Below are 63,304 nucleotides of genomic sequence, written 5' to 3'. Positions count from 1 at the left end.
TGATTTTCTTGATAGAGGGTTGTTGCTCACAAGGAAAGTATTAAACATGTTAAACCAATAGTTCCAAAAATGGTGAAGTTGAAATCATCCTTTTGTAAATTTTACGGACGCCATCACGAGTTGGTTGACCGTTATGGAATAACTGTTTCTAAAATGGTATCGGATATGTTCCTTACGTCGTAACTACAATCCCCTTCCCTTTCATGAATGTGACCTACCGAATTAGACTATATACCTGATTTATCACATAAGCACCACTACGGTTGCCACATGTGGAGCAGGATCTGCTTACCCTTCCGGAGCACCTGAGATCACCCCTTGTTTTTGTGAAGTTCGTGTTGCTTATTTTTTAGTTTTCTATGTAGTGTCATGTGTACTATTATTTGTATGTTTTTTTTTCATTTTAAGCCATGGCGTTGTCAGTTTATTTTCGATTTATGAGTTTGACTGTTTCTCTGATATCTTTCGTCTCTCTTTTGTCCAGATGCTTTTTGCTATCCATGTAGGTATTAAGCGGATTTCCAATATAAAGTGTCATGTAATGATCAAATCCAACATTAGCGAAGAATATATTCGAGTACGTCCGGAAAATCTGGACAAAAACACCTGAATTTAAAGAAAGATAAGAGATAAGAACACTAAGTGTAAAGACAAATTAGAGATAAAGACACTAAGTGCAAAGACAAATTAGAGATAAAGACACTTTTGAAGCGCATAATTTATTTAACTTATCTGTGAACATTTGTTATGTAGAATTTTTGTTTCTGCCGTTATGGTATGGGAAAATAATTATATATTTAAGAGTTATTCATCAATTGGAAGAAACTGCATTAAAATAGAATTATTTGATAGTCAAAAAGACGCTGAGCTTTTAGACCGAACTCACCCATAGGGCTAGTGTGATCTATTACCATCAACTTTGCCTCCGTTGTCTATCGTCCTTTGTATCCATCTGTTGTCAATTAACTTTATTAAACATCTACTTTGAAACTACTGGGCCAATTGTCCCCAAGCTCGACCAAAATCATCAGGAAGGTATCTAGTTCATAATCTTTCCCATGATCCTGCCTAATAACCAATATGACGGACATGACTAAACAAGGAACATAGGGCTCAACATATGCAAGTTCTGTCAATTACATTGAATAGAAAATCGTTAAATAAAGGCAACAGTAGTTTACCGCTGTTTAAAAGTAAAAAATCGAGAGAAAACAAATGCGGGTTACAAACTAAAACCGAGCGAAACACATCAACTATAAAAGGAAAAGAACGAAACAACAGAAACACTGAAGTGCAAAAAAAACCAAACGCCAACATACATAGAAATGGACTATTTGATAACAACTGCCATATTCTTGCCTTGGTACAGGACATTTTAAGAAAAAATGGTGATTTAACCTCTCGCTTGTATAACAGGTTCATAAAATTCCATTACTTTGACAATAGTGAGTGAATAAAATAAATATAATATTTAAAAGGTAAAAATATCAAAACATTTTGGGAACATCAGTCAATATTGTGTTATAATTATAACTTCTATTAAACAAAAAACTAAAGAAAACAAAATGGCATATATAGACAGAACACATAAGCAAAAATTAAAGACAAGAATATAAAAATTACCGATTTATATTTTAATCTATTTGTGTGAAAGATGCTCCGTATTATCGAACAGGTCCCTTATCTAAACCAAAAATAAAATGTTTAATAAAATAGACCAAACTGCAGATTTAGTGCATTTTTCGTCATGTAAAAATTAGGATATGTTGGAACGGGGCAGACATTTAACTTTCAAATTGGCTACCTGTTTGTTGACCCATTTTGGTTGTAAAAAGTAAAATAACAAATAAATCGAACTCCGAGGAAAATTCAAAACGGAAAGTCCCCAATGAAATGGCAAAATCAAAAGCCCAAACACTTCGAACGAATGCAGATTTCTGACTTGGTACAGTCATCATCTTATAGAAATGGTGAATTGAATCTCATTTTATGGCAAGCCAAACCTCATGTGTAAATTGCAAGGTTAAAAAAAAATATTGCTATAATGATAACGCTACGTGACAGGAATAGAGTACAAACAAACGCAAGAAAACTCAGCATAGGGAAACGCAATAATAATTAATATAATAGTACATAAGTAACATGTAAACCGCAGAATAACAACGAACATCTATCCTTAACGACAGCACAAGACTCCACAAACAGTGTCGTTAAATGGAGATCACCTGAAAGGGACAGACATGTCAAGATTAAGCATTTTACAAACATGGCTAGACAATTCTTTTACAATAGACGTTATTGTCTGAAATAACCTTTTTTATGATTCCTTTTTTGGGGGCATTTTCCTTATCATCTTGGAATTTATAGTAGCTAGATAAAACTTTATATCGCAAAAGTAATCAGCCGGATAAGATCTATCAAAACCTGAATTGTATGTCGATTCCTTACGTAAGAAACTGCTCTTAAATGATTTGTTTTTCCAAATGTGTATTTTTCACCAAAACTATAGCAGATTAAGAAAAACTGTTCACTGAAAAATGATTGAGGCAAGATTTAGATCTAAAAATTTCGTTTTCACGAGCCAAATTGTCAGTCGACCCATTATAGGAGTTATTGTCTTTTAATGGTGACTTTACCATTTTGTATTTTAGCCAAAGTTTTAGCTGCAAAAAAAAAACGTTTACAGAAACAATTATCAGCAAGGTAAGATCTTAAAATATGTACACATGGCTGAAATTGTCAGATGGCCTGTGATATGTGTTATTGTCTGTATTGATTTTTTACCTTTTTTTTCATACTGGCCAAAATTATGGTAGATAGAGAAAAGCTGTCGACATAAAAAAAAAGATCAGCATCGCCCTTACATGATGATTTATGCCCACGATTTAAGCTTTCATGAACAATACTATAGCATATCGGGAAACACTGTAGAAAGGACCAATAATCAGTAAGACAAAGTCCAATTGTGTCAACGTAGCTGCAAATTGTGAGAAGACTTCTAGAGCTATTGCCCTTAAAACATGATATTACCCATTGTTTTTCCTTTTTCCTTGAAAACGTAAAATAAAGCACAAATATTTATGAAATGTTGATACATTTTCTCTAAATGTAAAAGAAGAGTGTGAAAACAAGTAAAACTAAGAACACACATTTATAAAATGTTGATATATTTTCTCTAAATTAAAAATAGAATCTGTCACATATGAATGTCCACTTTACAGTTTCACCTGTATGTCATGGTTTGTGCATGTGTGCAATTGTAAATAGTTTAGCTGATCACGTCTTTGAAACAAAATGAACATCAACTTCACAGGCAGAATTGCTCTCGTTACCGGTGCTGGGAAAGGTATGTGGAAAATATTCTTTAACATTATAACATATGTTTTGTTATTTGATTTTGCCATGTGATTATGGACTTTCCGAATTGATTTTCCTCAAGTTCAGTATTTTTGTTATTTTATTTTTTACCTATGTATTTCATGTATTTGTATTGATAAGTTTAAGGAGATATAATACTACTAATAACTTAGTACTCTTCAACCCCAAAAAAATAAAACATTTATGTCTTTACCCTTGAAGGTTTGTGATCGTAATATTACCTGTATATCATTGTATGTTTAATCATGATCAAGTATTATAAAGATAGAACGAAATGATACAGATTATGTAAAAAAAAAATATATAAGCCAATATTACAATTCATCTTTATCTTATAAACATATCATTATCAATGTTTACATTCACTGAACTAGACACTTTACACAAGCCTTGAACTTTAAATGAACATGTATGGGTATGTGTATCTATCATGTGTATCTGTATTTATATTTACTACTGGGGGCTTTACGTGCCAGTATATAATTAAATATTTTAGAAACATTTTTGTCAGCACTACCTTCATTTAAATATACATCGCTAAAGTTCTAAACTACATTTCTCATTCGATAATCATAAAGTTTCTAAACTACATTTCTCATTCGATAATCATAAAGTTATTATCATAATAATAAAGACTAGTGAAGTCAAAATTATTCATTCGTTAAGAGTAATAAGTTAAATACACTTTTTAAAAAGAAGTATTATTAAGACACGGAACGGGGTATACATGGTTTGTGATTTTAAAAAACCGGTATACTACTATTGCCTTTGTTTACCAATACAAAAATATTTTGCGTGAACTTTATTTATTAGTATAACACAAAACAATCTTTAAAAACTAATGATATGAAATAATGATGAAAACAAAATATTCATATAAGAACCTTGAACCAAATTCGTTTTCGTTTTAATACAATTCAACATACCGACTTCACATGTAGAAAATTAATAACAATACTAAATGTAAATGATATAATCAAATTATAGAAAAGGCAGACATTCTCATAACCAAAATAACACAATAATTGTTTTAATTTAGGAATTTCGGTCCTCAATCCTCTTCAACTTTGTACTTTATTTGGCCTTTGTAACTTTTTAAAATTCGAGCGTCACTGATGAGTCTTGTGTAGACGAAACGCGCGTCTGGCGTATTTACAAAATTTAGTCCTGGTATCTATGATGAGTTTATTAAATGGTTTACTTAGTATATCTGGCAACTGAGTCAAATACTAAAATTTAAATCTGAGACAAATATTTATCAATTTGGATGATATGGATCTAAAAAAAATATAAAATTTTACGACCATGTTGAACTTTAATATGGAGACATTCAATGGCTGATTATATCAATTTCTTCAGTTAAAAGATTATAAGATCCCTATGTATAACAAAGCGATGAATGCACTTTGCAACGTTTTGCAATTATTGACGACACATGGCTTGCATACAATAGAAATGATACATTTTGAATTAGGAATAAAAATAAAATAAAATAAAAGTTCAAAGCAACTACTTAAATTACCTTTTTAAGTGTAATGGCCGGGATACATATTAGGAGGTTAACATTGTACAACAATATTAATTCAATTGTTTACAATACACCGTGTTCTTTCAATTACCTCAATAAAGAAATTGCAAGAATTATCTAATGCGCGTGAACAGTGCTATCTGAAATCTGAGCATTTTTACTAGTATTTTTTTTCTGAGGATGTCGATGTCATCATATGTCTTTATACATGGCAAACGATATGATCTTCAAATAATTGAAATAAGAGCATTTTCACAAGTCATACATTTGTTGCAATATTATTAATCTATGTATGTTTTTTTTTATGTTTTACTCCATATGATAGGTATAGGACGCTGTATAGCTCTAAAATTATCAGAACTTGGAGCTAAAGTCTTAGCTGTTAGCAGAACAGAAGCAGATCTTGACAGCTTAAAAGAAGAGGTAAGAAAGAATGCTAAAAAGCAAATAGCTTAAGTATTGATTGTATACACTACACGAAAAGGCAGATTTACAACAATTTGGACAGTCATGTAAATGTTTGACAAATGTAACTACTTTTCTGCAAGATAAATTTGCAGACCTGCTAATGTGTATGTAAATGAATTATTCCTTTGACATTATTTAGAAGGTCGTCAAAGATATGCTAAAGATAATTATTTTATTTCCATAGCTTTAGTCATTCTTCAAAGATATGTAAAGAAATGCCATAGATTTGCATGCACTTTCCAAGATAGGAGATATATGCAAAGTTTAAAATTTGCATAACTGATTTACAGAGGTGTGGGCAGTTTTGAGAGACCGCGGTTTATAAAACATTTACGATCAATGTAAATGCTGACAAATGTTTGTGTTATATTTGCAAACGTTTGTCGATATCGTTCATGTATGTAAAGAAATGTATTTTATTTACTAATACTTTCCAGTATTATAGTTATTTTGATAAATATTGATATTTGCAACATATCTTTACAGACGTATGCAAAGTTTTGAGAGACCGCGGTTTATAAAACATTTACAACCAATGTAAATGCTGTCAAATGTTTGTGTAATATTTGCAAACGTTTGTTGATATCGTTCATATATGTAAAGAAATGTATTTTATCAACTCCCAAAAAATTAGAAAGTGTCTTATATATTATAAGAAATTTTACGTATTGATGGTTTCAGAGACCGTGAAAATATTTGAATTGATTAAGTAGATATTGTTCTTCCCGAATCCAAACCAGAACTTTTTGAAGTTATGATATTAAAAATGGCAGGGTGCTTTTTAAATGTCGGACCGATGATATTTTTTTCTATTTGGATGGTTAAGAAAATCTTCAAAGCTTTTATCCAGAACCAAGGAAACTATTTAAAACTTGAGTGAGGATTTTTTAAGATCTTGCTGGTATAAAAACACAAATGCTTTAAAATGTATTTATCTTTCCTTACATCAGGGTTTACAATTCGATATGCTTGTTGTATCAGAACGGAAACTTTAACTCATACGACGAATTATAATAGTAAATTGATACTTTTTTTTTATAGCTTAAAGACACATAATGAATGGGTTGATGGATTGATTTGTGTAAACGTCCAGCTGCAAATGCTACACGAATCTCAGGTGTAGGGAGAAATGCACTAATATAATAACACTGTACTAAATTATAAGCAGCATTACTTTATTACTTTTTGTACTTCAAATATGAAAAAAAGACGACGTAATTCAATGACATTATAATTATTAGAATAAACTCTAAACCAGAATAAATAATGATCAAATCGATAAAAGCGGTACGTTTTCTCAACCCAAGGTAAAGTACCAATATTGGTGTGGAAAAAGTTAGTTTAGTTTCTGCTTATTTGTGATCTTTTCTCATTTTAATCAAGAGAATAATTGAATATTTTTTTTCTTCAATATAACTTAAGCCAAGGCGTGTGTTTTCAATGTTTTGCATGATCGTATAATTTGAAAATACACGAGTATGCACATACATGTACATGTTTTTTATCAGAATGATTATGATAACAATTGAAAATGCCTAATAATACAATAAAAAAAGAAAGAGCATTAATCAAGTATCCCTCAATAGGTGGTAAATATGTCACTTGTATGTAAATGAATGGATTTTCCCGACTGTGAAATGGTTCATCTTTTAGCACTACAGGGTTCCTTAAAAGGAAAACCGTATGTGTTAATTACCAAAATTGATCTAATAACGCTAATTGGGTATAATAAAATCCAGACATTCTAAAGAGATTAATAATATAAACATGTACAAATCATGCCAATTATACGCAAGCCAAGAATATGGCAGATAAAGACATCGGGATTATTTTTATAATTAAACATGCAGTTTGTATTCATGAAAATGTGTTAATACTTTGAAAAAGGCAAATAATTAAAAAGTTTACATGCTAAAAAATTAAAGAAGAAATTAGAACAGTAGCATTGTATCTGAATGCTGTTGAGGATAAACACCATTTCATATTTAAAAGTAGAATGTACACGTTTACAAGCTTATTATATAGAAATATGTTGAAATTATATACAGTAAAAGTATTTTAAAACAATTATCTTTTGTATATGTTCCGGACCATATGAGTATTTGGACCATACGCGTATGGTCATGACCATATAGGTATATACTCATATGGTCGGGGTAGTTAACACTCTGTTACAGCTTACTTTTAATACTTCTAAACTCTTCATATGGTATGACCGTTCATTAAAAAGACGCTATCATATAAGTAATTTTATTATTGTATTATAATAAAAAGATAAGCTAAATAAAAATAAGAAGATTCACATAGTTAATTTTACTTAATTGTCAAATTTATAGTAAACACATTTTATACCAATGGTCATTACCGATGGTCATTACCGATTTGTTATTACGAGTGAATGGCAATATGTCGACTAAAAAAATAAATTTCAAAAATTTCTTTATGAACTGTTACACAAGAAGTCAGTGGAAAGTAACAGTTTATTTAAGTTGTCTTGTGAATGTGGTGTATTGCAGCCATTTTACGAATGTCACCTAAGCCTACATGCAAGAATGTCACTAGCGATGAAAACTAACTATGGCATCAATATTTAATTTTTACGTAGCTTTTGGATTATAAAATTAATAAATTGTCATGTAATCATCACTTGTTTTGTTGAAACGTTTATAATGCAATTTGAAGAAAATACCTACAATGTATATGGTCCAAATACTCATATGGTCCGGCCCGTTAATAACCAAACGAGTATTATACTCATATGGTCCGACCATACGCGTACGGTCGGACCATACGCGTATGGTCGGACCATATGAGTATACGCATATGGTCATGACCATACGCGTATGGTCCAAATACTCATATGGTCCGGAACATATATAAAAACAAGCATTCTAGTTTCCTCGCTTCTCATATATAGCAGATTTAATAAATTCGATGCAAAGCAAATAATTTAACCTTTGAATTGAATATAATCTCTGTATTTCGTGTTTCAACAAGAATAAACATGACCAACATTAATGGAAAAAAAAATACATCAATTTCCATAAACTTCCTTCTATTATATTAATCTGATTATACAGTTATATATGAAAATATTTATTCAATTCAGAATAGATATAGAAAATCTTTGTCCTTTTTGTTTTCCAATCTTGATTTTATCCTATTTAAAGATATAATGATCTCAAGAAATGTTCCCATGCAGTACATGTATTTGTTCCAATCGAAGGCTCCAAATTTTTAAAACATTTTCTTATCAAGATTAACATTTAATTATTTCAAACTTATATAATGTTGTTGCTGAATGATGTAAATGTTAATCGCCAATATCGAAATCTACCTCCATTTTGTCATAAGTAACAACATATTAAAATTTGAAAACCTTTGGATGAAAGGTTCGTAGATTATCGAACGGAAACGATTGGAGCAGCCCGCCCGCTCGTCCCAGTACATCAATAAATCAATAACGGGACTGGAAATCCCGAAAAAAAAATAGCAAGTCATAAATAAAGGTAAAATACATCCGGTTTACTGTCATCCTCATGTATATGTAGTATACTTGTTTTAAAACTGGTGTTTGTCTTTGAGTCTCTTTTTGTTTTTACTCAATGTCATCAGAAGTGTGTCGGCACTGATCAGTGTCGGATCCAAAGAGGGGGGGGGGGGGGGGGGGGGGTGTTCCGGGGGTTGGAACCCAACTTTTTTTGCCGATCAATGCATTTGAATGGGAGCAATATAGTTGGGACCCCCCCCCCTGTTTTAAATGGCTGGATCCGCGCCTGCTGATATAACAAGACTGGACGGAAGGACGGACACCCTGTATTTCTATGTTCCCATCGACGCGTCGCGTGGGTGACAAAAATCCAACGACATCTTAAAATCATTTTGAATTTAGATTCATATTAATTTGTACTTTGGTCATCGGGGATGTGTGTGTTTTTGGTGTTTTGAGTTAGACATAATGAACAGGCCTGGCACAGCTGGTTAAAAACGCACCTTTTCACAAAGTGGGGAGGCAAAACGAGTCACAGACGATTAGCAAAGTTGCCTTTTTGTGGGGGGCATTTTGGTCACATAGGCGTCAAAAAAAGCAAGAGAGTATTCACAATCTCTTATAAGGAGTTTTCTTACAAGTATACAAGTGTTTATGTAAATCAAAAGGGTTGCTATTTCTTTATTTACATAAATAGAAATGTGGGATATACACAGCAACCGGCCAATTAACGACAATCAAAACCAAAGACATATAGATAACACGTGACTAATGCAGGATGGACAACAACATAGAGTATATTTTACTGCTAATCTGTTACAGTATATTTTTAGTAAAGATTCGTTGGTCTCTTGAATATGAAAGATAATAAGTATATTTAGTATTGCAAGTATGAAATCTATCAAATTATAAAATCACATGTTCACAACAATAGTCAGATTTAAGCTATAACATTAACAAAGTTCAATCTCCTTAGACTCCTAGAACGTATTTGTTTGTCTTGATTAAAATCAAACCATTATAACATAAGGAGATGTCATATGATTGCCAATTAAACAATTTTCCATCAAAGACTAAATGACGTACATATATATTTGAGGTCTCCCAATTACCATCCCACTAATACTATGAACTGCTTATACAAAAAGATATTTTGTCATCAAATGATTTATTATAATTTATAAAATAGAACATCATTATATATGCTAAATAAATTGTGTACCCTTGGCTAAATACTGGGATAATATTGTTTTACCAGTGTCCTTTCGACAGTTCGTCCCGCACTTGGTACACTAGCATAGGTTAATATACGGATGATTTCGTCGGATTATGTACAGTTTTTAAGCTTTAACTTTTAAACAATGTATCTGGTGTTAGTACATACACTAAAAATTCGCATCTTGTCATTTTTTTTCTCTTTTCGACATATTGATAAATTTGACATTTTGAAATATATTGCGCCGGTTTATTTTTATGCCCCACCTACGATAGTAGAGGGGCATTATGTGTTCTGGTCTGTGCGTTCGTTCGTCTGTCCGTCCGTCCGTTCGTTCATTCGTCCGTCTGTCCCGCTCCAGATTAAAGTTTTTGATCAAGGTAGTTTTTGGTGAAGCTGAAGTCCAATCAACTTGAAACTTAGTACACATGTTCCTTATGAAATGATCTTTTTAATTTTAAAGCCAAATTAAACTTTTGTCATCAATTTCACGGTCCACTGAACATACAAAATGAAAGTGCTAGTTTAAGGTAAAAGTTTTTGGTCAAGGTAGTTTTTGATGAAGTTGAAGTCCAATCAACTTGAAACTTAGTACACATGTTCCCTATGGTATGATATTTTTTATTTTAATGACAAATTAGATTTTTTACCCAATTTCACGGTCCATTGAACATGGAAAATGATAGTGCGAGTGGGGCATCCGTGTACTTTGGACACATTCTTGTTAAACCTATATTGAGGGTTCACATACATATAATATGTATATTCTCAGGACCATTTTTTCTTTAATGACTTTTCACGGACGACAGAATGTTGAACTTGGTGTATTTGAATAAAATTTTGCATACAGTTTGCAAGGTTTGTCCGACTAACTACGCACACAACCCACACGTTTACATCATACAGAGTATCCTGTATTTTGTATTAGGATGTTGATTTTCTTTTTAATTTTCACAACTAACAGAATGTTTTATCTTTCTTGACTGCTGCACAAAATTTTTTGTCAGACACAACAATTCAAATTGCACTGTATCGTCCTGTAAATGCATGAAATATTTGCCACCGGACTTTGAGCAACCATCTATCAATCAATTCAAATTGTACCTCAATATCAATGTTTACCAAATTATGTTATTCCGTAACGTCACACGTTTTCTGCCAAATTCTAAGCGTATCGGTCAACTTTGAAGCAATGTATATAAAAAAAAACCAAGGACGATGACACATGTGTTTCTATATATATATATAAAAATAAGGGGATGTGGTTTGATCGCCAACTCTCCACAAGAGACCAAATGACAATGAACTTTACATCAATAGGTCACTGAACTGCCGTCATCAATGAGCAAAGCTCGTATCGCATAAAGTCAGCTATAAAAGGCCCCGAAATGTCATAATATTTATGTAAAACAATTCAAACGAGAAAACTTACGAACTAATTTATGTCCAAAATAATGAACGAAAAACAAATATGTTACATAACAACAAACTGAATTACAAGCTACTTGACTCGGGACCGGAACATACACAATGTGGCGAGGTTAAAACTCGTTTAAAGGACCCAATCCTACCCTAACCTTGGGCATAAACTGGATCCCTGTTGTGTTCACTTATCTCATCAGATGAATACAAATTGAATACATCTAAGAAAAACAGAGTGGACATGGAAGGGTACTTATACATCCAAACAACCAAAAGACTTTAAGTACAGATCTTGGACTACTCGTAGTTACTGACAATTAGTTGAAAGTAATAACAACTAATACAAAAAGCATGCCTCTTAGATGCATGGATTCAGTATACAATCCTGGATATTACGTTAGTTTTTAGTCTTTCTCCGTATAAAAGAACAAAACCATCTATTGAAAAATATAAAAAAAAACTCCTGGTATGGATCAATTAATATTTGAAGGGAAAAAAATGTCAGGCATAGAAAAGCATATTCCTGAAAAATATTCAACATTTAAACTACACTGTGGTCAGATTGTTAAGGAATACTTTACTGCATTGTGGAAAAAACAGCTAGATATACATAAACATGGTAAACTACGAACTTATGTAACATTCAAGTGCAACGTCGGTTTAGAAAATTATTTGTCAATAATGCGACATTTTGAGCAAAGGAAATGTATTACTAGATTAAGAATATCTGCTCACAAATTGCAAATTGAATCTGGTAGATACCAGGGTACTCTTCGACAAAACTGAATTTGTCTCAGGTGCACCTCAGGTGAGGTTGAGGATGAAGTTCATTTTTTATTTAAATGTGACACGCATTTATTAAAAAGAGAGGAATTGATGCAAAATATATTAAAATCATGTCCAAACTTTCAAAATTTAAATATTAATAACAAATTAATTTGTATAATGAATAATGAGGATCCCAATGTACTATTTGCATTTTATAAATATATAGAAGATATATACTAATAATTGAAGGAAAACATAATCTACAATAACTAATTTCAATATAACTCTTTAATATGAATTTGGATACCCTGTTAAGCCTGCACAGATCATAAGAAGAATTTCAAATTCTCTGGCACCGTTCCTTGATGATCCTTGCTGGGTGGACCCAGAATCTATAATCCTAAATATATGTTTTTAAAATATTTTTAAAATAATTTAGGAGTTTGACTCATCTGCATTACGTACAAGTAGGGACTTCCCTTTAAGCACCGACTCTTGGTGCTTTCTGCAGATAAGTCATACTAAATATTCTTTATTAAATAATACTTGTTATTTGCAGTATACCTCATGGTCGAATGTGCGAGTGCTTAAATTGTTTTTTTTTAATTTTTTTAATTTTCTCCCCACAAACTACTAATGCCTCTTGTTGGTCTTTTCAAAGTGAAAATACACTTACCGGGTGCACTTGAGTCACTGAATTCAACATAGTATTCATTGAATAATAATACATTGCTACTTTTACTTTATTATTTTGTTAACACTTGTTATATATATTGTATTGTCTGTGTATTTCATATGTTATTGTTTATAATAATATTGTCCGTATGCTATATGCCCTCCTGGGGCCCTTATTTGGTTAATAAAAATATTCTATTCTATTCTATCCTATTCTATTCTATATTATAAGTATATAATTGACCAATGTGGACCTTATTTTCGCAATTCCATAGATTGCTTTGACGTTACGCGGGATGTTCGTACCGTTTACGTTTTTTGTATGTTTTGTGGGTAAAACTGCGCTGCAGGTGCAGAAAAAAACGTATTTCAATTAAAACAAAGATATCATTGTGCTGGATATAAATTTCCTTGTTCATTTATCTTCCATAAAACAATATAAAACGCATTTGTTCGAGTTGTTATGCATTTGATTATGGATTTTAGAAAAATAATGGGCTGTCCCGGGTAACATTCCACAACGAAAACTGAAGTATAAGCCTTCTTATCGACTTTTATTTTGCCGATTTTCATAATTTTTTTTTTGGCCGCGAATGGCCATGAAATAACAACCCATTATGATATATTTGTTTGACGGCTAATGGCGTCTTATTCTGTTACGCCAGGTAAATCTGCAAAGTTTCATTGTGTCCCATTTCCATTTTCGAAACTACTTTAAAGAAAAAAAGTTAAAAAATACAGATAAATGATATCATCAGGTGAGAAAATGATATAGCTATTATAATGTTGTTTTAATTAATTTATTAATTTCAAACGCAAAATCGGTCAAACACAAAAACAAAAAAGATCCTATTTTTTTTAAAATTTGGTGAATAAAATGTCACACGTTCAATTTTGGCAAAAACGTTGTGAACCGTCGTTATCAAAGTAAACTATGTTTAGTTTTGCACTAGATTGTCGACAATGAAATTCTTATATAGACATGTTATTTTTCTAATCTTTTCAAAATATCTATATTGATCTCCATAGCATTCGTACTTTCCGAGAAAAAAATGTTTGAAAATTGGTGAAAAAGATGTCGCACGCATCAAATTTCTTACGGCGGCAACCTGACGTTGTTTCGAATAGCCAAAACAACCAGAAACGCAGTGCCATAAAAACACACAGAACAAGCGCACAACTAGTCGATTGTCGGTGCATGTATTGTTCAACTACATATATATATAGAGAGACTTTTTAAACTACGATTTGATTTATATATATGTTACTGATTACTGTGAAAACTACAAAAAAAAAAACTTGTAAAGAAAAGTTTGAACTTCAACAAACTTATTTTCAGCGCAACGAGGTATTTTTGTGTCCGTTATTTTTCGACATAGAGGTAGACGGAGTAGAAAGTTTGCCGAATATTTCATGTATTATCACTTTATATTATCGGTTCAGTATAAGTCACGAAATTGTTTTTGAATGTTAGTAAACCGACATTTGTTTCAAACGCGGATATGAAATTTTCGTGAATGGAACCTTAGGACGCAGCCGGGGGCTTTTTAAAGAATCAAGTAGACATAGATTTTTTTTTGGGGGGGGAACGAAATAATACAATCTGCGGCAGATCTTTTTAAATATTGCGGGAAACATTTGAACGACACTACGTTACTGTATTGTAAGCGCCAAATATTTAGATATGATGAGAGTATAGATCGTGACACAATATCTTTAAAATCGTTCCTAATATTAAAAGTCTCTAGTATCAAGTTATTTTCATCTTTGGACGATGCTTAATTGACAATTAGGTACCTGTCATGTTATTCTTGTGAAAACTATTTGGTTGGTTCTTACAAAGACTGCATAAATAATTCCATTTGAAGTCTAAGGCAACCATACCCACAGTTGTCGGGAAAAACTGAAGCCGCAATTGGGGTCCCGCAGAAGATGTGGTATGATTGCCGATGAGACAATTAACTCTCCACAAGAGACCAACATAACACAGAAATTAATAACTATATAGGTCACCGTACGGCCTTCAACAATGAGTAAAGCCCATACCGCATAGTCAGCTATAAAAGGCCCCGCAAAGACAATGTAAAACAAACGGGAAAACTAAGAGCCGTATTTATTTTAAAATGAATGAAAAACAAATATGTAACACATCAACAAAAGACAACCACTGAATTACGGGCTCCTAACTTGGGACAGGCACATACATAAATAATGTGGCGGGGTTAAAATGTTAGCGGGATCCCAACTATAAATATATACATGTAGTCTACAGCACTAGACAAAATATCTGTTTCATTCCGATGTAACTCGATTCAAAGTAAAAGTGTGTTAAAAAATAATTAGAAATCGGGAGATATGCCATTCAGTATCGTGTTATCTTGATATTAGTACACAGCTGTGGAATACAAAGAAAAATTGACCACTTGCAGGGGAACACGAAACTGCATTGAAAATGAAAAAAATAAAGAATAGAAAAGAAAAAGATAGGCTAACAATTTAAGAATAAAGAATAGTGGGCTTCTAGAATATAAAGAATAGAGAATAACGTGCAAAATTTGTATAGAATAAAGAAAACATGGCGTAAATAATATTAAGAATTAAAGAACACCCACCTCCCTCCTTTTCTAGACCCTCTTTTATCCTATGACTCTTTAAAGAAAGAAGCGCCGTAATTCATAGGAACAAATAGATTTGGAATATATTATTTTCTCTAGCATTTTTCAAAGTTTAGCATTTTTCAAAGTTTAGCAACTGCATTTTTTTTTTCGAGCGCACAACTGTTGTCCTAACAAACTAGACCATAAGTTCACCAAACTTAACAAGCTGATGCATCACAGGAAAGCAGTATTTTACAGCCCGCCCCCCCCCCCCCCCCCCCTCAAAGAAAAACAAAAAAACACACACACAAAATTACAATAAAAAAACACTATTGCTAGTACAAATGTATCTGGACAATGACATGCGACCCCCAATGCTAGTTAACACGGGTGCAGTACTAGTCCATAACTTATGTGCATTGATTATAAGTAGATACAATCGTGAAATGAGTGTGCGTCTTTTGCCAAAAGCAATTCCCTTTAACATTTCTTTTTACAATTGAACACACTATATTTTGGTAGCATTCTTTACAGTGACTTTTAATTTATGAACACTTTGAATAGTTATTTGAATATATATAGGCATTGGCATCGATAGATTCTGCCAGATTTGCAACTTGCATAATTAACTAATTAAAAATTATAGTAATTAAATTCTAAAGGTCACGCTTGGTACCCAAAGAACTACAGCTTCAATAGATAAACCTCTAAATTGAAGTTTAACCTGCATACTAGGTATTACAACATCGTGAACGGGAGAGTTGTACGTAAAAAAAAAGATGTTGTATGATAGCCAATGGGACGAATACTTATATCCGCCAGGTACCAAAGCATGATGCAAGTTAAAGATTGAAAATCAGAAATGTGCCTTGATATATCCATAGACACAGAGGCTTGTCACTTTTTTTGTTTTATCTTTTTATTGGAAAATATTCTTTAATATATCAACTTATTTAAAGTTTTAAACATTTATCAATGCGATTTAACTATAACGATAGTTTATGTATTTTGCCCCTCTTTCCTTTTTTCCCGCCTGTATGGAAAGCAAGTACAATGATATATGTTTCCACTGTTAAAGGACAAATAAGACATGTAGTTATTTTAAGACTTTGCGTAAAATATGTCTAAGAAAGAAGTGCAAGATATTGCTTTGTTCAAACACGAATCATATACATTTCCGCTAAAACTATAAGTCTAGACTTCGTCTTGTTGTACAGGGTACAATTGCCTTATATCTTTTAAAGATACTAGAACACACCCGTGATATCACGGATCCGTGACTGAATTAAAGTATATAACTATGCGCAAGCCTTATTTTAGTATTAGTATTGTCATCTGATAAAGTCATGCCGATTATAAGATACACAGTTTTTCTCTGCTTTCAAGTCTTTCTGTTCGAACCCGTCGAACTGAAACAGTAATATTAATTATTTGGAAAACAAAAGGTCCTGGAATGGAGTATTTTTTAATCAACAGCATTGTCCTATATAAGTTATAAATAAAGTTGAATTCTTTGCTTCGCTGTTTTACGTCATGCCCACTAACAAATTGAAAACTGTACCTATACGCCTTATTTTTAGTCCAGATTTTTAGTATTCGTATTGTTATCTTAGAAAGTCTTATTGATTAAAATACTACAATAGGTAACAATTTGACAATTTAGTAGTGTCAACCCTGTGGTTATGACCCGTGTATATAGCATATTAGTTATCTTAGAAAGTCTTGCTGATTGCTGAATAAAGCTACAATAGGGAACAATTTGACAATGATTGAATTTAGTAGTGTCAGCCCTTTGATTATGACCCGTGTATATAGCAAAATCCTGAATACAACGTTTGGTGGTGCGCCTGTCAGATGCGGAACGTACAGATACGGTAATAGGTAACAGGTGAATATACTATTGGTATCGGTAGCGGACTCGACCCGGAACTTCTTAATTATTGGCAATATTAATTACGTGGAAAACAAAAGGGCCTGGAGTGGTGTGATTTTTAATCTACACCTTTGTACTATATTAGTTATATATAAAGTTGAATTCTGTGATTCGTCGTTTTTACGTGATGACGGCTGACAAATTGGACCTCGTAATTTTAGTATTATAGATGTTTTCCATGTTTTTTTTTGTAAGATAGGTTTTTGTACCTTCTGTTTGAGTAAGTTACATGTATTTGTATTATGACCGTCATTTGTTTTTTGTGTTGTGTGTACAGTTTATGTTCTGTAGACCTGTAAGTTTTTGAGATGCTGATCCAAGCCTAAAAGATGTTTTATATACTTTTCTTTTGTTTGAAATTTGCCAGAGAGAGATTCAAAAGATTGAAGAGTAATTGTAATATGTATTTGTCGTTTACAAATCTTCTTGAATTATGTTAAAACAAAATAACTTTGTCACATCGATTCTTGTTTCAATGTTATTTCAATTGAAAAGTATGCAAAGTATGTTAAATGTAATTATTGCAGAAAAAATAAAAAATAAAAAAAATAAAAACTTATTTGATCATGACAGAAAAAATACGATTCCTGTCAAAGTACATATGGGAGCTGTAAAATTTTAGGATGGAATAGGCGATAAATGAGATATCGAATGACTGATAGTTCGATAACTTATTTTAGTTTTGCGTATTTAAAAACAACACAATCAAATGACAACGGGAGCATTGTTTTAAGACAATGTATGATGTTATTAATCATAAAGAAATGATAATTGTTTGTGCCTTATATTGATGGATATTGATACTAGCGGTGGTCTTCTATTGATCTTTTCGGACCAGATCTTTCTGTAAAAGGTGATAATTGTCACATTTAACTGCTGATAAACCCCGTTGATCGGAGGAAGGGCGACATCTCGTCGATGGAATGATATTATCTATCGATTTTGTTTGATTTCATTGGTAAATTGTGTGTCAATTATGACACGTGACTCACTGGTTCTTTGTTTGTAGTGTTTAACTTTCATTCTCACACACAAGAAAGTTTTTGCAGAGAGAGCTTCATGAAGCACACGGAGTTCAACATCTCGTGACTGGACTTAACGGATAAGGAAAACTAATATTACAAAACTGAAATATTCGTCAATAGATTTAACGTTTAAGTATGTGTGCAAACTAGCCGATTCTTAAAAAACATTCTCTCAAGATGTGTTTTGTGTCAAATATTATGTGACAACTAATCTACCGATGAAGGAATATTTCTATTTCAGAAACTTGGACTTTTTATAAAAACTTGATAAATCGATCGATAACCTTCCGAATGGTACCGATTTAAATTTAAAATGAGGCCGCATATCTAAAATTGTTCAGGCTTAATTTGTATATATGTATTATAACTACCAGTAACCAGAGACATATATATATATATACATATAGTACAACTCGTCTTAAACATCAACCCAACAATGTTAGATCTGTAAATTTGCTTTCGCAATTTCAGACGTACTTATATATATATATATAGTATATATGTCTCTGCAGTAACATATATAATACATATTGTAGCAGGGATGGGGTAATTAAAAATGTAATGGTAATTAAGTGTAATGCATTACAATTTTCCAGGTAATTGAATGTAACGTGTAATTGAGCATTTTTTTAATTACATGTAATGGTAATTTAATTAATTACATTGAAAAAAGCATGTAATGCTCAATTACTTTTGAATTACATTTCAATTACATGCACTTTTATGGTGTTACAGTTAAGGATTTGTGTTTAATAATATAAATTGTAAAATTATATATATTTTTCAAATATTAATATCAATGCTTTTTTAATATATTGGACCTACAGATTTTTTTTTGAATAGTCTTATAATTTAAAAAATGTGATAATGATATATACATCATATAAGGGTTGTTCAGTTTTTAAGAAAGATCTTTAACTAAATAGATTGATAAGTAATTAACACCTTGTTAAACAAAAACAATAAAATGTGTCACTGTGAAACATCTTTCTGAGACAGTTCATTTAGAATTTAAAATCACTGCATACAATCATTTTGTCAAATTAGTATATGTAAGTAAGTAAATAGTTTATTAAAGTGTCACATATTGATTGACATAAATATAAGCAACATTATATAAATATATACACATAAAACAATCAATATCCAGCCATAAAAACGACTTATGAGACACTAAAAAGCTTAAAATTCTATAAAAATTCAAATATATTCCGTAAAAAACATACAAGTCACAAAATATTCACCATTAAAATAAAAAATAAAAATAAAAAAATCACTATATTCAATAAATATATATATACACAAAAGGATTATAGAAATAAAAGTTAACAGCTGTAAAAACAAACAGCAATTAATCAGATTAAAATGTCCAGGGGCAATGCCACTATTACAGTTATTTTATCTAATTAGCAAAATATTTAGACATTATATACATTGTTTGTACTAAAAATTATTTTCAATATTGTGACAAGCACACTTTTCAATATTTTTAAAGTAAAATAAAAAAAAATATTTTAAATTCATTTATAATTTCTTTATTCATATTATGTTAAATTCAAATGAGTTCATTTCTTAGATGTCAAAATACCCCTTGATGTATTGGCAAGTTAATAGGAACAAATTCCCTCTCCTATCAATATAATGATCTTCTAATCATAAAACTTCCATGTCCTGATCAAGCAATATCTTGCACAACATTAGCTCCTGTCGAAAGACTATTGACAATTACTGTTTTCAGACCAGAAGATTCAGACTAATTGGCAAAACATTAAAATAAATAAATTAAATGATTATCAAATGCAACGCTTAAACTATGCTTTCATGAATATTTTACACATGCATCATATAGACATGTAAAATATTGTTAAAAAATATCATGATGAAATGTAATGTGTAATTTAATTAATTACTTTAGTAAAGTAATTGTAATTTAATTAATTACATTTCAAAAACTGTGTAATGTGTAATTAGTGTAATTGACCATTTTTGCAATGTAATGTGTAATTTAATTAATTACATTCCAATGTAATTGACCCCAAGTCTGTATTGTAGTATATGTCTCTTTAAAAAAAATTATATGTTTTATAAACAGAGTGAATTATGACTCGTGCAATTCCAGAAGTTTCAAAGCGATACTCGAAGGAAACGATCGTTTTATGCGAATGAACCATAACTTACCGAGAAACAAGATTTTGATGGATAAAGAAATTTACGCACTTCACCAAACAGAGCTCGAGAAGAGATCAATAACCGATTATGTAGAACCGACTTTTTAATTTTTTTTTTTTATTAAAACGAAATTATTAAAATACATGTATAATAAATGATATTACCAATATGCCAAAACCAATCCCAAAGCAGCTATATTTGTCATATCATAGCTTGACCACTAAAGCTATGGAAATATTTGTCAATATATTCTGCACCTTTCAAATATAGTAGCAAATTAAAAGCAAATATATCTATTTACCATACATTTCTAGCTGTCTGAAATATCTTTCTTTATCATTTCTTTGCATATGTATTCAAAGTTACATATGCCCAATATATTTACACATACATTTCTAGCTGTCTGAAATATCTTTCTTTATCATTTCTTTGCATATGTATTTAAAGTTACATATGCCCAATATATTTACACATACATTTCTAGCTGTCTGAAATATCTTTCTTTATCGTTTCTTTGCATATGTATTTAAAGTTACATATGCCCAATATATTTACACATGTCATTGATATTATCATTTGACCACATTTCTCAGTTAAACAAATTGTCTGCAAATCCATGTATTTACCATACATTTCGAAATATGTTCAAAGGCTTTTGATATGTTCTGATTTGACATACATTTCAGCCGACAATAAAGACTAACAAAATTATTCCTTTACAATACATTTGACAGGTCTCTGTAGATTAAAGGAAATGATGCTTTACACCCCCTATAAAGTTCTCGTTTTGAATTGGTTTACATACCAGGAAAATGTAGATGCACCTTACACTTTATAACCCATATAAAATCATTTGAATGATGATGCTTTGCTACCTAGACAAAGAAACACATTTGCGGATAAATTTACATCATAGAAAAATACATGACAAAGGTTTCCATTTGCAGAGGTATACAAATACATAAGTTTGCAAAAGTTTTGCGACGGTCATAAATATATATAAATTCTTAACTGCAAAATGGTTTGATTAGGTGTTAATATATTTTATAAACCGCGGTCTCTCATAACCGCCCATAGGAGGGTATAGCACAAAAAATATTAATATTTACAACATGTAAAGACAAGATAAACTAAATGCAGCGGTTTATAAATATATGTAAATGTCGGTCTCTGAATACATTTACATAACATTTGCATACCTCTTCAAATCCGGGATTTCGTGTAGTGATATATCCTGCAAATCTTATGGGCTCGATAGACGAGTGGTGTTAGAAGTCTCACTGGTATCACTAGCCTGTCAACATCGATGTTGTGAGTTTAAACTCTAATTTTTGCAATATATTCACATTACCTGACCGGTGTGAGAAAAATATTTCTCCTCACTATTGAAAAATCTGTTCTCAGCAAATGATTGGTTGAAATTTACTTATGACGTTAACTTTTCTTGTTTTCTTCTGAATTTTCATATTGTGACGTCATGAAAAAGGCGACTATGTCTGATGACGTCACATCAAAAGTACACAACTTTCCTCAACTCTTTGAAAAGGAAGGACAAAAATCATAAGAGAAACAGATTCCACCACTGTAACTCGTGTATTACGATATTTCTCCACTCTCAAAAGTTAAATATTAATAATTTAAAAACCTCGGCAAGCCTCGCGCTTTAAATTTGAATATTTAATTGTCTCGAGTGGAGAAATATCGTAATACACTTGCTGCAGTTGTGGAATCTATGTATATTACACGTTGCACGGGCGCTCGATCGAATCTTAATTGCCTAGGATCAGTTTTCTTTCAAAACGTTGGTAGGGCTCTCTGGGAACTCCAGTGACAGCAAATAAAGATAATAGTACTGAAAATTGCGCAACATACCAATAAATCAATCACTTCATGTACACTTATACTTCTAGTGTGTAATGATTAATTGTTTGAAAGTAGGATGTTGCTATTGATCGTCAATGTCTGTACGAAAAAGCACAATGATACCGCTTTTGCATTTCAAGTTAATAATTGACAGACAATTGGCATATTGAAGGGCCAATTGTGCTTTTCTCATCACCTGGCGTCCGTCGTCGTCGGCGTAAACTTTTTTTTTTACATTTTGAACTTCTACTAGAGAACCACTGAATGGAATGAAACCAAACATAGTATGAATGTTCCTTATGAGCAGCTGATCAAGTGTTGTTACTTTGTGTCTGATCCTTCATCCAAGATGGCCGCCAGCGAGGGATTTAGTTTAACATAGGACCCAATGGGAAATGCATACAGATGACTTCTTTTGAAGAACCACTGAATGAAATAAAACCAAACAAAGTCTGAATGTTCCTTATGAGGTGTTGACCAAGTGTTGTTACTTTGTCGTATATCCATCATGCAAGATGGTCGCCATCGGGGGACTTATTTTAACATAGGACCCTATAGGAAATGCATCCAAATGACTTCTTTTAGAAAACCACTGAATGGAATGAAACCAAACATAGTATGAATGTTCCTTATGAGCAGCTGATCAAGTGTTGTTACTTTCTATCTGATCCTTCATCCAAGATGGACGCCAGCGAGGGACTTAGTTTAACATAGGACCCAATGGGACATGCATACAAATGACTTCTTTTGGGAATCCACTGAATGGAATAAAACCAAACAAAGTATGAATGTTACTTATTAGGTGCTGATCAATTGCTTTTACTTTGTATCTGATGCATCATCCAAGATGGCCGCCAGCGAGGGACTTAGTTTAACATAGGACCCAATGAAAAATGCATACAAATTACTTCTTTAAGAGAACCACTGAATGGAATCAAACTAAACATAGCATAAATGTCCCTTATGAAGTGCTGACTAAGTGTTATTACATTGTAGCCAATCCATCATCCAAGATGGCTGCAAGCGGGGCACTTAGTTTAACATAGGACCCAATGGGAAATACATATAAATGTCTTCTTTTAGAAAACCACTGTATGGAATGAATCAAACATAGGATGAATGTTCCTCATAAGATGCTCACCAAGTATAGTTACTTTGTCGGCGATTCAACATCCAAGATGGCCGCCAGTGGGGTGAATAGTTTACCATAGGACCCTACGGGAAATGCATAAATGACTTCTTTTAGAGAACCACTAAAGGAAATGAAACCAAACATAGCATGAATGTTCCTAATGAGATGCTTACCAAGTAATGTTACTTTGTCGCCAATTCAACGTCCAAGATGGCCGCCAGTGGGATGATTGCTTTACAATAAGACCCTACGGGAAATGCATACAAATGACTTCTGTTAGAGAACCACTCAATGGAATGAAACCAAACATAGCATGAATGTTCCTGATGAGATGCTGACCAAGTGTTGTTACTTTGTAGCCGATCCATCATCCAAGATGGCTGCCACTGAGGGTTTAAGTTTAACATAGGACCCTATGGGAATGCATACAAAAGAGAACCACTGAATTGAGTGAAACCAAACATAGCATGAATGCTCCTTTCCTAATCAGGTGCTGGCCAAATGTTGTTAACTTGTAGCTTATCTTTTTTTTGATATGATTTTAAAAACTCAAGTAGTGACAGGAGAGCGATACAGGCTCTTTAGAGCCTCTAGTTTGTTATTATATTCTAATGTAGTCATTTTGGTCTCTTGTGGAGAGTTGCCTCATCTTTTTATTTTCATATTTAAGGCAGACGAAACATTTATCGATATATTAGTGTACTGATCTGATCAACACATTCTTTTGCACGATTGCAAGTGTTCGTTACATTTTAATGTTGTGTCGTTGTTCTCCTGTAATATTTAATGCGTTTCCCTCAGTTTTAGTTTGTTACCCCGATTTTGTTTTTTGTCCATAGATTTATGAGTTTTGAACAGCGGTATACTACTGTTGCCTTTATTTCGAAATATATTTCTAAAATTGAATGAATGTGTATAACATAATGTATCTTTATGGCTTTGTGTAGTCAGCAATAAAAGCTGGCCTCGAAGTTATTGTTAATTTTCCTAGTTTAGGGTCGGCTTGAATCAGAATTGAATACTAAAAAATAATTTTCATAAATGACCACGCATATGTTCCAATTGTCGTAACCACATTCCCATTCTCTTTTCCTTGATTATGACTAACCGAATTAAACTTATAACCAGGTGTATACTTATATGACCTACACGTTGTATGTCACATGTGGAGCTGGTTTGCTGATAATTCCGGAGCTCTTGAGATCAACGCCGTATTTTTGGTGTTGTTCCGTGTTGTTTAGTCTTCAGTTTTCTATGTCGAGTTTTGTCCTTTTCCTGTTTTTTTTTTATGCCATGGCGTTGTCAGTTATTTTCGACTTATGAGTTTGTATGTCCCGTTGGTATCTTTTGCTCCTTGTTTTAGTATGACGTTTGATGTTAGTTATAATGCTTTGTAAGAACAAATCGAAGGTACATTGAAAAGGGAAAATGCAACTGGTTTGTTTCTACGTAGCTATGTCTGTTTTAGCAAAAACATGTAATCATTCCTGTTAAAGGTTTGTAGGCAAATAGTCCTTTTGACACTTGAAAAACAAATTGACTATTAGGTGACATGTTCTGCCAAAGACCACTATTAGTAGTTTTTTTATGAATGCATTTCTAATGTAGCAGTCACCTATCTGAGTTAAGTTAAATTATATGACATATTTAAAGATATAATTATCGACATATTGAATTGCACTGACACGTTCAATTTCCCTTTTTCTTCGAAGGATTCAGCAATTGAAACAAGATGTTTAGATATAGGAAACTGGAAAAACACAAGAAAAGTTATTGAAGACGTAGGACGAGTAGACCTATTAGTAAACAATGCTGGAATTGTGAGGCATAAATCTGTTCTTAAAGCATCAGAAGAGTTCACAGACGAGTAAGTTGTAAAACATATGAAGTTTATATAACGATTTTTTTTTTATTATTTTTGGCACATTATCAAAGAGTCTTTCGTTAGTTATTGCTTAAAAAGTCTGTGTTATATGGAAAATTTAGGAGGAGGAGGATGTGAAATTTAAAATACAAAAAGTCGAAAAAAAGACAACAACATTGCCAAACGAATGAAACCCCAACAAAAGGGCAATACACAACTGTTTACAATTAAAGTGTTCAAATTTTGAAATGTACTTATAATCAAAAGTATACAAGCATCAACTTTTCTCATCAATTGGCGTTTTTCGTTCTTCTAAGTAATTTATCAAAAACATTCAACTATAAAGAAATGTATGAACGCGCGTTTATACAAATTTAACCTCGATGTTTTATGGTGCATTATGGTTGTATTGATCCATATAGGCATATATAGGTTGACTTGCTAAACATACAACAAACAGGACAACATGTCAGGATGGTTATATAAATATTAAAAAGACTGAGACAAACGATCTTTCAGAACATCTCCTTTTCGCTCGGAATATTCAAATGCCTTCATTGGAAGTAACCTTCCTTCAATAGTTTTTTGCTATCAGAGTGAGTGCAAATTTCTACGACCTTCCACCCGAACAGAATCAACTAAGGCCTATCACCTTCTTTACCATTAATTTATTTTCGTCCTTAACAATATATATGTGCCCCCGGTCGTGAAGCAAACACCAATCATTAGAATTTTAAGATGTAACATTTTGCAGCAGTACAGTGAGTATCGAGAAATATTATTATGTCCAGAGAAGGAGAAGATACATATTCATCTACTCACAAGCAGGTCTTTTCCCTTTTCTATTTCCATTTGAAATCATCTTGGAGAGTTGCAGCCAAGAAAGTTGATTAAAAATTTAGTGATTAAGGATATGTGACTAAACCTACAGTTAGAACTTGGAATATTGCACATTTTTTGTCTTGCATTGGACAATTATTGACTTGTAAACTATCTTATAATAGAACATTAAACAGATAAGGTGAAATCTCTTGACATGACTTATTTTTTTTATTTGCAGACATTTTGACGTCAACTTTAAGGCAGCATTGAACATATCGCAGGTATTACATAATTACATAATATAGGTATATACATTTGAAAATTTACCCTTCTCCAATTGGTATATAACGAACGATAGTTTCATTGGCAATCTTACCACATCTTCTTATCTTTATATCATTTGCAAATCGTGACTTTTATATCTTAAAACACATATATCTTACCACGAAAATCGTTACTAAATTATTCAAATCTAATTCATTTCAATCATTTGCCTGGTGGGTACAGTGAATGCGTTTTACTATATGATAAATATGTAAAACGCACCTGTTATTTTAGTATTTTTATATTTTCACAACGGTTAACTTTTCGTCATACATTATTCATGCTACTGAACAATTTTCACCATGCATGTTGCAATATTTGCGTCTTTACAGATCGTCGCCAAAGGAATTATTTCACGGAAAGGAAGTGGCGCCATCGTGAATATTTCAAGTATCTCCGGTATTCTTACTGCGCCATGTTTCCCTATTTATTGCTCCACAAAAGCAGCCATGGACATGCTTACAAAGTCTATGGCTTTAGAGTGCGGACCTTTTAAGGTAAACTTTGGATAATAGGTAAACTTAAACTACTTCCTTTTAAAAGTTATAAATATGTTAATTATGTTATTTACAGAATCAGTAATTGAATTGCAAATTTTAAAGATTTCTACTGTATATGAACTTTTAAATAACAACTAAGTGCACTGCTTATCAAATGTATATTCGAAAGTTGCATTTAGTGTAGAATGTCAGTGAAGGGTCTGAAATACTTAAACAAATGCTACAATTGGTTACTGTTCAAGTTTCACACTTTTTAAAACCTTGTTTTCAAAACGAAGCTAGTAAACGCCCACCGCATGTCTAGTTTTAATAAGAAGCTTTGTATGAAAAAAAAATCAAAGATACAAAACTTTTAATGTAGAACGAGTATTTATTCTATGCTAAACTCACTAATTACGCTTGAATCAAAAAGTTATCAAAGGTATCAGGATTATAATTTAGTACGCCAGACGCGCGTTTCGTCTACATAAGACTCATCAGTGACGCTCATATCAAAATATTAATAAAGCCAAACAAGTACGATGTTGAAGAACATTGAGGATTCAAAATTTCAAAAAGTTGTGCCAAAACAGTTGAAAAGCAAATAAAATTGAGAATGGAAATAGGGAATGTGTCAAAGAGACAACAACCCGACCATAGAACAGACAACAGCAGAAGGTCACCAATAGGTCTTCAATGCAGCAATACACTCCCGCACCTGGACTCGTCCTTCAGCTGGCCCCTAAACAGATTTGTATACTAGTACAGTGATAATGGAATTCATACTTAACTCCGAATTATACACAAGAAACTAAAATTAAAAAGACTAAAAAAGGCCAGAGGCTCCTGACTGGAGACTGGCGCATAAAGACTGATTCGTTGATTAATTGGCGTTTCACGCTTGTGTTATTTAGTTAGTTTTTGCGGATGAAGCCGGATAGTTTACTTCAGTATAAAAACTGACACTCCTACTCGATTCAGGTTGGAGTCGAGTGCACCTGTCCTGTGCGGGATTCGGGCTTACAACCTCTGAATTGACTGGCTAGTGATACGGTAATTCGACTACTTAGACCGCTCTGCTACCCTTGCTTCAATAAGCGATTGAAGTGCCAAATGTGTTTTTGGCAATAAGCTTTGTTTGTTTAAATTTTAATGCCGGGCATTAAAAATGTAATGAATGAAGTACTAGCTTTATTTTCTTATTTGATTTTCCACGGCTTTTTTATATTGCAAGATTCGTGTGAACAGTTGTAGTCCAGGTGGGGTACTTACACCGCTGGGTGCGATGATTTTGGCCTCACAGGAACAAAGAGATGCCTTTACAGGAAGAATACCGATGGGACGATTCATAGGTAGTAAAGTTAATGCCAAACTATATGTAAACTAGCTCTTTTTGTCATGTACATGTAAAAAAAACTACGGGTGTATTCCTATCAAGCAAATGAAAACGAAAGGTAAAATAATTTACAGAACTACTGTACTGGTTATAGATTGAAATATGTATTATTATGAATTACAGGTCATATCTTTTAAAATACCACTTTACTTAACTATAAATCACCATAGAAACAGCAACGTCAAAATTTGCCAAAATGGTAAACTTGTTAAGAAAAAGAAAGTTTGACATGGGAACGGTTATTGTTTTGAATTATACAATATAAAACATACATATTTATCAATTAGAACAAGCAACGAGTGCAACGTATACATTAAAGGAAATAAACGCAATATAATGGAACAAAGTATGCTAAGAAATGGTTAATTGACTGGCATGTACTGAAAAGTTCAAATCATTATGGTTGTCATAGATTTAGTTTGAAGTTCACCGTATGTGTCAATATCGAGGTCAACATCAATACATTTAGAGCAGACTTTTTTCATTTTGTAAAATTTTTTTATCACCCAGGGATATATGACATGTAAACAATCATCACAATTTTCGTGATTCATTAGTTTATCTGAAAGTTATATAAAAGAAATTTGCATGATACATTTTGATAAAAACGTAAAAATGTAATTAGTTTGGATGGTACCAAATGGTATAGATTGTCACATATCTTATACACGGATGTTATTGCGAGTTAAAGGTCTTGTTCCCGATATGGCATTGGTTTGTTCCTTTGTTTTGACAAAATCGCTAATGACAAATAGTCATATGCGATCATTAATGGCAACGCATAGGGTCGAAAAAAAGCAAACATTTGCATTAACTGGAGAACTCGGACTATTTATGCAATTTTCAAGCAGTAAAAAGTAATGATTTTTATCTCCCCTTTAAATTTCAAACATCTTTATTTTTCAGAACAAGACGAAATTGCCAATACCGTTGCATTTCTGCTCAGTGACTATGCATCAATGATAAATGGTGCCGTGTTACCTGTGGATGGTGGACACATAATACATATGGCACTTAACCCTGCCAAAAAGTAACAATAGTTCCTTTAATCAAAACACATATCCTGACTGGGTGTATCTTGTACGATTGTGTAATTAAAACAAAAACAAAGTATGCAAGTCATTACTTACAAGTGTTGTTAATGACGTTTTAGGCAAAATATTTAGGAATTTTGGTCCTCAATGCTCTTCAACTTCGTACTTTATTTGGCCTTTTTAACTTTTTTGGATTCGAGCGTCACTGATGAGTCTTTTGTAGACAAAACACGCGTCTGGCGTATATACAAAATTTAGTCCTGGTATCTATGATGAGTTTATTTATTTATTCCAGGATTATTATCTCAGCATTCACACTACATTTTTTATTTTACTACTTGTGCAATCCATATGCAAGCGTTGTTACACGATTCATTGCAATCATTTGATACGTTTCGGACGAATAGATATTTCATTATTAATTAACTACACTGTTTAATATTGGACTTAATATGATGAAAACTGCCTATGCAATATATGGTGTAAACTCGGCCAATATAGATTTTTTTCTGTATTGGCCGAGTTGGCACAAGTGCAGGATTTCGGTACGTCTCTAGTTTTTACATAGAAAGTCATGAAAAACAGAAACTGAAAGTAAACAGTTGTTTTGAAGACGTAGTTGTCATTTAGTCATCTTAAACATGCTGAAAATGTCAGTATGGCATACATTTCAGACTAAAGACGGTCACATTCATTTTAAAAGTATTTTGAAAGCAGACGATAGAACTATTTCAGGTTTGGGAAACGAGTAGATTATCACAAAGTTCATTTCCGAAATTATGAAAATCTCTGTTCTTTGGTAATTTGGCTAATGGGTAGTGGTATCAATATCAACTCCTACATCATTGGCGGATCCAGGGTTGGAACCCCCCCCTTTTTTGGCCGATCAATGCATTTGAATTGGGACATATAGTTGGAACCCCCCTCCCCCCTTTTGTCCTGGGTTGGGAACTCCCTTTTTAAAATGGCTGGATCCGCCCCTGTACATTTAAAAAAAATATATATATTCAATTTGTTTCTGCATATAAATACATGCAAAGGCAGTTCCTTTCTAATTACTATTTATGTGTTGCGTCTAAATTAAAATTGTAACACTTTACAGTCACTGGATAGGGTAGAAAAATTCATCAGATGAGAAAATGCTGAAGACACCTGGAAACAGCACCAGATCATTAAGTTGATAAACACTGTATTGTTTAGATGTATTATATGATTTCATAGTTTAGCCAGTCTTCATACAAGATGTACTTCATCTAGCATTTATTTGGTTACCTTTAGTAGCTGGTATGCAACGAATTATCATTAATCATAGTGTACACTAATTGTGTTTTTATTTTTTATTTTTCACAAGGTTCCTGTAAATTAAATCTAATGGCCAACTCGAATATTGTTCTGTGGTTACTTATCTGCGATCCCTGTCCATGTTCATTATATAGTTGCATAATAAGGCGTTATGATTGTGTAAAAGAAAAAAAAAACTGTTTCGCCCCTTTAACTTTGTTGTAGCTTTTCTGTGAGTTTTGTCGAGACGGCGATATTTATTACGATCCAATACGATCAAGTGACTTTTCAATCATTGATTGATTGATTGTTGGCTGCTTAACATCCAATGGCAAATATTTCAGGACGAGAACAATTGAACAGTAAATACAATCGGTAGGTTTTGTAATAATAGAGGCCATCCGGGATGAAATAGTTGTTACAAGGGTTCTCTCTTTAGACGAATTTTAACGTCCCGATTCTGATCGGACGTGGCTGCAAACTTGATACATCTCGCACAGCTAAACGGACGTTGGATGGGGGATGAGGGGAGGGCGGCTTTCAAGCATTTTCAACAAAAACACCATACATTTGTATTGATATTTTGGAATATATTCTATTAATTTCTTTTTAAAATTAAACTATTGTTTGAACTGAAATAAACTAACATGTTTAGTATGCCGTTCATTATCACTGAACAAGTGTATTTATTTATTTAGGGGTCAGGTGAAGAACGCCTCCGGGTGCGGGAATTTCTCGCTGCATTGAAGACCTATTGGTGACCTGCTATTTTCTGTTATATGGTTGCGTTTTTGTCTCTTTGACCCATTCCAAATTTTCATTCTCAATTTTATAATAGATTGAAAGTAACAATAGAGCACTTACATTCGGTAAAATAAGATTTACAAATAAGTTAACATGGTTTAAATATCAATTTACTCCTCACAAAGTTATTGCATGTTAAGATTTTTTTTTATCTCTTTGTGTTTTTGTTTTGTTTTGTTTTTGTTGCAAAGACTAGATAGCAAAATATTCAGCACAATACGATTAATAATGATGTCAACATGACCAGAATACACAACCGTCATCTTATATGGGCCTTGATTTTTTTTAACGAAGCCTAGAGAGCAAATCAAATCTTGAAAAAAAAAACCAAATGGAACAAAATAAGATCTAAAATTGGTGAAAAATTCTGACCAAATACTAGCAGTATTTGAAAATCAAAGCAAATTATTAAACTTTAACACTGACAAAAGAACCATTTAAATGAGTTCAAGCTCAAATAATATGTGCACTTTAAAAGCATTTCATACATCATATATAGTTACTTATTGCTTATAGTACTTGAAATAAAGGCAACAGTAGTATACCGTTGTTAAAAGTAATAAATCGATTGAGAGAAAAACAAATCTAAGTTATACAAACTAAAAACCGATGGAAACACATATCAAAACACAAACACTTAATATAAACTAATGCACCATGAAAATCAGGTCACGATCAGATGAAATCTGCCAGACTGACATACACCCCTTTCAGTCATTCCATACACAACTTATAGTTGAACTACTGCTTAAAGTATCTGAGAAACGGACAAAATCATGTACTTTAACTTTAATCACTGATCCATGAAATACAGTCGACGTCAGGTGAACCCTCCGTGAAGGTTATGTAGGCGCTACAAGGAACCCACATAATAAGTATAGGTATCACATTACTCATAATAGATGAGAAATGCAACATACAAAAGAAACATTTTTTTATCAAACAGTCACTGGACCATGGAAATGGGGCCAAGGACAATGGAATATGACAGATGGAAATGACCTTACATACGATATCTGCATACAAGGTATACTACATCTAGGTCTTCTAACTACAGGCATATAGGTGTAATACCACCAAATCATGATACGCCACATCCGGTTGCATACGAAAGTAGGTCTAAAAAAATATTCCCTTGAATTTGACAGTTGTAGAAAATTAACCCTGCATTTCAATGCACTTAAATTTTTCTGAGTCATAAACATGTATGTTGGGTGTCTGAAAGCATCATTCTTTTTTTATTTGATGGTCTTATAAAATATTTTGGAAAGTTAAGGTTACATAGTTGCCAAAGCAGGTAACCAGTAAATAACCTGGTAAAAATGTGATTGTTTACTTCCGGTGCAGGTTACTTTCTTATATGCAATGAAATGTAGTGTGAAATTTTCACTGTAGCACTGGAAAGGATTAAACTTTATTCATGCAAAGTATTTCTTGGTTGAAATAAAGGTAAATTCTGTACATTTTTTTTAAAAGTACCAATTTAACAAAGACTAATAGGGAAAAATCAATGGTGGTATTACACCTATAAGGTGTCATACAAATAGTTCACATCGCCTACCACCGCCAGACATTTTTAACTACTTCTCGCATACAGCGACATTCGTCGAAGGCGACACAAAAAATACCAAAAATGAGATTTATGAAATGACAAATAGGTATACATGACTGACCAAAGTAAAACATTATGAACATGTCATATCTGAACGAGGTGAGCGATCTAATGTCAAAAACCATAATGAAATGGCATAAATTCATGGCGGAGCATGACCGAATATTTCAATATTTATTTTCTCGTGTTTTCCATGTACCATTCGGGATATAAACTAACCTTTAAGGGACGACATCAAAAGTTCAATGTAAGATAACAAAAAAACTTAATTCATATAGTTTTGTCACTGACCCCCCTACCCCCTCTTAACTTAATTTGGGAAAAATTGATTGACCAATAAGGATATATATAAAATCGATGTCAATTACACAAAACTTGCAGCAACTTTGACCCCACCCCAACCCCAAAACTATTTGAACTATTTTTTTTATATCCTTCATTGATTTTTTTGATGTCGTGCTTTTCTTAACTGCAAAATAAGGAAAGAACACAATCGGTAAGTTTTCAGATATCATGAATATTTTATATACAAATAAGGATATGTGGTATGTATGACAATGCGATAACTTCTCACTAACGATAAAGTGAAATATAGTTTATACAATAAAAAAAAAAACACCAAATTATATATTTTAAAAGGTCGCTTAATGAATCAATTTATCTTACTTTTCATAAACTATCTATTTACTGTTTCTAAACAATTAAATTTTGGCAACATTTTTACCGATAATTAAATCTTATGAATCAAGATTTTCCCTCCGTCATGCAAAAAAAAAAACTTGATAAGGAACAATGAAAGATCGAGAAATGATAATAAAGTGATAAACAAATCTACTACCATGACTGAAATATTAATTAATTCACTTCCATTTGGGATAAAAATGCCAAAAGTCTTGAATAGCCATAAACATGATCAACTGACCTGGTTATACATTTAACTTTCATATATCAGTATGTTCTGTGAAATCTATGTTGTATATTATTTATGATTTCAAAATTACAAAAAAAGAAGTGAACTTTTATCATCCTACCTAAAAGACGAATAGTCATCTTAGGTATCAGGATAATAGTTTAAGACGTAACACGCGCGTTTCTTCTTCATAAGACTCATCAGCAACGCTCAGATCAAAAGTTTGAAAGCCAAACAAGTACAAAGTTAAAGAGCAATGATAACCAACAATTCCAAAAAGTTGCACCAAATACGGCTCATGTTATTTATAGCTGGGAGGAGAAGATACTTAGTATTTCGAATAATTCATACTTTTGCAAACATTGAATTAATATAAAAGGACAATTTAATTGATATGTATATTACTAAAAAAACCCAGATGTAGATCTAAATGTAGATGTAGATGTAAAAAAAAAACATTGCAAATTTTCATGTCTATAATTCAATACTAATGAAATGTAGGTTTAAGATTTAATGGATAATTAGCAAAAACATTAATTGACAATATATTGTGTTATTGTAAATTCAATTGTTTATTATTTTTTTTTATTTTGTAGCTTAAAAATTGATGACTTTGTAGCAGTAAATATAACATCTATCAGAAAAAAGTACATGTATACATTGCAAAGGTTAGAATATTTATGTTTATCTAGCCTGAATCCCTAAGACTTTCAGTACTAAGATAAACTGGCTAATGACTTGTATGTGATAAGTTAAAAAAAATAACACTCAGTGTGAAGATATATTACGAGCAAGTTAGCTTACTCCATAGGCTGATCAGATGTCAAATGAAAAGATAAATACACATTCATGCAATTCTAAGCAACCATTTACAAGCAGAAGTGTCCAATATGGATATTGAGGTAGTATAGGTGTCTTTTGCTATCTTAGATAATAATAAAAAACAGAGAATCTAAGGTCCAGATTTTCTATCAAGTTAGCAAAATTTGGTACTGGAATGCAGATAACTAATGTGAATTTGCATTTAAAAGAACAAATTTATAAGATTAAAATTTATAAATATTAATATTTTTACAAGTGTTGATTATTTCTGCTGGATTTTAAAAAATAAAAATAAATTGGCATTTTAAGGGGATGTTGCTCTGTAATAATGCATTTTCTGAAGGAATCTACATAGAATTTGCTATTTTGTATCTAAGCCGGAAAATAACGCACGGTGACTCAATCCGTCCTGTAAATTGTTTGTTTGATATTTTTGATAGTTTGGGAAAATGCTTTACATTGTTATAAATAAAATATGAGAATTTGAAACAAATCGGTGAACATGAAAACACCTAACCTATACCTTTAGTAGAGACATCCCAAATCATGGAATGTGCCGAGTAGGAGGATTCACCAACAGCAAAGTACAAATGTCACTCTTTTAACGGCCTTGCTTGTAACATTAGACAATCTGATAATTTATATAATTGTTCTTATTAGCTTATTTTTTTAATTCACTCCAGACAATCTTCTTACACATTCTATAACGGTGAAAAAATGCTACTCAAAATATGGTCACCATTAAAAAAAAACATTAGTACATTAGTACATAAAACCCTCATTCATCGGAAACCATGAGCAATCATGACCACATTTCGGGGTAATATGTCACTATATGTCACAAGAGAAGAATCCCCCCAAGGTGGACTGGGAAATAGAAGTATTGTCGCCATTGGTCTTGTTCCGACCCGTAGTTTAAGTCGGGCGTCCGTTTGAATGTGCAAATTTAAATCCAATGCCTCGTGTAAAGAGAGTGACAGGCTCTTTACAAGAAAAGAAAACTTGCAACAGCTATTTGAAGGGTACGTAGGTGGCCTGTTGCAAGGTTAACTGTATGTCCCTATCCCTTGTACCGTCATTTTACGTTGCAGGATCTTGATCCTGGAGTCTCTAATGCAGAATTTACTTTTTTAATATATTGTTTATTTGTTCTCGTCCTAAATATTTGCACTGGACATTTAGAAACCAACATTAATCAAGATAGGAATCTGGCTAGTGCTTTCAAAGTTGATAATGTATTTTATCTGACCCGCATGCCGCAAATGAAAATGATGAAAAAAGATATTAACATTATTATAAACTTTTGATTTATTATTAGTTGTGGGGTACAGGTTTTGTTGGGTATAGTATTTAAACGTGAACTGCAAGTTTAAATGTTCAAAGAAATACATATTTTTTTTATGTGTGTATGCAGACTTTAGACAATTCACAAAATCATCTATTTCTACAAAACTACAATGCTCATTTATCCACAAATATGAATGAATCCACAGTACTAAATATTCCTTCTCCTCTCAACACAATTGGGTAAAGGGAAAGTACTCGTAATGAATATTGTAACACCGCTTGATATTAGTAGAACATGAACGTTACACAGCAAAACGTAGTATTAATGCAGAGATTATTTAATAAAATCACTAAACAGTCCTTAATATCTGCAATTAATGACGGTTTCAATTTATTTTTGCTACAAATGCATAATCGTGCAAGACACACCAGGCCAGACTATGTGTAATAACTAAAATGGATCCGTATTCATATTTCTAATGCCATAAAAGGTATCATTGTCAACTACTGGACGGGATTAGACGACATGTGTATGATGTGTCCACCATCGACCGGTACCAAGGCACCATTTATCATAGATGCATAGTCACTGAGCAGGAATGCAGCTGTATTTGCAACTTCTTCTGGTTCTGGAAAATGAAGATGAACCAAATAATACAGGAAGTAGTTTATGAACTTATATTTGTTCCTTGAAAATTGAAAAAAAAATATAAATAAACACAAATCCTTTCAAGAAATAAAAACATCACGCTATAAATTTGTTGCTTTCTGACGATTTTTACTTTAGATACATGACGGCATAGGAATTGCCATATTTCACCAAAAAAACTCACATTAACATCCTTATATCATGTACATAAGACATGTTAAGCAAACCATCTTTTTGCGAAAGAGAATATAAACTATTCGTATCTAACCATTGTGTATCCAAAATTTGCCATTTCAAACCCATGATAAATCCATCTCGTACACTTATTTTGTGTAATATATGATAAAAAGGTGAGGTACACACCAATGAAACAGCATTTATCACCAATATATTACCACTGTGTATCCAAAATTAGCCATTTCAACCCTATGATAAAAATATTTTGTACATTTTTTTGTGCAAAAAATGATAAAAAAAGTGAGGTAAACACCAATGAAACTGATTTTACCACAAAACTACACAAATATAATTATTCCATATTTTACGAAAGGGCATACATAACTATTTTCCATTTGTATGCCGTCATGTATCAGGGGGAGCTCGTAAAAAAAGCACGAATGTACACTCAAGAGTTTAAATATTGGGTGAAATAGGGCAAATTATAATAATGTGTAGCACTTTGTTGTTGACATGAATATCAATTATATGGTCATTACCTTATCCGTATTTGGCACAACGTTTTGGAATTTTTGATCCTCAATGCCCGCCCCTTGTACTTGGTTGGCTTTATAACTTTTTTAATTTGAGCGTCACTGATGAGAGTCTTATGAAGACGAAACGCGCGTCTGGCGTATTAAATTATAATACTGGTACCCTTGATAAATAATTAGACCATAACGTGAGAAATATTTAAAGCAAATGTGTGTTATGAAACAAAGTGTTGACGGACGGCAATTGTAAACCATAATACATGTTCATATACTAATTCTGACTCATAATAATGTCAGATTTTCGTAACAAAATTGGACTATCAGTGTTAATTTTACCAGACATACATAATTGTTTAACATATAATATATATTCATTCCACTACCTATGAATCTTCCCATCGGTATTCGTCCTGTGAAAGCATCTTTCAGTTCTGGTGAGGTCCACAGCTTCTCACCCATGGGTGTTAACAATCCACTGGGGTTACAGCTGTTGACACGAATCTGACATTAAAAGAATTATGGTGATAATCAAAGATTTCACAAAATAAATGTTAAAATCGCCGTCGCCAACATTAAAGTTTTGTTATGAGATGACAGATGTGTTTGAGCTTTTGATTTCCCCATTTGATAAGGTACTTTTCCTTTTTTAATTGTTCATAGAGTTCTTTTGTTGTTATTTTACTATATCTTTTAATCAATGCATGTCATTTGATCAACATTAACCGATGTTTATGTTTAGTTTATTCTACAGTTCAGTCACTAATTAAATATTTAAGCTCACAATTGTTTTGATTCGGCTAGATGCACGTCTAATGAACTTTAGGTCTAGATTAGTCCTCTTTCGTACAGAGCTCCAAACGAAAGACTAGCAATGCGATTACCATTTCATTAGTATTTAGATTAACATAGCAAGTTGCTTAGTGTAGCAATTGCTAATGATTGCAAACCCTTCTCAGATTATCGCCTGATTTAGAATACCGTATATTATTAATTAACCTATAATTCACATATAATGTAAGCGTATTTCATTCAACCGTGCATTTATTCCTAGTAACTGTTTTCCATTAGAAAATATTGGCTGTAAATAGGATAAAAGCGTCCATCTTGATATCGTTGTTTCGGTTACATAAGACCGAGTTATTGTTAACATTTAATATTAATGGGTTACAATTAGACTTATCTTAAAGTAAAAAGTTTATCTAATCTGAATAAATCTAGCGTTTTATGATATAGTACTACATGTTTCTACAGACATCAATAATAATGCTGCTACAATTTCTCCAACTGATACTGCAAGTGACCATAAAACTGATGAGGATTTGTATAACTAAAAAATACTTTTAGCAATGATCATGGCATTGAATTTAATGTAGACCAAAGCGCAGATTTGTTAAAACCAGAAGATTCAATTTTAGAAGCATGATCAAGACCTTTGAAATTAACTGTCAAGACGGGATTTTATTTCCAAGTCGAATAATAAAATCAGTGCCAATTTAAAGCATATGACTTTATGGATTTGCATATAAAAACATATTTGAGATTAATTCGTCAATAAAGCATTATTGTCTTATCATGTGTTCAAAATGAAAACTATAACACTTCATCAATGTATGGATCTGAAACACTAGCTCTAGTGTGTACAATCTCGGTTCAAAATAACTAGCACAACCATTCCTGGTACAAAATCACGTGCACTATAGGGCAATCATTCCTGGTAACAAATCAATATACGGCAGGCTGTATACGGCAATCATTCCTGGTACAAAATCACTAATGTAGTCAAAATATACCAATCCCAATTTTCATAAATTTTCCCTTCAAAACATTATCTCTAAAACCTAATCATTAGTGGTGGATATTTTACACTGGACCCCGATTAAAAAACCTAGTGGACTTTTGTTAGTGGATAAAAAAACACTAGGAAATTTCATCCTCCGGATGAAGTACAGTTGCGGAAACAAACCTCCGTTACAATAACACCATTCAATTGGTAAAATTAGTGTGTCAATTACTGATGCTTAAATGGCTCAATGAACATGTTTATAGCCAAAACACGAAAGGTATTCAAGCATTACCTATTAATGACCAAGTTTACCTTCAAAGGTCCAAACTCTAATGCCATAGACTTTGTGAGCATATCCATTGCTGCCTTTGTGGTGCAATAAATAGGATAACCAGGAGTTGCAAGAAAACCGGATATACTGGAAATGTTCACTATTGCGCCACTTCCTTTTCGTGCAACAATTTCTTTGGCGACAATCTGTAATGAAATAAAAACCTGCATATTGGGTACAATTAATAGTCTATATGTTTAATAATAAAAAGTCCATCTTTTAGCTAACGGTCCTTTGAAAATTATATAATGGTCTGATTCATTCTGAATTGAACTGGATTTTTAATTAAAAAGTAAAGGTTTTTTGAAATTGTGTTAAAGGGGTTAAAGCAAGTATCAAATTATTATAGTTGTGTTATGTTTAGCATGCTATTGTAGTGATGTCAATGACTGTAGAATAAAAGTGGACTTGAAATTTTAAGCCGACTTGATATACATGTACGTTATAAGGAAGTCAATACAACGTGTATGTGTACAAATTTCATTAATTGAATTGATTTTGGTACGTTCAATATAAAATCAGCATTGATCAAAATATAATCAATATCAACCGTGGTACAATGGACTTGTGTAAGCAATCTGTCTACTTATTTATGATCGTTAAGTATTTTTGTAATCTCACTTTTTTTATACATATATATGTTAATACCTGAGATATGTTCACAGCTGCCTTAAAATTTACGTCAAAATGTCTACAAAAGATCAAGGATTAATAATAAGTCTCAAAGCAATTCATTAAACACGTGTAACTACTGTTTACACTGTTTGCAACTGTTCCAGCTGGTAACAACCACAAAAGTATTGCTCAGAGTTCAAATTCATTATATATCTTAACTGGAAAACGAAACTAATCCGTCGTTTGGACGAAAAGGCAACATGACATTTTCTAATATCGTCGCTGGGCTTCAAAAATGTCGTATATGACTTTTTTGGCTAAAAATACTTTTTGACACCAATGGACTGGGCGGGAGGAAATCTTTGGTATTACAAAATAGCATACAGTTAGACCAATCAAAACGTTTGAAATAAGGCATATTACAAAATTGTCAATATCAGTTTTTTGTAAGTTTGCTTCCAAAATATTGTATGAAAATTTTAAAATTGTTGTATAATGGCTTTGGGAATAAAATAATTGTACATTTCTTTATTTTCTGTGAAAATAATTTAAGATCTCGGATAATCCAGAAATGTCAAAGTTTTTATTTCACTGCTATCTACAAAAAATGTTCAAGTTCACTTACGACATTTTGGAAGCATGCATTTTGTCAAAATTTTCAAAGCCTGTTTGTGACATATTTTTTTCTTCAAAAAATTGTAATTTACAACATTTTGGAAGCCCAGCGACGATATGAGTAAAACGTTATTAATAATGCATAGCACTAGACATCATATCAATCCATTTCATGCAGGTAAGTAGACAGATTTATTTCGAACTGTATATGTTTTTGTGCTTCTTTTTTCGATATCTCCTTTGTATTTACAATTTCATTTTATATTTTGATTCTTTAAAAGTAAATGCAAAACGAAATCGAGGTCAAAATAAATCACGCATTACAATCAATCAATTCATTGATTTATAAAACACAGTCGCAACCATCCTTTCATAATGACCAGATCCACATGCAAAATATTAACTAAACATTGTATTACAAAAGCCATGAAAGGACAATAGTTCCTCCAAGGAGTTATTTAACACGTTTATCCCTTAGTTGTTTTGTCTTATAATGTCGATCACTGTTATTGTTTACTGTTTCCTTTATTAATTAGTATTTTAAGATATAGCTAAAAAAAAGTAACCCCCCATTTAAACCAATTTACTTAGAACTGTCATATACTACCAATTGATTTTTTTGTTATGTTAGCTTTAATATATCTAATTTTGATAACTATTTCTGATTTCTAAAGTTCACTCTATAATACTTTTGAAGATTACCCCAATAAATCACCGTTGAAAGGCAGAAACTTATACAAGGAGTTTAGACACAAAACCATCAGAATGACACTCATCGTAATTCCGTTTAAAAAAGTGCTACACCTTCAACACAATATGGCATATACGTAATATTTTATTTTTAGTTTCATTATGACAAAGCACAAAAGATGTTTTGCTGAAATTCAAGATGCGTACTTTAATTTACTCTGCTGTGTATTATTTTTTTGTTATGTTAGCTTTAATATATCTAATTTTGATAACTATTTCTGATTTCTAAAGTTCACTCTATAATACTTTTGAAGATTACCCCAATAAATCACCGTTGAAAGGCAGAAACTTATACAAGGAGTTTAGACACAAAACCATCAGAATGACACTCATCGTAATTCCGTTTAAAAAAGTGCTACACCTTCAACACAATATGGCATATACGTAATATTTTATTTTTAGTTTCATTATGACAAAGCACAAAAGATGTTTTGCTGAAATTCAAGATGCGTACTTTAATTTACTCTGCTGTGTATTTCGACTGTTGTTGCCATGCAAGCGTTTATATAAAAAAGAAGATGTGCTATGATTGCCACAGAAATTAACAACTATAGGTTTGTTTGTTTTCAATTTTGAGATTGAATATCAATTTGGTATCTTCACATATCTTTTAAGCAGTTTAGTATACTGTACTCTAACAGTAGTATAACTTACTCGTCTATAAACTCTTCTGTTACTTCAAGAACAGTTTTACACCCTAATATTGCTGCATTATTTACCAAGAGATCTACTTGTCCTATTTCTTTGATCACTTTTCTTGTGTTGTCCCAGTTTCCGATATCTAAACATCGTGTTTCAATTGATGAATCCTACAAAAGTTTAATTTATTTCAAATGTTTCAGTACCTTTTAAGCTGTCGATAATAATATCTTAACATTTAATTTCTGTTTGAGACAATACTTTGAGATCTACATTTCATTTGCATTGTTGTTTACTCTTGACGCATAAAAAAACTTTTTTTTTATATTTAAAGCAACCAACAATCAATCTTTATATTGGTATCTACATTAATAAAATTCTTTTTAGATATGTAACTGTTGAAAAGATAGTACATCCAAAAGGAGGTGATATTTTTCTGTCAATCTTAATTTTATATTAGTACAAGATAAGATGGTATGCTTTATATTTGTGATTGCTGTGTTGTCAAAACTAGAGGCTTTTTAAGAGCTTGTTTCGCTCACCTTAGTCTATGGCCCTTTTAGACGAACGACATTCTAAAACATTATAGACAAGAATAAAGTTTAAGACATAATTATCTGTTATGATGATTTAGTATTGCTAGTCATTTAGTCTGTTTAATTTTGCTCTATCTTCTTTAGTTGTAGCTCATAATACAAAAGGGAAATCACTCAAATAAAGAGTGACAGTCTACTAGCTTCATTGTCAAAATATGACTTACAGATTATTTTTTTGTGATTTAAAGTGTCTATTCATCTATTATAAATTTTATCGTATAACGCAAAACTCGAAAAATGGTAAAAAAAAAAATCATAACTTTAAGGGAAATAACTCTAACAAGGAGACGTCTGACAATTGCCGTCATTGGTCTTAAGGATGTTCGCTGCTCAGTTTCAAAATAAATAACTTTTCATAAAACTAGTATGTATTGATAGGGAATAAATTGAGGATTACAAAAAGCAAAAAAAATATAGGGGTCAATGTGCTTGTTTTCGAGATATTAGCCATTGTAATTTTTGCGGGAAAATGTTCTCTCTTGATTTTTCATAGCTTTATCATTGACCAGTGAAAGTTCTCAAATACTATTAAAAAATAAATAAAATTTATAAGACTTTTACAAATGACTTATAATTATAAACGTAAAAAATTTATTAAAAGAAAAATGGGGGTTCATGGGCAAAATTTTTTAAGGCATTCAAATGGTTAAAACCAGAGGATTCCGAAAATCTGACAAAATTCCAAAACATGACAAGCAGACATCCTTAATTGAAAACCTTGTCTTGTTCATTTTTGTCTATCAAAGTTTCCATCATCTAATATAATTTTAAAGATATCAGGCAAAAACACACAACATTGGTAAACATTGTCATCAACGGGCAAATAACTCAAATAAGGAGTTGAAGACGATTTTCTCCGTTTTATCTCTTTCTGGATCTTGTCCTGCTGTTTGTGCTTATTTAAGTGTTTATCTTTCTGTTATATTTTTTAAGATATAAGGCAAAAATGCAAACTATTGGTAAAAATTGTCATCAATGGGCAATAACTCTTGAGGTAGTCAACAGACTTCGACTAACTGACCAGTTTGCATTTTTCTCTATCAAGTTTTCAAGATACATGTAATCAGCAAAAAAAATCAGTTGTTAATATGTCGTTATGTACTACAATGTATCATATTATTGATTTAAGTTTATCCCTGTCCTGAGTGTTCTTGCATGTATTTCTGTCATGTAATGTTGTCATTTAAGCTGTATTTTTAACATTTCCACATTAAGATTGAGGTTTACTAGACATAAAACCAGGTTCAACCCACCATTTTGCCTTAACATTTTCTGTTCCAAGTCGGGAAGAAGGCAGTGTTAATCAAATAGTTTCTGTGTATGCTGCATTGGCGTTTGTTTTTGATGCACTTCGGTGTTTTTGTTGGTCCTTTGTTTTCCTCTTATAGTTTATGCGTTTTCCTCGGTTTTAGTTTAAAACCCAGATTTGTTTTCTCAATCGATTTATGACCTTCGAACAGCGGTATACTACTGTTGCCTTGATTTAATGTATAAAATGAATGACAATTGGTAGAGCTCAACATTCTGAATATGTTTGCTCTTTTTAGATTTCGTAATTTATAACATTTTCTAAATGATAGAAATAATTGCATTTCCCCCCAATAATCTATGTTTAGCCATGGCGACCATATTGATTTGAAAGCGGGGTCATCGAACACATTAAAAAAAAAAATTAAAACCTTAATAATGAAAATAATGTAAGGTTTTCTTACCTCCTCTTTTAAGCTGTCAAGATCTGATTCCGTCCTGCTTATAGCAAATACCTTTGCTCCAAGTTTTGATAATTTAAGAGCAATACAGCGTCCGATACCTATCAAATGCGGAACACATGATGTTAACATTATCAAAATAGTAATAATGGAAGCAAATAACTTTTGAGCAGGCTTTTTTTTACGATACACCGAAAAATGGGTCGTACAAAGTAATATCGCCATATCCACATCTCTCCATAGCATGACAGGTGCTGACATGAACGTTCTTCTGGCTTTGAAGAAGACGATATGATACAGCTCAAAAAAGTATAAAAAAAGATAATCAGATAAATATTACGTGTTGAGAGTCATGTTTAGGGAGCTGTCATTTGATTTTTGGTATCCCTCTTTTTTTTTTTGCAAAGTGCCTTGTACTTAATTTGGCTTATTTTTTTACTTCTTTGGATTCGAGCGTGACTGATGAATCTTTTGTACACGAAACGCGCGTCTGGCGTAAATGCAAAATTTAGTGCTGGTATCTATAATGAGTTTATTATCTTGCATTTTTTTTTTACTCAAAACTGTTGTCCTGCCTTTTTTCAAATTTCGTCCGCCACCTTCCAGCCCCCCTTCTTTTCGGCTAAAACAATTTGATATCTTTCTTATTTGTCTTAAAGAATTCTTGTCATAACTCTTAAGAATCACAACATTACTCACTACAAGTCAAACGTCTTCTGTAGCCTATACTACTCATGTCAAGATGCGCTGCTTATATTGCCATTTCATGTAGGTTAAAAAACTATTTTAGCTATTTGGCTGACACATGTGTTTCCGCCCTTTTGTCAGGGGAAATAAATCAATCAATTGGGACATATTGTCAAGTTTGCACTATTTTCAAATAAATAAGATATAACATATCAAATCACTTTTGTGATGAGTTTATGTTGAAAGAATTGATTTCTTTTTTGCGCTCATTAATTTGTAACTTTATTGCGTTGTTTATAGCAGCTGTATCTTAAACTTTGTTTTATCATTACGTAAGTGTGGTCACTAAAACAATATATATATATATTAAAATTGAGAATGGAAATGGGGAATGTGTCAAAGAGACAACAACTTGACCAAATAAAAAACAAAAGCAGAGGGTCACCAACAGGTCTTCAATGTAGCGAGAAATTCCCGCACCCGGAAGCGTCCTTCAGCTGGCCCCTAAACAAATATATACTAGTCCAGTGATAATGAACGCCATACTAATTTCCAAATTGTACACAAGAAACTAAAATTAAAATAATACAAGACTAACAAAGGCCAGAGGCTCCTGACTTGGGACAGGCGCAAAAATGCGGCGGGGTTAAACATGTTTGTGAGATCTCAACCCTCCCCCTATACCTCTAATCAATGTAGTAAAGTAAACGCATAACAATACGCACATTAAAATTCAGTTCAAGAGAAATCCGAGTCTGATGTCAGAAGATGTAACCAAAGAAAATAAACAAAATGACAATAATACATAAATAACAACAGACTACTAGCAGTTAACTGACATGCCAGCTACAGACTTCAATTAAACTGACTGAAAGATTATGATTTCATCATATGAACATCAGGCACAATCCTTCCCGTCAGGGGTTTAGTATCATACCATCATAACATATATGAGAAAACATAACCCGTGTCATGCCAACAACTGTTTTTAAAAAATAATGTGTTTAGTTCCGATGCAAAGACCTTATCAGTGACTCAATATTAACGCCAAAATATGCAATCTTTAATGACTTGACAACAGTATCGTAATTATATCCCTTTTTAATAAGTCTATTCAAAGGTTTTGTAAGTTTCTGAGGTGAATACTGACACCTTTGTGCTTTATAAAGAATATTACCATAAAAAAAGTGGATGTGAAATACCTGAACGTATTAGAAGTCTGCATGTTGAGCTATATTTACGAATAATGTCTTTATACCGATGATAAAATTTAGTAAATGTTTTGACTAGTTTGTGATATCGAAAACCCTGGTGTAATAATTTTTCAGTAATACATAAATTTCTCTCGTTAAAATCTAAAACATTGTTACATACACGAGCGAATCGTACAAGTTGAGATATATAAACACCATATATATAGACAAAACCCTTATAAGTAACTAACAATTATTGTTTTCTCAGTAGGGAAATCTCTTTCGTGGTAGTCAAAAAGTGAATACAAAACTAATACAATAACTTATAACTTGGTTATCTTTTACAGACAAAAGGATCAAGAGAATGTTTTGAAAACTAAACCACAGTAGTTGATAATACAAGAATCAGATTGGAATAAATGATGTGAATTGAACAATATATTTTATAGACCTACCTTTTCCAGCACCTGTTACTATGGCCCTTTTCCCTTCAAATTGAATATTCATTATAAAATATAAACTCTAAAGTTGCAAAATATTTAACACAGCTCCTTGGATTCCGTATTATAATTTTAATGCGGTAAGGGGTTGCGACACAGTTGACTTTTATTTGTACAAATATAATGGATGTTTTAGCAATGTATAACTTATGTTGGGGACATGACTTGAACACAAATACATCTTTTATATCGCACAAAGAAACAGTCTTCGTAACTTATAAATAAACATTCCATTGTTAATAGTTCATATTCATACCGATATAAAAAAGAAGATAATTGGAAATTTGACGAGTTTGATATTTGTTCAATATATACATAATTATAAAACATTCACGCATCTCGTTTCTTAAGTAGTTAACCAATATTTGAATCAATTCAAATATTTTTTTCTTAAGATGTTTTGATCATGAAGGGGAAAAAAGAAAACAATAATTTATTTGCACAATGTGTTCAAAAACTTGTTATAATATAACGGTTTAAAAATCATTAAAAACAAACATTGAATATATAAATGATTTAAATAAGTTAGAGTTAAAGACAAAACTTTATTTAACAAAAACTATTATAATGAAAACGACCTAAGATTGGTCGATCGTAGTTTTTGCTTAACCTCACGGTGACAATTTTTGAAAACTTTTCGTGTTTATTTTTTTAACTATACTACATATAAAAATATTAATTTTAACGACTTATTAATGTCACAGAAAAGACTTTTTTTTTACCATCAGTACGGAAAGGTATACAAATAATGTGACTACACATAAACCTGACCCAATTAATCTGTTGTTACCTTTACGCTGAGCTTAATTTTATACGAATTTTATTACGTCAAGCAAGTAAGAATATTTCGCGCCAAGACAAGAACATAACCAACATCCCCGCCTGCAGCAGTATTTCATTGTAATCTTACTGACATTTCATTTAAATAGCGTTGAGTATAGAGTAATTTTGGTATATATTACTTATCAATGTTAAGGTTCTACAAACTTTAAGGTGGTTATCTAGACCTTTGTGATGGTCATTTTAATACCATTTATCAATTATCCTTGTTGACAGAAATGTAAACCCATACGATTTGTGTCATGAGTAAAAATCTGTTTGATGAAATAATTTCTCAATTAACTGTACATGTCATACTTTTGTATCATTTGTTGGGCATGCACATACCCTTTGCATGTTTGCAAGATAAATTGGTTTTGTATGTGTGAATAGTGTATAAACATTAATTGTGTAACAATAATAGAGGACGATGGATTTTTTTTAACATCAGTCCACGTTCATGTAACATTATTAATTGTAAACAAACGGCCTCCCCGATATAACACGCGTCGGAATTATCCATACAAGATGAATTTCTATCCTTTCTTTTACTATTTTGTGATATGTCTGTGTCTGTTTGTAGGTTTGCAGATCAGTAATCATAGTTACATAGACATAGTACCATACTCATACCACATCCTATATCTATATAGTGTAAGTGTTCCTGTTCAGAGTTATTTTTTTTTTTTAAATATAGAATTAGATGGGAGATGGCAAGTCAACATTTGTCATTATTTAACTTCAGTCTGAAAAAAATTACTCAATTTTCCCTGTATATTTTCCTTAATTTTTGAAACACGCATAATTTTTATTTAATATAAATATAATCCTTACTTTATGAGAATTAAACAAGAAATAGTATTCGGTAATTTATTTTAACGTTCTATTTCGATAAAGAATTGCATAGAACTGATCATCGCGCTTGTAACCGAGGTCAAGGTCATTACTATGAACACTCTCTTAGTGCGACAGAACCGACAATAGATCAGAGAGTACAGAAACATTTCAGCAGAAAAAGCCAGAGGTTCGAGAAGAGTTCATGGGCTTGGTAGAGCTTACATAAAACAGACAATGCAACCATTGCTGATCCATAATGACCTTCTTCGAGAAATGGGGATTAGACATTGTAAAATTAAGAGGGCAAGGATATGCTGGTGCTAGTGTCATTAGTGGACACCTGGCCCATGTGCAAACTCGCTTTCGCTGAAACTTTCATAGGGCTCATTATGTCCATTCTCATAACCTTAAATTATTTGTGACACAAAGTAGCAAGGCTATTATATTAACCCAATCCGAAATATAACACGGTACACCTGACCTGGCTTATTTTTTGTTTCAGTGAATATAAAGATTAAATCTTAACCGAGTGCATTTTTGTGAATACGATAATGGAAATCCAAGAGGAAGACAATAGTACCAGTAAGTTATTACTTGAAGCAATGCAATATATTTAATAATAGTACGGACGCACATGTATTTGGTATCAACACATGTTTTTAGAATACCTGTAATGTTTACAATGGATGACATTTGTCGCATTGCGAATTTAAAACATGTATTCTATGCATCGTACGATTTTGGCTCGTGTTTGTTGTGTGATATAGATTTAAAAATGTAATATACAATGTTATTATTTGAAGTTCTGCCTTGCGCTGAGTAGCATACTCCGTACTATTGACTTGCCTGTTTAGCCCCCCCCCCCCCCCCCCCAACTTACCATCAAGACCATCTATTGTTTTTATGTGGAGTGGAAAGTAATGATTTAATTTGTGTATTTCCTGTTTTGTAAATAGGTGTATATGTGTATGTATTAATTGATGGCTGACTGTGATCGAGTCTGTGTGGCTGTTTTTGTTTTACCTAATTAGTAACGACTGAGAATAAGCCGTATTGGGCTAAAAATGAACTTTGAAACGAAATGTTTGGTTCATATTATATATTGTTTAATAAAAAGTATGCTACCCTCACAAGGAGAGCTCATTTCGGATGCATTTGTAGAGTTTTATTGTATAAATAATTTATGTTCGTCAAGTCTGGCGAATTAGAACATAATAAAAGTGTGGGATCAATCAGAAAATGTCATTTTTGTTCTCGGGACTGTAATGCCCAATTTGTTTTCAGGGGAATCACCAGCCCAGTAGACAGCACTTCGGTGTTGACATGCATGTTAATTATATGGTCATTTTTAAAATTTCCTGTTACAAAACTTTGAATATTTCGAAAAACTTTACCAGAAACCTAAGCCGTATTTGGTACAACTTTTTGGAATTTTGGGTCCTCAATGCTCTTCAACTTTGTACTTGTTTGGCTTTATAACTGTTTTAATCTGAGCGTCACTGATGAGTCTGGCGTATTAAATTATAATCCTGGTACCTTTATAACTATTTGGATATACTTAGACTTAGATCTCAATTTTATTAGAAAACTTACTATTTTTCATACTTTTATTCTGAGTAATTTAATTTTTTGCCCTTTGGCATGGCATTTTTGCACTGAGAGAAATTCCCAAAAACTAGAAAGGTGCAGGAAAGACCACTCCATTTTGTATAGGCGGATTTTACAAGCTACTACGAGGACATCTTACTTGAAGCTAAGGTGCCCTCCTTACAGATCAGACGGATAAGAACAATGGCTCTAGAAAAATTTAAGATTATATACAACATAGCTCCAAGGTGCTTACTAAATTTAGTGAGTGTTTAAAAATCTAAATATTCTTTCGGGTATGTACATATTCTGGTAAAGTCAACCGTTACGATAAAAAAATCTTTCAAATTGGCTGCTGCTACTTCATGAAATAGCCTTCCAAACCTTTTCAGGACTAAAAGTCTTGTTCAGTCCTGGAACGGTTTGGAATGTCGCTGTTCTGCATGCAGATTATTCTTGAGCTGTTATCTATAAAGTTTGTTATATATATATTAAATACATTAGAGCAGTTCCTCAGAGTACAAATTTATACCGGAATACGGTAAATTTGTTGCTTATTTTATTGCATGCTATGTATGTGAGATTGAACTTTGTATTACAGGTTGTTATGTCAAATTAGACTGCTTTTATATTATTTATATGTTTTTGTATTCGGTTAAAAGCTCCTTATGGCTTGTGTTGTATATATGTATGTATGCCGAATCAAAATAAAGTTGCCTTATCTTATCTTATTAAATTTTGCGCCCAATTATTCAATTTTAAATCAGATCGGATTGGCCCAGATTATTCATCAAAGTCATGTGATTTATAAACTTTGAATTTGATTAGTTTGCTCATTGATGCTCCTATATTCTTCCAATTTCAAATCAAACAGTATGTTGTTGCTATATACAATACGTACCAAGATAGTTATCGATATGAATACCCTAAGTAATATTACAAATGTGGAGTATTTCAATAGAAAGAGACTTTCAAATGGAGAAGTGAAATCATACAAATATGTCAGAAAACCTCGAAATCCATTGACTACAATTTTGACAATGACTCACAAAAGTTCAAAAATATGAAGGCTTACAGAGAAAAATGAAAATAAAATCTAATGGTGACATTTTGTTAAAATTAGAACTGTTCAAAACCAAAGCTGGAAGAAATAATCACCCCAGCAGAAACTGTTTGAACTGGTAAATCTATCACAGTTGTATGATCCTTTTGAACCGGGCGAAATGAAAAAGTAAGACACGTTGCCATACTAGTTGTAAAACCACATGATTTCCTTCAAAGAGGAAAAGTATAAAAATTCTTACAATGATGACAGAGCTCATATTATGACAGATGCAAAACATGCATGCAGAAAGAACAGTTTTCGCACTAATGTAACAGCCCTGGGAAACTTGACTCGTAAAGTAGTGGGATACAGTCACGTTACTAAGAACCAGAAAATGAGTTCGAAGAAGCATGGCACAATTGGAACAGAAAAGCTATATGAAAATTTCAAAAGGAAAAGGATTAAGGTGAAAGTTCATTCACGTGGTATAAATGCATGTCAGTAAATATCTGAGCCAAAACCAACCAGATTGTAGTTTATTCCTATGACACTTGGCATGGTGCAAAGGAAGTGCACAGGAATATGACTAAGATTATAAAGGGGACAAGGAAATACAAAGACGTGGCATCCGGAACTAAGAGACAGATCTGCCGGTGTTAAAACCAAACTTTACTGGGCAATGAAGAACTGTAAGGGCAATGAAGAACTGTAATGACAATGCTGATCAATTAGGGCTCTTGGTTGTTTCGATTGTGGACCACAACAAACAAGATCATAGGAACTTTCATCAAACGTCTAGATGCAAACATAAAAACTTTGTGCCGTCACGAGACAATATTCGGGATCCAACAGCAGAGCAAAGCTAGAAACTGTTAAATTTAGCTTATTCGTGTTAGAAATGCATCATTTTCTCGCAGCTTCTCCATATGGATTGATTCACAGAAAACAATACATTGTTAGAAATCAAATGTCCGTATTCTGCACGAAATGAACTGATCACACATAAATTTGTTCCTTACTTGTCCGAGGTAACACAGTAACATGTATGTAGCGCATCTCTTAGAATGTTATACAAAGGCAAAGATAAGTGAATGTGATGCAAATAATACATTTAAAAAATAAATAAAATACTTGTGTTGAGATTGACATTAAAACTCTGTAATTGAAATTTTTACGTTCAGTGGCAAATATTCCATGCATTACAGGACGAAAACAAATTAACAATAAATACAATATTTTTGTCTTGTATTGAAAGTTGAGGAAATGAAGACACCACTTGAAATAGAGAGTAATTGGTAAATAGAAATTGTGCCTTGAAACAGGTCACCCACGGACACCTCAAACAGTTGTTGCAAGGGTTCCTACTTGATACATCCAACACAGCCTCTCGGACGTTACACGAAAGGGTTTTACTGTCGGTCGAAAAAACTGTTGAAACCATTTCTAAGAGTTGATACAAGCGTTCTTAAACTTACATACACAATCGGAAATTTGTCCCAATTCTGACTTGACGTGGCTGAGTATTTGTACATCCCGAAGAGTCAAACGGACGATCAGAAGACTAGTCACCCTTGGTATGTGAGGTCGAGAACGATAATGAGTAAATATGAATTGAAATACAGAAAGTAATTGACGTAAGAGATGTGATGGCCATTAACATAACTGAATTAAATTCCATCTTTCCGATGTTTTACGATGTTTTAGATTGTACATTATGAACCAAATTGAAAGAGGAAGAAATTAAGGGAGTAAGAAATGTTGCTCACTTGATGGTGATTTTTGTAAAATGATTAACGTAGTGGTTTTTGCTCATACGGGTAACTTATTGATAAAAAAAATTACACACACAAGACTGCAATAACAATTGATTTTCCCAAAGAATAAAGGAAATTATGCCATTTCGATCGATCATGTTTCAACTGCTGTAATCTGTCGTTATAATGTGAAGAAGGGAGATTATTTGAATATGACCAACTTTTAGAGAAGCTAATGGTAGTAACATTTTAATTGAATTCACATCAGAAAATACAACATACAGACACATCTAATAAACCAATACAATATAAGACATCGTTTATTCTCACTTTCTTCACAACCATCGGGGTACCGCCTTTTTGCATTGTATATAAGAGGATGCGTGAAATATCGAAGAGGTGTAAGTGTAAGATAAAGAGTAAGAGATATAAGTTATACGATCTTATACAGGTATGTCAATTTTGGAATATATCACCAGAGAAATATGAAGTTAAAAAACCAAACCGAAATTGGTGAAATTATGCAGCGGTTGAAGATAGCTCGTCCTGTAGTTATTCCTGCAGCCAGAATTGCACGTGTTAGGTAGGAACATCTATATTAAAAAAAATCCGTCCATATGCTAGGAAGGAATATCAGGCTACATTTTGTCAAGTACCAGGAGAAGAGTAAAGTAGTAAATTTCTGCAAACTTTTAAAATCGACGTCAAAGTGTATGATTCCAACGTTACGTTGAATTTTATGTTAAAACACATTTCATGTGTTACCAAAATTGAAATTTTTCAACTAATTTTTCACCGTTTTTGCTTGTCGGGCGTCATATATATTATTTGAGTATCAAATAAAGGTGCAAAAAGGTGAAAATTAGGAAATTTCAAAGTCATCAATTGAAGACGAGGCAGTCGTTAGAAAGATGATTGAGACTTCCCATCCAGAGAACTATCAAACATATTTTCAAGAGAAAAGGTATAAATCCTTCTACACATGATGAATGAAGACCATTTCATTAGTGAGGAAAAGGCGTGTATGGATTTCAAGGTAAATCGTGTCAATCTAAAGGGCAAACTTTTAAATACATTTGGAATAAGCACGTAACATACTCTTCTAATTTAAATTATATTTTACCTGTTGTAAATTTTGATAATGTAAGTGGGTCTTGGAAATACTAGCGTTAAAGTACACAAAAACAAATTATTACTAATCTCAACTCATAAAAAATAGCAAAATTATTGTCAGCAATAAAATACTGATTATGTTTAAGATATAGTTTACAATGACATTATTTCTCAGCATTATTTTAAATTATAATTATAAAAAGACAGATATTGACAAAAGTGAAAATTCCATGATGTGTTGTGAACGAAATGAGGTGAAAATACGATGGACTGTTTAGAAGTGTTACAAAAGTATGCATTCTTCCTTTTAAAAATTCTTCCAATTTTATATTTATTAGTAAAGAAATAATTGAAGATCACACAACATGCACAAGTCATTTTCGGACGTGGACGTGGATGTGTATGTGTGCATCCCGTCAAGCCAGGCAGTTGGGTTAATGTGGGATTGTTTACCCAATGTATCGCGTATCCCTATGTACCAGTGATAGATATAATTTTCCATCCCATCATCCTGCTAAAACTACAGATACAAGAGGTAATGAAGACAAAGACAAATATTTTTGTCAATCCCTGTATGTTATAAAATAATATTGTCAAAAATAGTCTTACGAGAAGTATACATAGTGTGTACAGTATAGTATATATAAATAGAACTGTTGGTATTCCTGCCAGATTAATAAGCTAATGTGATATTTTTTCTCTCTGTTAAAACAGGAAATGGATAGGTTGGTCAAAGAAGATCTGGTCAGAAGAAGAGAACAACAGAGGGAGGATGAAATGATTGCCAACCAAATGAGCCGAGAAGGTGATGTGAACATCGGTATTGGTTTGAGGGGGATTTACTATGACACCAAAACACACTACCAATGCCTTTATTGTGACAAAGTTTTGACGAAGGCAAATAAGGCTCGTCATTCCAAAGTTTGTGTCCAACAACCAGACCTCCAGGAACAAACTGTAACGCAAGTGCTGAACGAGGTCTTTGGTAAACCATCACCGCTACCAGCTGCACAAACGAAAGCCTGCTCTTGCTTTGGGTGCGATAAGACCATCCCCATGAAGGACATTAAGGCACACATAGCGGAACACAAGAGAAAGGGTGCACGAGGTAAACCTCCCCCTCAACCATCAGTACAAACCAGTGACAACAAGACAAAAACAGTGGTCAAAACTCCAGCAGCTACCACAGTTGCAAAGAAACCAAAAGCACTGGTCTGGTAGGAAAAAACCCAAAGCACTGGTCCCAACCACAACCAAACCAACGACTAGTGGGAAAAAACCCAAAGCACAAGTCCCAACAACAAGAAAACCTACTACTAGTGGAGGAAAAGCAAACACAGCGCCTGAAACACCGGCAGTTCCAAAGCCGAAGAGCAATAGAGGTCGACCAAAGCTGTACAACATTCAATGCACGCACTGCGAATTGAAGCTAAGTAAAAGCGAGGAGAAAGAGCACTACCTCACCGTCCACAACATAAGTACGAAAAACAAAAACGGAGGATCGGTCCAAAAGGGGAAGAAAAACAAAAAGAAGTCTGCCGCACTAGGCAAGTTTTTCATTACCACCAAGTATCATCTAAAATATTTTAATGCCAGAGTTGTGGCGGGTAAAATACCAACCAGAACATGGAAGGTCAAACGGATCAACCTAAACGCTGCAATGGAAAATGGGAAATGTACACTCTGTCTGCAAAAGTTTTTGAGTACACGGTATTTCAAACGGAACTATTTCTTGGCGCTTTATGTGAGGAAACATTTCTGTACCATGTCGTTATCTGCCAAATCGAAACACAGAAAGAATTACTAACCCCTACGCGTTTGCTAAGGGCAAAGAGTATGGCACTATCTTCAAACTAGAAATTGGGTCAAACGGGATGCTATTTGGCTGTTGCGTGTTGACAAGTGGCACCAAACAGTAAACCAAGTGAGATTGCAAACCTGATGAGAAATATACATTCTTTATCTAGAATTGAGGTACCTACCTGGCAGAAAGTCTAACTAAGAAAAGCACGAAATCGTAAGCAAAAAATCCTTAACTCTGAACCTCTGTCAATAAATTTTGAGAACCTACAGGAAAAGTGTTTGAAACAATCCGAAGATTCATATATACATATATATTATTTGAGTATCAAATAAAGGTGCAAAAAGGTGAAAATTATGAAATTACAAAGTCATCAATTGAAGACGAGGCAGTCGTTAGAAAGATGATTGAGACTTCCCATCCAGAGAACTATCAAACATATTTTCAGGAGAAAAGGTAAAAATCCTTCTACAAATGATGAATGAAGACCATTTCATTAGTAAGGAAAAGGCGTGTATGGATTCCAAGGTAAATCGTGTCAATATAAAGGGCAAACTTTTAAAGACATTTGGAATAAGCACGTAACATACTCTTCTAATTTAACTTATATTCTACCTGTTGTAAACTTTGATAATGTAAGTGGGTCTTGGAAATACTAGCGTTAAAGTACACAAAAACAAATTATTACTAATCTCAACTCATAAAAAATAGCAAAATTATTGTCAGCAATAAAATACTGATTATGTTTAAGATATAGTTTACAATGACATTATTTCTCAGCATTATTTTAAATTATAATTATAAAAAGACAGATATTGACAAAAGTGCAAATTCCATGATGTGTTGTGAACGAAATGAGGTGAAAATACGATGACTGTTTAGAAGTGTTACAAAAGTATGCATTCTTCCTTTTAAAAATTCTTCCAATTTTATATTTATTAGTAAAGAAATAATTGAAGATCACACAACATCCACAAGTCATTTTCGGACGTGGATGTGTATGTGTGCATCCCGTCAAGCCAGGCAGTTGGGTTAATGTGGGATTGTTTACCCAATGTATTGCGTATCCCTATGTACAAGTGAAAGATATAATTTTCCATCCCACCATCCTGCTAAAACTACAGATACAAGAGGTAATGAAGACAAAGAAAAATATTTTTGACAATCCCTGTATGTTATAAAATAATATTGTCAAAAATAGTCTTACGAGAAGTATACATAGTGTGTACAGTATAGTATATATAAATAGAACTGTTGGTATTCCCTGCCAGATTAATAAGCTAATGTGATATTTTTTCTCTCTGTTAAAACAGGAAATGGATAGGTTGGTCAAAGAAGATCTGGTCAGAAGAAGAGAACAACAGAGGGAGGATGAAATGATTGCCAAACAAATGAGCCGAGAAGGTGATGTGAACATCGTTATTGGTTTGAGGGGGATTTACTATGACACCAAAACACACTACCAATGCCTTTATTGTGACAAAGTTTTGACGAAGGCAAATAAGGCTCGTCATTCCAAAGTTTGTGTCCAACAACCAGACCTCCAGGAACAAACTGTAACGCAAGTGCTGAACGAGGTCTTTGGTAAACCATCACCGCTACCAGCTGCACAAACGAAAGCCTGCTCTTGCTTTGTGTGCGATAAGACCATCCCCCTGAAGACATTAAGGCACACATAGCGGAACACAAGAGAAAGGGTACACGAGGTAAACCTTCCCCTCAACCATCAGTACAAACCAGTGACAACAAGAAAAAAACAGTGGTCAAAACTCCAGCAGCTACCACAGTTGCAAAGAAACCAAAAGCACTGGTCCCAACCACAACAAAACCAACGACTGGTAGGAAAAAACCCAAAGCACTGGTCCGAACCACAACCAAACCAACGACTAGTGGGAAAAAACCCAAAGCACAAGTCCCAACAACAAGAAAACCTACTACTAGTGGAGGAAAAGCAAACACAGCGCCTGAAACACCGGCAGTTCCAAAGCCGAAGAGCAATAGAGGTCGACCAAAGCTGTACAACATTCAATGCACGCACTGCGAATTGAAGCTTAGTAAAAGCGAGGAGAAAGAGCACTACCTCACCGTCCACAACATAAGTACGAAAAACAAAAACGGAGGATCGGGCCAAAAGGGGAATAAGAACAAAAAGAAGTCTGCCGCACTAGGCAAGTTTTTCATTACCACCAAGTATCATCTAAAATATTTTAATGCCAGAGTGGTGGCGGGTAAAATACCCACCAGAACATGGAAGGTCAAACGGATCAACCTAAACGCTGCAATGGGAAATGTACACTCTGTCTGCAAAAGTTTTTGCGTACACGGTATTTCAAACGGAACTATTTCTTGGCGCATTATGTGAGGAAACATTTCTGTACCATGTCGTTATCTGCCAAATCGAAACACAGAAAGAATAACTAACCCCTACGCGTTTGCTAAGGGCAAAGAGTATGGCACTATCTTCAAACTAGAAATTGGGTTGAACGGGATGCTATTTGGCTGTTGCGTGTTGACAAGTAGCACCAAACAGTAAACCAAGTGAGATTGCAAACCTGATGAGAAATATACATTCTTTATCTAGAAAAGAGGTACCTACTTGGCAGAAAGTCTAACTAAGAAAAGCACGAAATCGTAAGCAAAAAATCCTTAACTCTGAACCTCTGCCAATAAATTTTGCGAACCTACAGGAAAAGTGTTTGATTCAATCCGAAGATTCATATATACATATATATATGACGCCCGTCAAGCAAAAACCACCCTTATCGCATTTGACGTCGTTATCGGTAGTCAACGCTAGAATGTAACGTAAAACAAACCGATAAATTGCACGTTGAAATTGAGATATTTTTTTTTTCTAAACATAGCGATATTCTGCGAACTGAATAGTATATTCTTATATTACATATAAATACTTCTGTAAAATAATGCCGTATTTACGATCTAAAATTTAATTTTGTGATAAATTTCTATTCAAACTTTTCAAATGCTTGTTTTGACATACGCTGTATATTCTTAATTATTGTCTTGAGAGGAATGATTTATAAACAATATAATAAAATCCCACACATCACCATGTCTCATTAATACATAGCACCACGATATGTGATGATACACGTATTAACCTTCTACAATATATAAACAATACCAATGTTGTGTAAAAAAAAAAAAAAAATTAAATATATTCTAAAAAAAAATTTCCGCAGCTGGATTTCTTTTATACTTTTAATACGGCAAGTTATTGTATGAAGAACCTAAGAAAATGATTTAATATTTGGCGCAAAATTATGCATGCCAAATGCGGAAAATCTTGCATGGTTAATCACACGAGAGAGTTTGCTTACAAGAAATTAAGTACGAAAGAGATGAAAGTCTGTCTGAAATTTTTCGTCTTTTATTTTGCCACGCTTTAAGGAACATGTGTACTAAGTTTCAAGTTGATTGGACTTCAACTTCATCAAAAACTACCTTGACCAAAAACTTTAACCTGAATTGGGACGAACGAACGGACGGACGAACGAACGAACGGACCCACAGACCAATAAACATAATGCCCTCTACTATCGTAGGTGGGGCATAAACATTTGCAATGCGTTTAAAACTGTTAGTATGAAACAAATATCAGTTCATAATTATATCACTCACTTGAAAAAAGTTGGGGTATACTGTTTCACCTCTGTCTGTCCGTTAGTCAATCCATCCGTCAGTCCGTCCGTTCGTCCCATGAATATATTCGTCGCATATCTATTAGGAACTACATTACAAGGATTTCTGAAATTTGGTTTCAGGGTTTATATAATTCAGTTATATCGTGCGATGCGTTTTCAGATTCATCACTCAACAACTTCCTGTTTACCGAAATATTACAGCGGGGGTATCATCAGTAAGCAGTAACTCAATGTTTCACTTGTTTTATAAATGCTTTAGAAGTTTACTTAAATCTCCTACAAAAATCGCCAAAATCGGCTTTAGAGATCCAGGCCACTCATCTTCTAAGTGGAAAGGGGATGGGATTAACTCGGCTCATACGGCACAAAAACTATAATAAACCTGGCCAGGATGTTGTCTTTTTGACAGATTCTGCATTTCCTTTCTCAATTTTATTCAGGACAAGTTTTATCTTAATTCTTGTTTTACATTTTCTAAAAGTAAACAAAATATAGGTGTTCTGCATCCATTCGAAAACAAATCTTTTAATCTTTTATTCTTAAATGGTCTGTGTGGTAGGCCATGAAGAAACAAAACAACAAAGAAAGGAAGAAAATCATCAGTGATCATTATAAAATAAAAGATGCTAGGAGCTTGAGCTAATTCGAAAAATGATTAACAATTTTGGATGCATACACGAGATTGTTTAATCTGGTTAATAGTCTAGTCAAAATAGATGAAAAATGTGGCGAACCTCAAAAAAATTGCAACAGAATTATTTTTGGTATTTTTCAATTTTAAAAGGCTTCCTCTGTAACATACTAAAAGTCTACCAAAATATCTGAGTGGGAAAATGGATTTTTTGGGCGAAAAATAGCAAAATTTGACAAAAATAGCGAAAAACTGGGAAAAGCTTGTTAAGCATTCATTATTGATGATAATCATTTCAAATAAAAAGTTTTACAACAGGTTATACAGTGTTTATAAAATTAAATTATAAAAAAAAGTTTTTTGTTATATAAGCATGAAACTTTAGGTGAAAACATCCGATTTTTGTTGGAATTTGAGATTTACAATGCGAAAATTGATTTCAAAAAGGACAGCAAACAAATAATAATTGGTAAAAGAGGTTCATTTGATAGTTTAAAAATGACAAAAACCTTTATTCTAACCATTCCAAAACTTTACAGCAATACTTAATTTGGTAAATGGTGATTTTGGGTAAAATATAGCAAAATCATCAAAAAATCATTAAAAAATAGAAAAACACCAATTTGGAATTTTAACTGTTTTTAAATTACTCTAAAAATAGAAAAATTCAAATCTTAATAGAAAAATTATCAGATCAAACAAAATTCATAGTTAAACAAATTTGAAAATAGCTGATTTTGGGTGAAAAAAGTTAAATTTGGCCCAAAATTGTCAAAACTGGAAAAAAACTGATACAATTCAAAGTTTTTCAGAAATAAATTGAGATGTTAGTGAAAATTAATTTATATTCTTTATATGAAAAAGTGCAATGCTTTATTCATACTATGTTAACCAACAAGTGATTTTAAGAAAGTTTGCTAGTCATGTTTTGGAATTTTTGTCAGATTTTGAAATACTCTGGTTTTATCCATTTGAATGCCTTAAAAAAAATTGACCATCAACCCCCATCTTTCTTTTTATAAATCATTTACATGCATAATTATAAACCATTTGTAAAAGTCTTATAAAATCTTATTTATTTTTTAATGGTTTTTGAGAAATTTAACTGGTCAATGATAAAGCTATGAAAAATGAAGAGAGAACATTTTCCCGCCAAAATTATAATGGCTTATATCCACATAACAACCACATTGACCCCTATTTTAATTTTTGCTATATTGATTCCTCAATAAATCCCCTATCAATATATACTAGTGTTATTGAAAGCTATTTATTTTGAAACTGAGCAGCGTGTTGACCATGCATAATGAGAGGTAAAAAATCGCATTGACCAAAACTGATCATGATTTAAAAGTAAATGACAAGATACATGGAAAAGATTATTCCATAGTTTTCTGTATACAACAAATATCTGTTCATTAGTAAAGTCAGATTCAACAATGGGAACAGAATTAAAACGATTTAAACCACAACATTCATCGCATCCTACTGCATCTTATAATGGTAAAACTTTTATCAGGTGCAGGAGGAAGTTCCATCAAAATTGGATGAAGTTTTCCAAGTGAAATTTCCCAACCATAGTCTGCATGGTCTGTAGGATCTATGTCAACTTCTTATTACATCCTTTTTTGGCACCGATTATACACTCAAACTCAAAGACTATGAAATTGCCCTGAATCGGATGCTTCTTGTCCTGCTTTGATGGTATCTGCTTTAATGAAGCCTTATTCATGAAAACTTCATCTTGTTGGTTAAGTTTTTTTTATGAAAGTCCTTTGCCTATTCCAAAAAGCCTAGATGATGAGTTACAATCTGTTATAGAATGCAAAAAGAGCAACAAATTACAAACACCCTCCCAAAGAAATCCTTTAGACTGTTCTGTGTTCTATATTTCTACTTTTTCAGATTTAGAAATAACCTGTTTGCACTGTTGATTAACGATGAATAAGTACTGTAGCACGAATAGATCTGGATCTTCACCATTTACTATGAATACTAAAGACAAAGCACAATCCAAAGATCTGCATCATGAGTTATGTTATTATCCTGTAGCTTGTCACAAAGCACCTTAATAAGATAGATATAGGAAGATGTGGTTTGTTCAAACTGTTTGACATGAAAAGTTCTGTTTAAGTTTTGCAAGTCATAGATGAGGTGAAATTGATGTTCTTCAAAATAATGCCTTTTGTTCTACGCAATTACAGGGTCTTCAAAAAGTCATGTTTGTGTAATGTCTCCAAATGATATAACATGTGTCCAATAAAGTCGTTGCAATATGCATCCACCATCAAGGACATACTGAAGACCCTAACCATCTATTTATAGATGTTTTAGAAAGTCTGAATCTGACTTTGACTTAGCTTTGGTTGCCAATGTTCTTGATGGTTTTGACTTCTTGAAGCTTTCACTCTAATTTTTTTTGCATTTACTCGATTCTAACATTTTATTTCAAAAACGTTAATAGCAGGCTCTGCCTTAACACCTGTATCAATATTTCTAAGTGAAACATAATTAGTAAAATGATTTCTTTCACTAAGGTACTCAAGAATTGCAATAGTGTCTACCCTGTCTCGTTCTTTCCTTGTATGATTAGCTTCGTGCTGATCACTAGTACAGTATGCAACACCAGTGAGATCTTGCATGGCACTGTTTTAGTCTACACAAGCTGGCATTGATAATATTCATTGTGATCATTCACCCATTCCTCTGCCTCAGGTTAGACCTCCATAAGTAAGATTTGACACTTCCCATCAAGATCTGTTCTATAGTCAGATCTGTAGAAAACAGTCTGTAGATGTATGTACTATGTAGTATTAATGAAGAAAATAATCTATTATCTAAAGGAACTTTTCATGTCAAACAGTTAAAACAAACAAGTTCTTATTAACATGCTTTGTGACAAGCTAAAGCATAAAAACATTAAATGTAAGAATGCAATTGATAATGCAGATCTTCTTATTGTGCAAACAGCATTGT

At 32.6% G+C, this 63,304-nt stretch overlaps 2 protein-coding genes across 2 annotated transcripts; one reads left to right on the top strand and one right to left on the bottom strand.

Moving 5' to 3' along the window:
- The first annotated feature begins 5,210 nt into the window (after positions 1 to 5,210).
- LOC139495645 (L-xylulose reductase-like) lies at positions 5,211 to 29,660 on the top strand. Its single transcript, XM_071283935.1, has 6 exons — positions 5,211 to 5,329; positions 25,377 to 25,531; positions 26,589 to 26,631; positions 27,007 to 27,171; positions 28,388 to 28,505; positions 29,456 to 29,660. The coding sequence occupies exons 1-6, from the start codon at positions 5,225 to 5,227 to the stop codon at positions 29,581 to 29,583; spliced, it is 714 nt and encodes a 237-aa protein (XP_071140036.1). The 5' UTR covers positions 5,211 to 5,224; the 3' UTR covers positions 29,584 to 29,660.
- A 6,636-nt stretch (positions 29,661 to 36,296) lies between these two features.
- LOC139494859 (L-xylulose reductase-like) lies at positions 36,297 to 47,234 on the bottom strand. Its single transcript, XM_071283017.1, has 7 exons — positions 47,032 to 47,234; positions 44,700 to 44,797; positions 42,407 to 42,561; positions 40,421 to 40,463; positions 39,754 to 39,918; positions 38,042 to 38,159; positions 36,297 to 36,928 (listed from the first exon to the last, which is right to left on the bottom strand). Exons 1-7 carry the CDS (start codon positions 47,081 to 47,083, stop codon positions 36,804 to 36,806), a joined length of 756 nt encoding a protein of 251 aa, XP_071139118.1. The 5' UTR covers positions 47,084 to 47,234; the 3' UTR covers positions 36,297 to 36,803.
- Positions 47,235 to 63,304: the final 16,070 nt, after the last annotated feature.

This window comes from Mytilus edulis, chromosome 11, assembly GCF_963676685.1.
Source record: "Mytilus edulis chromosome 11, xbMytEdul2.2, whole genome shotgun sequence".
NCBI lineage: Eukaryota > Metazoa > Mollusca > Bivalvia > Mytilida > Mytilidae > Mytilus > Mytilus edulis.
This window is presented reverse-complemented; position numbering and strand designations above follow the sequence as displayed.

Coding starts and splice junctions, on each gene's coding strand:
- LOC139494859 (XM_071283017.1), bottom strand. CDS start 47,083: ATGAATATTCAATTTGAAGGGAAAAGGGCCATAGTAACAGGTGCTGGA. Junction 39,919..40,420: donor CAGCTGTGAACATATCTCAG/GTATTAACATAT, acceptor ATTTCATTACAG/ATTGTCGCCAAAGAAATTGT. Junction 38,160..39,753: donor TAGAGTTTGGACCTTTGAAG/GTAAACTTGGTC, acceptor TTTTAATGTCAG/ATTCGTGTCAACAGCTGTAA.
- LOC139495645 (XM_071283935.1), top strand. CDS start 5,225: ATGATAGGTATAGGACGCTGTATAGCTCTAAAATTATCAGAACTTGGA. Junction 5,330..25,376: donor TTGACAGCTTAAAAGAAGAG/GTAAGAAAGAAT, acceptor TTTTCTTCGAAG/GATTCAGCAATTGAAACAAG. Junction 25,532..26,588: donor TCAGAAGAGTTCACAGACGA/GTAAGTTGTAAA, acceptor TTTTATTTGCAG/ACATTTTGACGTCAACTTTA.